The 60948-nt window shown below is 37.1% G+C and overlaps 2 protein-coding genes across 4 annotated transcripts; one reads left to right on the top strand and one right to left on the bottom strand.

The window, feature by feature from the left end:
- Positions 1-258: 258 nt before the first annotated feature.
- On the top strand, positions 259-18152 carry LOC113049255 (P2X purinoceptor 1-like). 2 transcript variants are annotated; one of them, XM_026211435.1, is made up of 13 exons: positions 259-556; positions 9152-9296; positions 10473-10544; positions 11462-11522; positions 13362-13449; positions 13867-13947; positions 14335-14476; positions 14982-15127; positions 15304-15394; positions 15475-15540; positions 15945-16040; positions 16587-16631; positions 16750-18152. In XM_026211435.1, the coding sequence occupies exons 1-13, from the start codon at positions 420-422 to the stop codon at positions 16753-16755; spliced, it is 1176 nt and encodes a 391-aa protein (XP_026067220.1). In that variant the 5' UTR covers positions 259-419; the 3' UTR covers positions 16756-18152. The 2 variants fall into 2 exon arrangements, with proteins under 2 accessions (XP_026067220.1, XP_026067219.1); XM_026211434.1 differs by having other exon boundaries at positions 11462-11534.
- Positions 18153-18197: 45 nt separating this feature from the next.
- Positions 18198-53274, bottom strand: LOC113049254 (calcium/calmodulin-dependent protein kinase kinase 1-like). Of its 2 annotated transcripts, XM_026211432.1 has the most exons (16): positions 52880-53274; positions 44950-44997; positions 44678-44731; positions 38201-38252; positions 37942-38075; positions 36150-36186; positions 35217-35238; positions 33634-33722; positions 31180-31379; positions 30151-30204; positions 29880-29953; positions 28589-28676; positions 26574-26702; positions 26093-26196; positions 22630-22677; positions 18198-21678 (listed from the first exon to the last, which is right to left on the bottom strand). In XM_026211432.1, exons 1-16 carry the CDS (start codon positions 53168-53170, stop codon positions 21603-21605), a joined length of 1500 nt encoding a protein of 499 aa, XP_026067217.1. In that variant the 5' UTR covers positions 53171-53274; the 3' UTR covers positions 18198-21602. The 2 variants fall into 2 exon arrangements, with proteins under 2 accessions (XP_026067217.1, XP_026067218.1); XM_026211433.1 differs by lacking the exon at positions 22630-22677.
- Between the last annotated feature and the right edge of the window lie 7674 nt (positions 53275-60948).

Below are 60948 nucleotides of genomic sequence, written 5' to 3'. Positions count from 1 at the left end.
GGCAGTGGCCAAAGAGTGCTGATAAAGAGAGAGGCTGTTTCAGGCATATCACAGATGTGCAGTGGACATTAAGCCTTTATTTGCAATTGGACTTGTTACTCCGCCCTTAAGACGTTTATCTGCTTGTACATGAATTTGTGTTACAGTCATAAGAGGAGTTGGGGGGGGGGGGAGCAACTCAAAGTGGGCGGTTTATTTCGAGAACTGTTTGGTTTAGAAGAGTGAGAGAGATAGAGAGAGAGAGAGAGAGAGAGAGAGAGATAAAGACACAGAAAGCTGAGGCGAGCTGGGAAGTCAGATATCAGCACTCTATAAACATCTTTCAGTGCTTACCAGGACATCTTCCAGGATCAAGAACCTTGTGAAGATAGAGAAGAGGATATTACACATCTTTGTACTCTTTCCTTTCAGTGAGAAGGATGAGACCACAAATAAAAATAATTTTAGCAAACTTCTTCTTTGAATATGAAACACCTCGACAGGTTCTGGTCCGGAACAAAAAAGTTGCAGTTGCATGCCGAATCATCCAAATGGGTGTTCTAGCCTACATCATTGGGTAAGTGATTTATTTTAGCCTTAAACATTCTGAAAAAGCAGATAAAAATCAGTGAGCATGGGTAACTGAACTCAATATGCTTCAACAAGGGCATAAAATGTAAAGAATGCAAACAAACTAACGGCTCAAGCCTTATATTGAAGTGGAAAGTTAAGTGCTGTCATGATGTGCTATTTAAGACAATGCACTGCTTAGTCTAACTAGCAGCACACCATCAAACTGTTATTGTTTGAGAAAAGACACACATTTCCGAAGCTGAGAATTGTTTTGTTTACTTGATTTGCTTGAAAGTATGCCCATAAGTTTTTATTTTTTTATTTATTTTTTTATAGTGTCTGATTTAGATTTAATGGCTTATAGCATCAATCATGTACTGTAGCAGCAGCTCATCTCCTGTCATAATTCTAACAGCTGGCCCTCAGTATATGTTAGATAACTGATTGTACATTGCGTCTGTGTATGAAAAGATTCACTTATGTTCATGATGCGAGTGTCGCAGTAAAATGTAATTCTGTAGTCATTCATGGAGAAAAAGCAGACTTTTTTTTTCATCTTGACAGATGTTAACGTTTATTAGGGATGCACCGATACCAGTTTTTCCAGTACTTGCCCGATACGATACTTTTATTTTTGGTACTTGCTGATACAGAGTACAGATACCGATATTTTTCTTGCATTTGTAAATTGTTTAAATATTGGGTACAGAAACCAAAAGAGTATGTATAATGTTAGCTGATTAACTTAATTTATTAAATATGTCAGTCAAAACCTAAATTTATTCTGACACCTTCAACTGTTCTCTCATTATCACAGTTTATTCTCTATTGTTTAAAAGATGGTAATAAAATATAAAAAGAACTTCTTCTATAAAAAGAGTTCTTTTTTCAGAATTCTCACAGAGAACTGTGTCAGAAAAAAAATCAGCTTGATAATGTTAGATAACTTTGATAGAAAGTTATGTAATGGATTACAATTAACCAAAAATTATTCAGACAGCTGTTAGTATGACATTATTTACACAACTATCAATACTTAGTCGGGCAACCCTTAGCCTTAATGACTGTCTGTAGTCTTCTGGGCATACTTCCAGCTTCATGCAAACCTATAAATAAATTATTTTTCCCAGACTCCGTCTGAATAATTTTTGGTCCTAAATGTGTATCAGTTTTACTGGTAGTTTACTGTATGAAGATTTTTTGTGTATAATTTGTCACAGTTTACTTTATTTTGCTATCCTCACCTACATAAATGAACTATAGTGTCCTGCACACACTAGTAAAAAAAAAAATATCAGAAATTATATCTGGTCTCTGAATAATATTTTGGTTTGACTTTATATCCTTCGGTTATTTTCACACTTAATTATGCTTATTAAAATGTATTTTACAAGTTTTTGTTACTTTCTTTATTCTTTTTTTTTTTGCTCTATGGTTCATCATCTTTGATTTAATAGCATTAGAACTGCTCCTTTGCAGCTGTAATCACATCACACGCTTTGCTGTAATAATGTAGGGAACCACTCGTTGTAAATCTCATCAGATGTGATATTTTCACAAACAGAAATTGCTTTTTTATTTTTTTATTATAATTTTTTTTAAATCTGAAACATGCTGCTATTTAAATTCCAAAACCAGAACAGAACACAGAATACAGAAACACTCAAGCAAGGAAAACGACCAACATGTGCATGTATTTGTACTGGTGCAGAATGAGAATGAGAGGGACAAGTACTACAGCTGAGTGCCTTTCACACAGGCTGCTCAATTCAGTTTCACCAGAAAGTCGTGTATGCCTAAGGTTGAAAATAAATTATGTTTATAGTGAATGCCCCTATAAATGGTCGTATTTTTATGATTTAGTTTTAATCCAAATGGTGCGTGCATGTCTTAAAGGGGTCATATGATGCTTTTTTAAAGATCAGTATTTGGTGTATTTGGTGTACCAGTATATGTTGACATGCTTTGATGTAAAAAAAAAAAAAAAAAAAAAAAAACATTATTTTTTAAATACTTTACATTATTGTAGGTCCTCTATGTCCCGCCTCTCTCAAACCTGTAATTTTCTACAAAGTCCCTCCTTCGGACAAGCGTAGTCTGCTCTGATTGGCCAACTGACCCAGTGCATTGTGACTGGCCGAACACCACAAGCATTCGTCGGAAATGTTACGCCCCTTCCTCCATAATTGCGAGCTTCATCTTTCAAAATAAATGTAAAGACTGTTAATTATGTCCTTAGTTTTTCCATCAGTTTAACCCCGAAAGGAGAACAGTGTGGCTTGACAGACACAGTGGTGAAGCTCATATATGTTTGCGGTACACAAGCCACAGACGTTAAGACAGCTGACTCCACTGTGTGACCATCTCTCTCTCTCTCTCTCTCTCTCTCTCTTTCACAGTGTGTGCATATACACACACACAAACACACACACACGAAATGCAAAACTCCACATTTGAACATTCAATAGCAAATACTTAAACTAATAACAAAACATATACAGTAGCTGGTTAAGAAGCACCAGACTGTCGTAGTAAAGCAGGGCCGTGCACAGACCTTTTGAGGGGCATGTGCTGAAACTGAAAAAGGGCACCCCCCTCCCTTTTTTTATATCAAGATTATTTAGTAAGTTTTTTTGTCCGTATTATTTGTGGTCCTGTGTTTGTGAATTGCTCTTGTGTACTCCCTCTTTTTTTAAATTGCATTTATAGAGAAAAAAAATACTTGACTCATACATAAACATACAAATTAGCTTATAAAACCAAACAGAAACCAAAATCTTTTTTTATTGAACTTTATGCACTTTTTTTTTTATTAACTTTGCAAAGAAAAGAATTACATATATATTGACTTTTTTGGCTATTCTGTATGGTTTTATAAGCTAATTTGTATTATTTGGTTAACATGATTATGAATGACATTGAGATGAGTGGAAGGTGAGCAATGAGTCAAGTATTTTTGACAAACTTTTTTAAAATATAATTTAAGTAATTATGTCCAACTCAATTCCAGATTATAAGAAACTATAGCCATACCGTTACTATAACATATCCAACATGCATCCGCCTACCTGGCAAAAATTTGACACTGTGGTGGACCAGGGATGTTGGCCTCTTGAAGGTCTCTTACTCACTACACTTTCCCTAAAATAAGCCAGCAATGAAAAAATAAATAAAAATGGTGTGAAAAGTACAGTTGCAGTGAAAAGCATTTCTGAAGGATCACGTGACACTGAAGAGTACTGAGGTAATGATGCTGAAAATTCAGCTTTGATCACAAAAATAAACTACATTTTAAAATATATTAAAATAGAAAACAGTTATTTGAAATTGTAAAAATATTACACAATATAACTGTTTTTGCTGTATTTTGGATCAAATAAATGAAGCCTTGGAATGAATCATGAATTACATTCTGCATGATAAAATATAAAGCTTTCACAGTGATCTTCTGTAAAAAAAAAAAAAAAAAAAAAACATTTAGTTACTACTACATTACTATGGTAAAACCATGTTTTACTACATTTTATACATGTGAGGACGAGCGGAGAGTATAAAATAACATGATTAGCCTGAATGTAAATAAATTAAGTGTATCAGCAATCATAAATCAAAGAAGAAATTTCTTAGAAATTTATGTTATCTAGGTGACGAGGATCACTCGTCGCTTTGTGTAAGTTCCAGCACGAAACAACGGGGGGCGCACCTGTTATGATTTTCCGATGGTAAAAACAAATTATATGTTGTTGTATTACTTATCAATATATAGTTTTTGACCAGCGAATGTGTGCAAATGTGATTTTTTTTTTTTTTTTTTTTTTTGTCCGTCATTAGAACGGCGACGGCGCCTGCTACTGTATGCACAGGCTATTTAAGTGTTGGCTATATATTGGCTATGACTAGATGGCAAATGCTAGCCCTCTCTCTCAGGCGACGTCCCACATTTTTCAGTGAGTCAGTCAGACATCCAATAAATAAAATATGAGCCTTTATAGACATAGTGTTTAGTAGTACTTATTCAAACAACAAGATATTTATTTACCCTTCGCAAAACTTTGTTCAGCTCAGCTGTTGTCTACTGTGCGGCTGCTGTGGAACTTCAGTTGATTCAATGAATATAGAGGGGGCGGAGTCATCAGCTGACTGACAGCTTGAAGATCCAATAAGATTTACACAAGCTCGTTTTAAGAACTTTCATTTGCTAAATATTTGTAAAACAGACAGACAGACGTAAAGGGTGACCAATAGCATTGATTAAAAAAAAAACACCGCCAAAAAAAGGGCACTTCGGAGTGTAAGGGCAAAAAGGGCATGTGCTCTGCACAGGTTGAGCCCTACCTGTGCACGTGCCTGTAGTAAAGTCAGAATAATTTCCAAATATATAGTCATCCATAAAATGCATTGCTGTTCTGTTGTAAGTAAACTTAAAGTTTCCTAAATGCATCTACTTTCAGAAAACCAAATAAAGTGCTTTTGGTTTCACCTAGATACACGCAGCATCTCCCTGACATGGCTGCTTCAACACTAACTGCGGTTACTGAAACCATGCCTTCTTTGCGTGAAGATTTGGGCGGCATTATGCAAATATTTCCACATAGTGAAGTATAGGATGTGGGGGTATGTTTGAATGAGCTGTTTCAGTCTTAACTTTGATAAAGAATATCTCCTTGGATTTGAGACTTTAGTCTTTGCAACTTTACAGATCTTCTTTATGGACCAAGAGCTTGTTTCCTTTTTTTTAGAGAAAGGAAACATTTTAATCACATCATACGAAGTCAGTGTTGCCAACTTCTTTCAATGGAAAGTAGCTAGACCCTGCCTGAAAAGTCGCTAAATGTCGCTAGATGGCGTCATATGCTAATTAGCATATTCATGACGTAAGTGCGTCATATTATCTTGCCCTTTCTGTGCTCATGTACTGCATTTTAAGGCAGCCAAAATTCTCAATAAAAGTTTTTTATTATTATATTTGAATGTTTCTGTTGTCCGACAATGGAATTAATATTATAATGACTGAAACGCGCCTATTAAGACTACATAACCAGCTCTCAAAGATGTTAATCTCTGCACTAAAATCCTATTCACGTCATTATCACATACACATAAGATTTAGATAATGATTGTACTGTGATTTCGGCTATACTTGTATGTAAAATAGAGTTAGAAGCAACAGAATATATTTTTTTAACTGAAAGTGCTGCTCCTCTCTGCTCGTTGAACATAGCAGATGCAGAGAGAGAGAGGCGCACGCTGGGAGAGAGAGAGATAGAGAGAGAGGCGAGAGCTCGTGCGGCAGTACCGGAGCGTCTCAGAGACTAAATAAGGTCTGTCAAAAAAAGTCGCTAGATTTGTCGCTAGTCGCTTTTTTGGAAAAAAGTCGCTATGGGGGTCTGAAAAGTCGCTAAATCTAGCGACAAAGTCGCTAAGTTGGCAACACTGTACGAAGTACATACATCTCTCTCTCTCTCTCTCTCTCTCTCTCTCACTCACTCTCTTTTTCTCTCTCTCTCTCTCTCCCGTTAAGTAACATGTGCATTTTAACACATACGAGTATGAGTACATGAGCTCAGTATCATCCCTAATCATCCCTAACCTTTATAACAGTCTATCAGTGCATCCCTAACCTTTACAACAGTCAAGTCCTAACAAATGCTGAGCATTTCCTCTTAAGTAATTCAAACCTGTATTGTGCAACCCTAAAACATGCTGGGTTATTTCAACCCAACTTTGGGTCAAATATGGACTTACCCAGCTGTTGGTTTCAATTTTTAATTAAAGTTTTAACCCAAAAGTTGGGTTAGTCCATATTTGATTTAGAGTGGAGTATCAGTTAACATGTGGGTGTCATTTGTGTGCTCAAAACAATACAATTTGCAAGTAACCAAATAAGTGTGTTGTGCTTCCCTTCAAATCAATGACTACTGTGCAGTACATAAAGCCACTGGAGCAATAACTTAACGTGAAAGTGCCTAATACTTAGCTGTCTCGTATTTACTGTGTATCTACAATGTGTTATATCACTGTATTATACTATAATGCACAATAAACCTTGTTTAATCTGTGTGATCATAGAACAGCACAGGAGTTGTGCTGCTCTCTCATCCCTCACTGTTACTCCTTTTTGTTTATCAGTGAGACCACCCATAATGAACCAAATGCAGCTCTAGTCCAAGTTTCAACATGCTAACAGATGTATTTGTTCAGGTATTCTAAACTTAAAAGCATTAAACACTATAAACCTGCATGTCGCTCAGCTAAAAGTGTGATCTGTCATGTGGAAGTTGCTTGTCTTTGAAAGTGAGGTAGAATGAAACGCAAATTGATCAAGTCGATAAACTATTGCAAAAGCATTAGTTTTTGTCTGTGTGGAGCAGTATGTTTCAGACGATATCAGACGGTATATTCAGATGTTATCAGACGATAAGACTGAGAGTCATGCTTCAAAGGGAAGAATAACATTTGTGGTGTCTTGCAAGAGGGCATGAAGCCCAAATCTTATTGCTTCATCCGACTTTTGATACAAGATGGTTCAAGAACATATGAACTCAGACAGACACACACACACACACACACACACTATAAAACATAGCCTTATGTTATTTTGAAGTTTTTCGGTCACACTTTATTTTAAGGTAATTCTCGCTATTAACAAACCATGAACTATCACTTTTGCCGCGATAAACTGCTAATTTGCTGTTCATTAATAGTTAGTTGTTAAACATTGGGTAGTGATGTAGAATATGGTCATGCAGAATATGTGCTTTTATATAAATTACTAATAAACTGTCAACATTTGAATAATAGGTATGCTAATAAGCAACTACTTAATAGGGAGAATTGGTCCCTTTACTAAACTGTTACCACATTTTCCAACTGCTGTGTGAGCTTAATTGTGCAAATCATGCACAGTTTATGCTTTTTACTTTGAATAAAATAATGCACTAATAAATATTTATTAAAATAGTTATTGTCCATTAGTTACCAATAAAAATAAGAATAACAGAGGTTCAAAGGTATTAATATCCAATTTAAACATTGAAACCCTAATTTCACTGTTTACAATTGCTGTGAGTATTCATGAATCGAAAGAAAGAAAGAATGGCTTTACAGAATCATTCACAATGTTTCTGAAAATAATTGTCAACACTGTCAACTGCAGAAAATTTTTATACCTGTGTTCCGTGTTGGGGAAAGTTACTTTAAAAGTAAAACATTAAAATATTGTGTTACTCCCTAAAAAAGTAACTAATTACGTTCCTTAGTTACTTTTTATGAAAAGTAATGCATTACGTTACTTTTGCATTACTTTTTAAATATGATCCGGGCTTGATTGTTTTTAATATAATAAGTTCTATTTATAAAAAATTTAAAAGCCCTTTCACACCAAATAGTGTAATGAATAAACCTCTGAAGGAAAAGTAAATTCACGTCTTTACAGTAGAACACAGCAGAAGAAGGTGTGAAAGAACACTCTTCAGCTAAAAAACAACAACAACAAAGCACAATTGTTAGTTTATCTAAAGTAATTTTTGCTTATTAATATGGTTGAACAGTCAGCAGCAACGACATTAGTTAATAAAATGGGATAAATAGATAAATAAAAAATAGATAAATAAAATAGATACATTTGTTATTGAACATATTTAATTATTGTAGGTTTGCGTCTTATTCTGAGTTTTTATATGTATTATTTTTTGCGAGTGGAATGAATGAATGCTCATTCACATTTAGTCTAGAACTACATCATGTTCACAGCACACACAATGCCTCTGTACTTCCGATTTCTCCCAATATGGGTACAGGAGATTTTTAAGTCAATAAATGGGAAAACAAAGTAACCAGCATTACTTTTTTGAAAAAGTAACGGAGATATTTTCTTGTGAATTAAAAAGTAATGCGTTACTGTACTAGTTACTTGAAAAAGTAATCTGATTATGTAACTAACGTTACTTGTAATGCATTACCCACAACACTTCCTCTGTGAGACCATATCAAAGAATTAGCTCTTTGAAACTGAAACATATGCAGTAATTTGCAGGTTTTATTCATATCTGCTTTGTGAAAGGGGAACCTTTATTAATGGCTGCCATGAAATGTCATGTATGTGGATGACAATTAAATAGGTAAAAAAAAGAAGACAGTATTTATTAAGTAATTTGGAATTCAAACCGTACAAAATGAAATACAATAGATATGATTATTGTAACGATAAAATCTCCATAATCATCGGGAAGAAGGAGGCGGGAACCAGCGCACAATTAAAATGAAACTTTAATATTCAAAATAAATACAAAACAGCGCACCAGCCCCTCGCGGACGACTGGTGCGCGCAAATAAAAACCAAAAAATAAAATAATGTCCCAGGCCTGGTCCTCTCTCGTCCTTCACTATAGTCGCTCCAGTTTTATATCCTTCCATCTCCTACGTGGGACTCCATACCAGCGGAGGGGCGCAGGTGCAGCTCATCTCCAATCACTACACCTGGCCTCACTCCTCGTTCCCACGCCTCCCGGCCCCGCCCCACGCGCCACAATTATGATTTAGGTAATAATTAGCTTGATTATATGAGATCAGGTCATGAATTGTTTTTTGCTCTTGATAGGTGGGTGTTCATGTATGAGAAAGGCTACCATGCGATAGATACCGCCATAGGCTCCGTCTTCACCAAGATGAAGGGACTGTCCTTCACAAATATAAGCGGAAAAGTGAGGATATGGGATGCAGCTGATTTTGTTTTTCCTGAACAGGTGAGTTGTGTCTATTAATTTTGGCCTCAGAACTGGGAACCTCAGAAGTCCTTATTTATATAATGTACATAGTTATCATATTTTTTGTGTGGTTTTGTTATTATTTAAAAAATTAAGAAATATATTTTTGAATGCAGATGTGGGCTACTCATTGGGTAATTGTCCATCCAATAAATTTCAGTTTGCTTTCTGATTTTAAACACACTTATATTGGTATAGGAGTCATTATGGCTATGTATTGGGCCTTATCACAGATAAATGTACTCATATTGTGTAAACATCTGAAGTCATGTGCAGGTTATTCTCACACTGGCTGAAAAACTACTGATATTGTCATGGCAAGTAAACACATATTGTGACGCTATTTAGTATGCTAATAGAGAAATACTTGACATTAGTTATTTCTTAACATAAATAACTGAAAATGTCTGCCATTATTTACTTAATGCCAACAGCCTGCAGCAGTTTCAGTATATGAAACCAGTATATCACCCAGTGCTATAAGAAACAGACAGACTGTTGACAGAAGAGTAAACACGTCATCACTCAGCAATCAAAGGAGTGGCTCCAGGAGCTTTTTTATCAAGTCAAATAATATTTCTTCCAAAAAGCAAACATCAAAATGTTCATCATAATAAAAAAATATCAGCACATCACACACACACACACACAGGTTTTTATGTTTAATGGTGACTTTTCATAGAACATTCATTCATCAAATTCATCAAAGAATCCTGAAAGAATCCAGAGACACAAGAGATGGAATGACACTTAGACTATTTAAGACTGAGGTTAAACCCTATTTTCAGCCTTAAACGCAGCTGTGTCTCAGATGTAAGCTGAAAATATAGCTATGCTTATCTTCAAACAGTGAAACTCAAGCATTTAATAATGAACCAAATGCACAGTGGGGGGTTTTTGGAAGTCTGTTTTGGGTTTAGGTTTAGGTTTTAAAAAAAAGGACATTCATCATGTCATGCCGGGGTGTCGAAATCAGTAGCGTGAAGTCAAGCAAGTAAAGTCAGCTTCAAACACTCTACATCTTGTGCAACCACTGTATCACCAAAGGATGTGCTATAAATTTAACATGGCACTCTGGCTCTGTTTTGAGCTTAGATATCAAAACTACTTATGGTCATGTGGAACCCTTCAAGTCCTTTCTGTTCCATTTTCCAGGGTGCCTCATCTTTTGTTGTGATGACGAACTTCATTGCCACTGTGGGACAGAAACAGGACAAATGTCCTGAGGTAGGTAAATATATTTTTCTTATCGTCCCATCACTATAGGTTTTCATCATTGTGACTGTCATAATTGTTTGTTTGTTTGTTTTTTCTCTGAGATCTCTGAATGAGTCATATCCTGACCATCTTTCCCCCCCAGTTAAAATAGTCACCTGTTTCTAAGAAATAAAGGTCAATGGTTGCCACAAAAACTTTTTTTTTTTTGAAGGGCACCAATCCTGGCCCGAGACTGAACTAAAACTTAACTGAGAGTTGCTGATGCTTCTGTCATTGATCAAACCACTTTTACTATTTTTTCTTTGCCTCAGTAAAGCCATGTGCGTCACTGAGTGACAGTTTGTCTTTGGTGTTGCTAGATGAAGCATAAATTAATCTAGTTTGTTTTAAGACAGGCGTCACATGCCTAGGGTTACAAACTGCTGTACCTACTATTCAAAATCATACCATATAATAAGGAATTGTCACATTTTAAATATTAAACTTGTGAATCTCATTGTCACTAGATTTATTGCATTGCTCATTAAAATGTTTAAAATACAAAATATCCTAAAAATAAATAGAAAGTGTCACTTATTTCCTCAGGTGACCTTGGAAAACACATATAATCTGTTTGATGATACAATCTGTTTGTACTTTCCAGGAAAGTAGCATGGCTAGCTCTTCATGTACCATCTCTTCTTTCATTTACCTTCTCTTAGTCTTATTTGTCTTTCACCTGACTCTCTATTTGACTTTATTGTACTAGCTACAAAGCTTTGCTTAAACAAATGAGTTTTTAGAATTGGGTTTTGTGGTTATTCTGTTTCTATTGAGTATCCTGTCTCATTTGGATCTCGCATTTGCATATATTCAACAAGCCAACCAGGGCTTAATTAAACACTAATATCCATTAAAGTGCTATTCCTTTCCTGTGTGTATTTCAGCTGCAAGATGGGAAGAACACGTGTAAGACTGATGCGGACTGTGATGAGGGCAAATACAAACGTACGGGAAATGGTAAAGTTTTAACCATTACATTTTTCCGACAGAAGGCACCGGCGCAGCAGACTAACTTCACATCACTTGCAGCCGGGGGCAGAGGAACTCACTTATTGAGTGTTTTTTATGGGCACTGCATAATCCCTCTGACTTTCATTGGTAACTAAATCAGTCCACCAGTGGTTTAAGATATATACCACAGGATTCAAATCATCATGGGGTAAGAAAATTGGTGCACTTGCACGCAAGCATTTGGTTTCAAACTCTACTCAGAATCAAAGGGGGCCTAATGAACTCTCACTCTCCTAACTGACAATCCTGCACATCATCCATGCTGCTGTCTCCGTAAGTCACTAACATCCATGACTAAAATGCTTTGCTTTCATGCTCTAAGGCTTTTTTTTTCTGTTTTCCACATCTTTGATGAATTTTACCCCATGCTCACTGATGTCTGTAATTCCCAGAGTTCCACAGGGCTCTCATCCAGATTCAGATTACTTGGTGTGACTAGCAGTTTCTATAACAGGAACTACGCACAATTATTCCACTGCTACCCAAACAGAAATAAATTGAAGTAATTTCAAAAGCAGTAAATAAATCTTGCTTTTTTTTTTACATCATTGGGATTGACAGAGTTTAGTATTAGTACTAACTGGCAATGGGAACACCAGTGGCTTATAAACTAAAATAATCCAATCAAACCCACATTATAGAATGAGTGATATCATGAGCTCAGTGTGGGTCACAAATACTCAAATATTGACTCAGTTTCACACGGAACATAGCAGAACGGTTTGCTCTAGGAATACAGACGTACATGTAAGTAAACAGTACTATCTAACAGTAATAGAAAGTACCTTGACTTCCAGTCATGGGCAATTGGCAAAGACTTCACCATTCAACACATATTTTCCTTAATCATGTTACAATACTGACTATGTGAACTCAGGGTAGAATTCATCGATGTTTTCCTTGAAAACACACAACCTTCTGGTTATTTATGCCATGCTTCAGACTGCATATCATTTCGTGCTTATTGTATCAAGTCTCTGATATCTGTATGATGTTCTGTGACACAAGGGATGCGTTATATGTAATGGTTACACTAAGTGTATTTTAATGGTTGTACAAAAGTTTGTAAATGCTATACAAAGTCAGCTACTAATAGGAATAGATGTGTATCAACCGTACTGATTTATTTGATTTTATCTTAGTGCTTTTCACACAGTCTGAAAATCTTCTACCCAATATTGTACCAACAAAGTCTAAATCAATATTGAAAATGTGGGATTCAAAATGTTTTGGAACATGGAGAACCTGGATATATAAATATATATATAGTGACGAGTGGGGCGGGGGCGGGGCTGAGAGCCGTGGGAACGAGGCGAGGCCGGTGGAGTGATTGGGAAATGAGCGACACCTGCTCCACTCACCGGTCTCGAGTCCCACAGAGGAGATTGGAAGGATACAAAAGAGGAGCTACGACAGTGAAGGATGAGAGAGGACCAGGCCTGGACTTTATTTTGCGTTTTGCTTTAGTTTGTGCGCGGCACTCGTCCGCGTTTTGTGTTTATTTTATTTTTAAGACTTGATTGATTGTCCGTCGGTTCCCGCCTCCTCCTTCCCATGATTATGAAGTTTGTAATTCTTAACATATATATATATATATATATATATATATATATATATATATATATATATATATATATATATATATATATATATATATATATATATATATATATATATATATACTGTGATGTGACTATGTTTTGTTTCAGTCAGTTGATCAACACCAAAGCTTTTATCCTCGGCTGTTCCCTTAAGGCATTTTGTCTCTCTCAGGGCACATGACGGGCAGGTGTATAAGCAATACCAGTACTTGTGAAATCTACTCCTGGTGTCCAGTTGAAGATGACCGTCAAATACCAGAGTATGAATGCTTATTTTATTATTGCTGATGATTAACTACAATTCTACAATCAATTACATGGGGTGTCAAACAGTAACAGTAGCCTAGCAATTACTGTGGCACACTTGCACTATAATTTGTGTTTTTATTGATTTATTTTTGATGTGGCATCTGTTATTTATAAGCCCACCATAATGAATATAAGATATGGTTGAATTAAAAGCAAAGACTCACCATTCCTGTCTTGAACTTCATGTCTGTGTAGAAATCCTGGAAACTAAACGAGAATCAAATTACTCTTTGACAGTCGCCTTAAACATAAAAGTCTGTTTATACCAAGAGCATGTGACAGATTGCATATACAATTGTCCTGAATCAGCCTACAGTCTTGGTCTGATCCATTTAACTTTATTTTGTCCCTCTCATGTTTCTCTGTAGCCCTCCAATCCTGCTGACATCAGAAAACTACACACTGTTCATCAAAAACTCCATTACCTTTCGCCAGTTTAATGTAGTAAGGTAAAATTCTATATTTTTCAAATGTTCCTTGTGGTTTATTGGAAAAGCCTAACAAGTAAATTCAGAGGAATGAGGATGAAAAAAAAGGACCTGTTTTGAATGTGTTCATTTAAATCAGGGGTTTATTATGGTACTTAAGAATGTCTGCAATTGTTTTGTGAAAAAAAAAAATACACGTTGAAGAATGTAAACCAAACCTAAATTTAAGTTTTTTTATATTCTCACTCACATCAGTAATCATTTATATGTCATAACATAATGTAATAACATTTGTACAGTACAATACAGTACTTAACACATTATTGAAGGCCAGGCTTAAAATGCAATGCTCAGCCTAATCCGTTTTGTCTAACAAATGAACCTTCTCCTCACTTTTTTTCTCTCTAGGAGTAACTTGGTGGAGAGTGTGAATCAGAGTTACATCAATACATGTTTGTATCATCCCAAGACTGATCCACTGTGTCCCATCTTCAGACTGGGAGACATCATTAAGTTCTCTGGGTTCGATTTCTCAGAGATAGCTCGTGTGGTAGGTTTTTGTCATAAATGATTGTAAATACACACACCCACTAACACTCACACTCCTAGTGATACTTGTTCTTGATACATGCATTAAGACATTCAAAACATTCTAGTATGTCCAGTAATCAGGATGATTTCCAAAAGATTGATGTACTGAATTGAATATTTCTATTCATTAATAGAATTAATGTAAAATAAGTCTGTGGTCAACATCACTTGAGGAGACTTTCACATTTTGTTCTAGAAATGTGATTTTATCATACAATGTTTATAGCTTTACATCTTGCTATTGTGACTTTAAAAATGCCAACTACAGTATATCTAACAATTGGGATTCTCACTATACTAATCTTATGTCTTATAACTGTGACGTTAAACTGAATAACTGAGGCCTTTTATCTCGCAATGCTAGTTTCTTATTTTAAACATTATCCCAAAATTGTAGTGAATGATTCAAATCTGGAGAAGATCATAGAAACATCTACATTATAATTTCTTACTTGATGTATTAGGGTGGTGCTATAGGACTTCTCATTGACTGGGACTGCAACCTGGACCTCAATATCAAATACTGCATTCCAAAGTATGAATTCTATGGTCTTTATGGAACAGGGAAAAATGACAAACAAGAGAAACCATCATTGGGATACAATTTTAGGTGGGTAAGAAAGTTGAACACATTTTTAATTAGACTGCTCAGTGGTAAGTGGTGCTTTACTGTATTTTTTCTGAGCCTTTGAGCTTTGTTGGGTTCCGTAAAAGAATGAATTACATTGTTTTTTTTAAAGAATACATTATTATTATTATATTATTATGTGATACTGGCTGTTTCAGATATGCTAAATATTATGTGGAGAATGAGGTGGAGAAGAGAACATTAATGAAGGTGTTTGGTGTGCGGATAGACATCATCGTTAATGGACGAGTAAGCTGATTTTTATGGATCACTCACAAAGATATTATGCAACATGCATATTTCTGTTGGTTTACAACTGTTCTCTGCAGGCAGGAAAATTTGATATCATCCCAACATTGACGGCTATAGGCTCAGGAGTAGGAATCTTCGGAGTGGTGAGTGTCAGAAAAGAACCTTCTATTTATATACTTTTAACTACAGACTCCATATTTTAGATTCTTCTGACATGTAGAAGATGATACCAGGTGTAAAACATATTTTGTGTTGTACCATCCATGTAAAAATTAAAAGATGTGTTAATTAAAATAAATCAAGTATTAGAGTTAATATTTTTTTCATGCTTTTAAAAAATAATTATCATGTTCAACAAGGCTGCAGTAATTTAATCTGAAATACATAAGAAGCAGTAATATTGTTTGCACAGATCGCAGATCTCTATAACCATCTAGTTCCTAAAAATAACAGATGCATCAAATTAGATATATTTCAGTCTTACCTTTCTATACACTTAGCTGTTTAGTGCTAACACTAAATGTAACATCTACTCTCATGTGTTAAGGCAACCGTGGTGTGCGATTTGCTCCTCCTATATTTTGTTCCAAAGAGAGATTTCTACAAAAACATGAAATTCAAGCATACAGAAAACCCAGAGGAGGTGAGTGTTTTTTAAATAAATAAATAAAAGGTATTAGATATTTAATTCAAGTCAAGCTTGCCTTTGTGTTCGCTGGTGTGTCTCTGAGAGCTCTGTGGATAGCCAATGGTAGTTCACTACAGAAACACAAGATAGCAGCAGAGATCCATAGTTAGCTCCCATGCAAATCTGTTACTTGAGCAGATCCAGACATTTACATCAAGCTACATTCCCGTAGTGTCGTTAAGGACATTCAATAGAGGATTTAAATAGAATACACATGTCCAAAACACAAAATGTAAACAACACATCTTACTTTTGTAACTGTATTCACTTGGGCAGACTATTGCATTCAAGTCCATGCAACACCAGGCTTCCTGTAGACATCTCTGCACTGCTATAGTTACCCTAGCAACTCAGAGCATTGACCAGACGTGTATCTTATAAAGAAAGGAAAATGAGGGCACTTCTTAAACTCTATTACTCTCATTCTAGCAGCTTTCTGAGAAAGAGAAACTTTGGGGTTGATGGGAGCATGGGAAATGATATGTATTTGCCCTTTCACAGAAACCATCCTTACCTCAGTCAGAGTCAGAAAAAGATCTACCAACGGTAACGTACCATTCAAATCTCTTCAGCCGCAGATCCCTGTAGAATCAAAGCATATCTCTATAAACAACTTTTCAATTTTAGCTGTGGTCACAGTAATTCAGATCTTTGCTGTGCACAGGAGTAAAGTCAGGACGGCTGCCATGACGACTATTGCACTGAAGACACAGAGAGAGGGGGGAAAAAACCCACCTCAACACTGGAGCTAAAGCAAGACGGCTGGGAGACTTGACACACAGAACTGCCAGACATCACTTCTCCATTCTGAATCACAATTCTTTCCCAAACTACTGAGGAAAGATATTCAATCACTGTTATTGTTAAGACTCTAATACCCACTGGATGTGTTCATATTGAGAGGCTCAGGACTGTAAAGGTACACAATTCTATGAGGGTCTTTACAAGGTTCCAAATGTGTTTGCCAATAACCGTGTGATGTCTGGATATGTCATGCTCTGGATATGGTATCCTGTATACTTTAAAAAAGCTATTTTTTACTGATAGGCGTTTTGTATAGGTTTTTGTTGTTGTTTTTGTAGCAAGTCAAACTGTGACCCTCTAATTTTGTGTAAAATAAACTTCAGGTGGTCAGCGAAACGTAGGAGGTTGAAACTAAGCAGCTCTTAAAGACTGGTGAGTGATTTAGGCCTCTAGTTTTTGTTGTAGCTCATTCACAAAACACTCAGCAACGAAACATAGGATGCTCTATGTCAAAAGCCTGGTATTTTGTTATTAGTACACAGCCTTCTGGACTGCTTTCATGTAATTGGTCAAATGCAGCATTTAATGATATGAAATAATGACTACCGCTCATTCAGGAACTCTTAGCTGTGCTTGTGTTCTCTCGGTAAAAGTAATTGTTAATCAAATCAATAGTCCATAGCCATATTTTTACTTGTTTTAAAAGAAGTTGTGTAGTCATTGTACAAGAGAGCATTATCAGGTATTTCTGGACACTCATGCAGTCTTTCTTCTCACCTAACAAAATAGTTTGGTCTCATTTTAGTTTGGGGACCAATTCTTACTATTAATAAAATCTTAATTTGCTGCTTATTAATAAGTTAGTAAGGCAATTGTTAAGTTTAGGTATGGGGTAGGATTAAGAGAATATAGAGAATATGCAGAATAAGGTATTTATTTATTGCTTTATAAGTACTAAAGAACAATCAATATGTAAGTAATACGCATGCTAATAAGCAACTGGTTAATAGTGAGAATTGGTCCCTAACCTGACGTTTTACCAATAATTGAAACTCACATCAAAATAAAACCCTTTCAGGGTGATCCAAAACCTTTCTGCTTTGCACTGGCATCTTGATCAATCTGTCTGGGCTTTTCTGCAACAATGACTTGCTTTTAGGAATTTACCTCAATTTTATTTTATTTAATCACGAAGGATTGTTTGGTTTTATTGAGTACAATATAATATTTCAGCAACTGAGTAGCTGCTGTTATACGTATTATTATTATTATTATTAGGTCAATTTCATTGATTGATTCCAAGTTCATTTTCATCATGCAAAATTGAAAATAAATCCTAAATGACAAAACATAAAGAAGAAACCTGAATCCCCTGTGATATCTTTATTTTCTTTGATTATGTCTATGTGTACAAAAAGCATGCAAAAAATAGCATCTTTATATGCATTGGTACATATTTACAAAGTAAGAGTTGCATTCAGTGTTTTCTCAGGACATGCTCTTATTTTTTTCTGTTGTCTTTGAATTTTTTTAACCGTTACATTCAGATCAATGCAGCAGAATATATACGTCTATAAATAACCAGCAAAATCAGGCACTCTGACACAAATAACTGGGCAGTTCAAACTGTAGGTATGAGTGAGACAGTGTTTTACGGTTTATATACAATTCTGATATACTTTTAAATCAAGAAAGGGAATTTTAAAAAAGCATAAAGCTTTCATAGTAAGAATGTTTTGCAGCTACAAAGCACCCTCCTTTAAGTAAGAGAAACCTTTTTAAATGTGGGTAGACAAATGATCAAACCTCATCTATTGCACATGAGCCGAAACCTGGAAAAGGAAATAAAGCCTTCACACTTGAGTTGATTGCTCAGACAGAGGTATGGCATATTGGCTGATGCATATGTTTAGCTTATACAAAAGTCCTGCAGGAAACAATTTAAAGGGGTTTAAACATTAGTTGTTTTGCCTCGGATAGATATCAAAAGGAATAAACAAACCTAGAGAGAAGTCTGTAAAAGGTTATACGTTAAGGGACATGCCGTATGTCGAGACACTAACAGGTGCATAGCATACTGTACATCAAGAAGACTACTGTGCATTTGAGACAGAATGGACAAATGAGTTTGCAAACTCACACATATAAGAGAACGAGGGGCATTATTTAAAACCATCTGATGAATTTCTACACATAAACACCTTACAGCTCCTGAACATAGAATATGCTACTCCATTCTCTCTGTATTTCCCAAACAGCAGTGTCCAGACCCTGAGTACCACATACAGAAGTCTCAATACACGACAGAAACATGACTCCATTTAATCAAATACTCCATATAAACAAATCCCCAAAAACACTAGTCGTTTGGCACTGAAAATGGTTTTCCTGTGTAATTCAGTTTGTGGGCAAGAAGCAATCTCAAGAGACATCGAGAGGGTCATCGAGAGAAGAAGGGAAGAATGTGTAGGAATCCGAAAAATGGACCACCATCTGCTCAGAATATTAGTGAGAATATAATGAAAGCGGTCTTTATATTAGCCATAATGAATCTGCTAAATGAGTGACATTTGTTAAAGGTTTCCTCTAAGCAATCACTGCTTATGTAATATCAGTTAACTGAAAATAATTGGCAGCTGACCTGATTGAGTCCATTTTTATTTTTGTAAAATGAATTAATTAAAGGGGCAGTTCACCCTGAAATAGTCAAAGCTGCTCTTATCTATACAATAAAAGGGGAATGGTTGGTGACCCATCCGATTGCATTACATGAGCAGCTTAGACATTCTGCGAAATATCTCCTTTCAAAAGTTTGGAAATATATGACGGGGAAAGGCCTGTTCACATAAAGACAAATATTTGGTATGATAAACATTCATTTAAAAGTATTTGAATGAATGTGTCTGTTCAGACTGTCACAATCATTTGCATACCATTAATGCAACTCTTTTATTTTTTATTTTTATGAAGAGGTGTTCATGGCCATTGCACTGAGAAGAAAACTGGCCAACCAATAATATTTGCACTTTTGATCACATGCCATGGGCCATTGTTGTCACATAAAACTGTGACTTAGTGGCGCTCACAAACAGACTATTTTGCTAAGCAAACGTGAACAACAGCCAAAGAATCCAGTGTTTTTGATAATCTCAATAATAAAGACAAAAATCGGAATGGCTTTTTGAAAACATGTAAATATGGTTTGACTTCCTTTTTTTCCATGATGACTGGGCATCAGAGACAGGACACTGCACAGCATTAAGAATACCAGGGTAAATGGGGCATTTCTGCTTTTGAGCCACTGACTTTTGTCATTTTTATTCAGCCTGTCTCACATTTTTAAGCACTGGTCTCAATTGGCAAGTATTTGCTATTAATACTATTTAATTTCTGGGTGAACTGTCCTTTTAAAATGGAAACATGCACAGTGAGAGCTTCATAATGCTAAAAATCGAATTAATATGAATGCTCTGCTCTGGTAATTAAATATCTCGATCATCAATGTGCCTTTACAATGTTCGGCCAACTCAGACTCTCTGTGCACTTTCAATATGTGATTTCAAAAACAGGGCATAATGGATTCGCCTGGCAGACGATCCGATGTAAACAAGGGCGTATTGTTTTGGACGGAGCTGCAGGCCGAGAGGGACCAGGATGACACTGAATGGCAGTTTATTTTCGTTGCACAGCTAAACACCATATTCAGATCCTTCCCTCAATTGGCTTGTCTGTTTTGAGTGAAACTGACTCCCTCTCTTTCCGCATCAGCGCACACTCGCTCGCCTTGGTGGCATGTTTGCGTGTGTGTTCGAGGGCCCGTAAGCACCGCTGACTGACAAACAGGCCTTTTGGAATGTGAAGACTCGGTAAACAATGACACATTCTGTTCCTGCAGAGAGACAAAGCGCTGCAACACGAGAGCCCTGCATCCGGTGCGATCCGAATGAAGCATTTGTGACATTCACAAACATGGAAAATAAGCCCTGTTCTAGATAATAGTTATACAGAGCGCTCAAACACGCTGTATGAGAAAGCCCTGTTTTCTAGAATCGACTGAATGTCCAGACAAGAGCCTCTTTTAGTATCTAGTAGTTACATAAGCCCCTTTGTTTCACAGTACGACACTGTGTGTGTTTATACATAGTATCTGAAAAAAAATCGGAAAATTTGATGGTATGAAAGAAAAGGAAAGCAACAGAGATATGGAACCACCATTATATGGAGAAGGCCATATTTCAGGCATGCTATTGATGGATAGGGTTAAGAATTGCACATTAACATATACAAAAAAGGCAAGATGCCATTGCTATTATTTTCTACACATGTACAGAGGTTATGATGGCAGCACACTGTATCAACAGCTTACTAAGTTAATCACATCTTTTTTCCATGCTGTAGTCTTATGCACTAGAACGCTTGTGGCATAGTCTGTCTTTCAAACAAATCTGGCCTAATATAGATTCCATACAAAATCTACTAGTTTAGCCAGGATGAGAGGACCAGGATGGAAAGATCCAAATAGTACGAAGGAGAAAGAATCGTTTTCAGCCAGATTATCAAGGCCAGGTTTCATGAGAACCATAAGTGATTCTTGTGCAAGACTGACAGAGATGAAAAGCCTGAAGGATGACTAGCAATAGCAGAATCCAGTTCAGTGTCAAGGTAAGCCTCAAGTCGGTGGAAACAGTGTAGTTGAGCCGTTTGGGTCATGATCATCTTCTGCTCGAAGGGATGGAAGGACAATGGGGAACTCTTCAGGATCTATGAAGACACTCAAAAGGTAGGTGGTTCGTCCTCATGTAAGTCCTCGAGCTCCACTTCTCTACCAGCCTCTCCACTGCTCCCTTTTCTGAGAGAAAGAAAAACAGAGAAAAAAATGGTGAATCATTGCCTTTCTATATGATCCCTGCTTTGATCCAGTAGTTGATCTTGAAAGGCAAGCTTTTGAGCATCTCTAATCTATTACAGCAGTATCCAGTCTTGCTCCTGGAGGGCCACTGTCCAGCAGTATCCACAGTCTAGCTGCAATTCCAATAAAACAACTGAACCAATGTAATCAAGCTCTTTATTATTGGTATCTTTTAGGAAGGTACATTGGGACACGACGGAGTCAAATTCTGCATGATGTTGTCCCTCCAGGACCAGGATTGTACACCAGTTACGTTTGGTCACGCCAATGAAGTAGTTTGAAATTTAACTGAAATTAAATTGACAGAGAGAGGCTGCAACCAGCAGCAGTTTGTCTCACTTTTAATTGAATTAGGGCAAATAAATCTGACACAATATTAAATAATAATTAAAAATTGCACTGTGAATGATTCCAGGAAATTACCACATAAAAATATTTGATTTTGTCTAGGTATAGTTTTTGCAGTAGTGCAATGTGCATTATATTAAACAGGTGTGAAGCATTTGTGTGAAGACAGTCTGTGGTGAACTATCCAGTATTAAACTAAAAAAACTAGAAACGTTCTGAGCACACTGATGAGCAATCTTAGAGGAAACACATGGACATGGGAAGGTTTGCCGCAAACGACGCAACTGCACACAGAGGTCTCAGAACATACTGTACATAGTGGGATTGAATGAAGGACCATGACATGAGGTGCTTCACAGGGTTACTCTTCTATCACCAAATACTTTTACTGTCATGAAGCAAGAGAAATGCCACACAAGGACAGGATGGGGGCTGAAATGACTCATACTTTCACTGATCCGTGGGGATGCATGGAGAAGGGCAGGGAATCTGACACAGGGCTTGAGTGACAAATGACAATGACCACCTGTCACAATGAGTTACCTTAATGAGGGCTGGAGTTTAAAAGAGGGCCGGAACGGCCAAGAGTCCCTGCAGCAGAGAGAGACAGAGAGTGGAGGAAAGGGAGGACAGTGTCAGCGTTTTCATTTGAAGTAAAGCGGCAGGAACCAGGTCATTATAGGGGTTCCTGTGAGTTATTGCTGGTCAAAATGCCAGATATATTAATAGGGAACATTAGACTGCATTTAAATCATGCAATAAAATCAGTTTATTAAAATGGTACTCCTCAGATAATCATATAAAACTGCAGTCAGAGATTTGCATTTACGTCTAGTCCAGTCAGAGACCGACAGCATTAGCATCAACAACTGAAGAGAGACGGATGTGCCCAGACGCTTAGGAAAACTCATCAAATGCCAAGCATATTTGTCCAGAGACAGCGTTTAACCCTTGTATTTGACAAACATCAACAGGAAATATTATCAACTAACTCCAGTCTGGGCTTTATGAGCATATGAATAGTTACGCACAGACAACCTGCGCTCTGTGGCTTCAGAATGGAAGCATTTTTTAAGGTGTTGGAGGCCAGAAAATATTGCTGAAATGTAATAATGTGCTGCCATATTTTCATCACAGCCAAAAAATGTGTAATGACTTGGGACATTTCTTTTTGCAAGCTTTGCAGCAGGGACTATTCAGTGATGTGTGTAGCATTATACCATGTCCTGACCAGTTACTTTTACACAAAATGTGGCACTATGCAAACAAACTGAAAATCATATAAAAAACATAGTTCATGTTTAATATACAGCTGTACAGTGGCAGCCGGTGTTATCCAGCACAAAGAAGTTAATAGGCTGACAAAATGTGAAATTGTGGCTGATAAGATATTTATTTTGATGTTACAGTCAATAAATTATAAATTAAAGATATTTAAATTGTGTACTAGTGAATTATTTTGATGAAATGTATATACTGTACATGTATACACATAAATACACACATATACATAAATATGTATGTATTAGATAGATAGATAGATAGATAGATAGATAGATAGATAGATAGATAGATAGATAGATAGATAGATCATTTAAAAATAAAAAAGGTTAATATTTTAAAATAATTAACTTGAGTTCACACTGTACTGCAGAAAAGCAAGTAAGCAGTAAGTAGAAAAGAGCATGGAAAATTAAATAAACAGTACTGTATAGTTGTTAGAAAGAAGTAATTCTTATATTGTGCTTGGTTATTAAAGTGGCAAAATTCTGAGAAAATGAATATGTAAGAGAGATGTAGAAAATGTAATCTTCATGAGATTCACAATGCCATCACAGAGAAACGACTGCAGTCACCTGAGAGTGTATGAATGCCTCAGAAAGGGAAGGAGAGTGTGTGTTGGCGATGTACAGTAAGTTTGTTTAGATGAAAAAGGTTATTAACGTGCAGGAGGTAGTGTATTCAACCTGACACTGAATTATGGATGACATGCAAATGTGCACTCCTGACAGGAGATTTAAAGGGACAGAGGGATTTTCTAAATTCTGATGATAACATTCTACCAACTGGGGGCGCTGCTGCTTTTTATTCATTCAATCAAAAACACTAACTCAGAGGGAACAAGTGCTGAAAAATGGCTTATGAGAAAATTATAAAGGTAAATGATAATACAACCAACTGCCTCTTGGAAACGGAGGTGATCTGCTGAGTCACCGTATTGATCCATCTTGTTACCCAAGAGATTTCACTTTTGTCAACAGACCGGCCACTTAAAACAAGCATGTCCATTTGTTTACAGATCAAATCAAATAGACCTTTCAGTTTTGATTGTACGAATAATAACTGCATAAGGCACATCTGTAAAAACACCATAAGCCATCGCAGAGAGATTTCAGCCCTGCATTAAAATATACACTGGTCTATATGGGATACATACAGAGATAACCAGACTGTCTGTATTGATCCAGGGCATTCAGAAGACCGAGAGCAACCCTCTGGTGATTCTGACAGGCATCACACAGAGAGGAAGAGTGAGAGAACATTCTGTTGTCCTTGAACAAACCCCCTCTAATGTGGGAAAAGCAGCAGAGTGGGGACAGAAATGACTTCTCTTTTGTCAGTGTAGTGGGCAACTACATTAACAGCAAAATGCCTCTGAGAATAACTGTCACAGGAGGGATGCTGTAAACATCCAGCACGATTCAAAGAAACTGAATTACTGCTGTAACTTTTTTTGTGAGTTTTTAAATTAATTATAAATTAAATTAACTATAAACACACAGACACGTTTTAAATTCATTGATTTATACAAGATTTTTAATTATAATTTTAAATGTGTACATTTTTTATATTTACAAAATTTTTATATTTAAGAAAAAAAAACAAAAAAAACAATATATATATATATATATATATATATATATATATATATATATATATATATATATATATATAGTCATTTTTAGTTGTATAGACACACAAAAAAATGATGTATATAATTTATAACGCAGAGGGCAAGGCTAGAGTTGACCACCACACTCAACTGCTGCTTCTGTTTTTTTTTTCTTGACAAGAACATCAGTTATATGAGATGCTGTCAGGCCATATGTCAGTAAAAACTAAATTTCCTGTCCTGTTAGTCATTATCCTCTGCTCATAGTGCACTGTAACCTGTATCATTTCATAATGAAGCACGGCTTAAATTATGAACATGCGTCTCAGATCCGCATCATGTTCAGCAGCGGCAGCTCTTTTAACGTAATAGCAACAAAAATAACTTAATAGCCCGGGTGCTGAGATGTCTGTTTATTTAAAGAACGAAAGAAAAAAAGAGGAAATCAATCACTTTTGTAGCTTTAAGGATTTATCTGTATTTAATGTAGAATTAAGTGTTTGATAACTGTATCAAATTTCTGTATATTTCCTACTTGCTGAATAGCACAGGTAAATAAGACATTTATTATAATGGGTTTATGTGTTATATATATATAGGAAAAAGGATTAAAATACAATGCCACAACTCATTTTCCTCAAGTCTTATCTCAACTAGAAAATATCTGAAAAACATATAAAAGATTGAATCTGAAATCTAAATGATTGATAAGGGAGTCAGCCGTGTCCTCAGTGTAGTGCGGAGGAGAAAGTTCTAGACAGGGAAATTGTGAAAACATCAAGTCCTGGAGCTTTCAATGCTAGTGCAAGAGGGAAAAAAACGACTGAATCATGCTACTATGGAAACGTATGTTGGCAGCAGGAGAAGTAATGGGTGACTATTAGCAAACCTTCCTGTTCAAATAGATAGACATGACGTCTGAAATATCATGCTGCGACCTTGAATGTGAGAGCAAAAAAAGCAAAGAATGAAAGAGATGCAATGCTGAAAAGATTTCAGCCTCTTACAAAGGCCTTGTGAGGAAAAGGAAAGTCATTTAGATTTGTCAAGGTATAGAAATATGCTATCTTGCTGGTCATCGGTTGCTATAGTTTGTCAGTTTGGAACACTTACATGAGCAGACTGCCGGGTGCAGACATGGATCTCTCTTCTCTCCTGCTGGGACACTCGAATGGATTCCCAAAAGAACGCTTCCTTAACATGGCTTTGACCAAAATCTACAGTGTCAACAACAAGATATCAATTACTTTACATATCAAAGAATAAAGATCAGGGCATACAAATACAAAACATTAATGGAAAAACAGCAGTGTGCTAATGTGATGGTGAGAAGGACTAAATCCATGAAAATAATCGAGGAAACACTGACGGTTCAAGAAGCAGGGTCAGTTTGACATGGTTAGGTTTCAGTTGTTTGGCTGAGGTCAAGTGTGTCTTAACCTTCTTATTCATTCACTCGTTGACAGCAGAACAAAGTCTTAAAAACATCTGGTCAAGGCATGTGGCCTCTGTGTGTTTATGTTCATGTAACTACTGTTCAGTAGCTCATGTGTTTAATACACAGGTGCCCTTGTGCCTGCTCTGTTTCACTTACCACAGCAGACAGACTGGGGACAAACTTGACTGAATTCTGCACCTCTTCTTCGGTGACCTCCACTACAGTACAGTGCTCCTCTTCTAAAGGCAAAGGGTCAGTGCCATCCTGAGTCACCCAGGGGTCCACCTGAAGATAGACACACATACATATGTAACGCATGTCAACCTATCATTCCATCCATCCGTTAATGTAGTCTTCCATTCAATCATCCATTCGCTTAGCCATCAACTGTCCTTCTATTCATCGTTTCATCCACTGATGCTTTAAATATTCCATCCTCCATCCATCTGTCCATAGATCAATCCATTCGTCCATTCATCTAATGTTTCATGTCCAGCCATCATCTATTCATTCATCTGTTCGTAGATCAGTTTTTACATATTTTCTTTCATCCATCCAATGTTTTAGACATTCAGTCTTCATCTATCCTTAAATATATCCAACCATCAAAAAATTTTCAATTCATCTAACATTCTGTCCATCCTTTCATCAATTCCTCAATAATTCCATTAAACCATTCATCCATGCATCTGTCCATAGATGAGTCCTACATCCATCCATCCATCTATTGTGTCATCCATTCAGCCATAATCTATCATTCCATTCAACTATACATTTGTCCATTTATCTTTTTTATTTATCTGTCTGTAGATCTATCCACAAATTTTTTTTACCATCCATCCATCGGGCCATTCTTCTAACTTTCAATCATTCATTCCTCCATAAATCCATCAAACCATTCATCCACACCTTCACCCATCCATCCATCCATCCATCCATCCATCATCTGTCCTTCCATTCATCTTATCTATTGGTCTGTATATCCATCTGTCCACACATTTTTTCAATTATTGGTCCATTCATCTCATTCATTCATTCCAACAGAAATCCATAAAACCATTCATCCACACTTACATTCATTGATCATCCATCCATCCATCCATAGATCAGTCCATACATCCATTCATCCATCCAGCCATCATCTAGCCTTCCATTCATCTATCCATCAGTCTGTAGATCTGCCCACACATTTTTTCTTCCATCCATCCATCCATTCATCCATCCATCCATCACGCCATCATCTGTCCTTCCATCCATCCATCCATCCATCACGCCATCATCTGTCCTTCCATCCATCCATCCATCCATCACGCCATCATCTGTCCTTCCATCCATTCATCCATTGGTCAATCCATCTAACCTTCTATCCTTCCATTCCATTCATCTGCTCATCCATCACTCCTTTTATTTATCCATCCTTTCAAATATCTGTAGATTATTCCACATATCCATTCGTCTATCCACCCATCCCACCAGAAAATCATTAAAAAATAAAAATATATATTTGTCCTAAAAACAAAGTTAGTCTGAAGGATATGAGAGTAGAGCTGTTGAGTGAATGTAGGCCGTGCAGCTCTGATTAAAGTGTGCTCTGGGGATCGCTGCTTTTATGGAACATTTTCTGGGTAATGACATGCAGGCAGGAGTCTCTGATGGCCGAATGTGTGTGTGCTAATTATTCACACTCTGTCACACTGAGACAGCAGATGGAAGTTTCCAGAACTGAACCAAAATCTCTGTCCATGGGGATTAGCTGATGTGTTCCTGTCCAAACACCAAGTCTGCTAGATGGTGCAGAAGCTATCAGAGATACTGTGTCATATTTTAACACTATCCTTGGATGTGGCTCAGGAATGGTCTTTGATAGAAACTGCTGCTTTGAGAGCGCTGACTAATGAGACACTCTAGAGAATATTCTTTGGACATTTCTTTTTGAGATACTGACTATAACTTTAATTTTAAGTGATGTTGCATTTTATCTCTCTGGTATGCATCAAGGAAAATTTATGCAATTTTTAAAGGAAAAACATTAATTAATCATCCAACCAAATCAAAAAGTCAAAATCTTTGAAACTCTGTATTTTTCAATACAGATCTGTGAAGATGGTGAAAGGGGTTCCTTGCCTCTCTCAATTTCTAAAGTGTTCCTTTTGTGTCTTATGTAGACTTACTTTGATCTCAGGAATAGGGATCCTGGTGTCTGGGTTTTTGTCCAGCATTCGTGAGACCAGATTCTTCAGCCCCTCACTGATAGCTGGCCTGAGATATCACAGAAACACAGAGCAAATAGCTGAAGTAGTAAAACAAAACCAAAACATCTGACTGTACAGCTAAACAATGACAGCATGCTTTTACAAGAGCTGACACACTGCAGACATAGAAACAGCTTCAAAAAACACACTGACTGTCACACAGCTTCTGTAACAAGGAGGGCAGACGGATATATTTAATGCTGTTATAAAATAGCACATAGAACAGTAGAATAAAATGGTATTTTACAGTAAAGTAGAAAAACCAGTACAGAAGCGGAGAGTATTGTTGTCCGTTTTCCTAGTTTAGCTATCTATACATCCTTAAAACAAGACAGATGCTTATATTATCACTTGAATTAGTCTTACTCTGTTGAATACAGTATATCTCTTTTTTCACCATTCCCTTCATTTATTTTCTTGTTTTAAGCATAGACTTAAAATTAAGTGATGTTTATGCTTTTTAAAAATTAAACAAGAGAGTGTAACAGTACATTTATAGTAGAGTTACAGTAGAGTTTTAATGCTGCAGTCCAAAGGTTTTGCCTTTTTGTCGCCATTTCTGTTTGAAACCTGTAATTGCAGTTATTTGTGGAATTATCTTCTTCACATGGGTTGTTCATCGGCACGGCTCCTCAGCGCGAATAAATCTAATGATTTGAGGAGTATGTGGTGGCTGTCAGTCATACTGTTATACTTTTTTATCAAATTGTTCATGTTGACAACATCAGCATTGCATGAATGTATGTATGTAGTGTTTATAAGCGTTATCTGTAGATTTCAATTTCTGTACGGTCTAATATCTAATTGTAATACCATACCACTGGAAACCCATGGTCATGTTGATATTCAGAATTGGATTCAAAATGATGACACTGTGAACAGTTAGTTCAGTCACTGAGAACACTGCGGCATGACATTAGGGAACAGAGTGTGTGTTAGAGAGAGACGCTCTTTCATTAGTTGACTTCTTGTCCAAACACATACACCAGATGACATGCATTTGGATGGCCTCTGGCCTTCCACACACAGAAGGCAGACTTCATTTACATATTCATACAGACCTGCAGGACAATACGCAAATATCATACTAAACTGACATGCATCAATAGTGCATTTAGCTCACATTGCCATACACTCAAACATCTATGACATTTCCTCTCTCTGTATTTGTTAATAGCAGATGCGTCGTAAACAGCAAGGGCCGACTTACGTCTCCGGGAACTCCACCGGCTTACTCTTGATCTTATTGTGAAGTGCCAGTATGTACTCATCAATAAATGGGCACTGGAGGACAAGGAAGAAAAACACAGTAGGAGAGAGAGATAGAGAGGGGGGGAGATGGATGAGTGATCAAAATCATCCATCACAGAAATGTCACTGCAGTAGCACACTGTCCCATCCATCGATCATTCTGATAGATAATCCCACAATGAAGAATTACTGCTATCCCTCTGATCATATCAACACATGAGCAAACTCACCTTCCCATAAACAAAACAGTAGAGGGTCACTCCCATAGCCCACACATCCAGAGCCTGAAAAAAACACAACTTCTGTTTTAGTGTTCCAGGGGAGTTCTGGACCTTTGAGATATTGAGATGAACAGGATTCATTAAAGGGACAGTTCACCCAAAATTTCCATTCTGCTCAAAAGTGAGGGGTTCATACATTTTGTTTTTTAAAGAAAGTTATATTTTTATTCAGCAAATACACATTCAATTGATCAAAAGTGACAGCAAAGGATTAAAAAAAAAGCTTATTTAAAAAAAGAGAGAGAGAAGTATTTTAAACAAGTGCACTTCTTATCAAAAAGCCATAAAAATGTTTTCAACATTGCCAATAGGCACCAAATCAACATATCAGAATGAGTTCTGAAAAATCAAGTGACAGCTTTGCCATCAAATAAATTACTTTGATTTTAATAATTGTATCTTACACAATATTACAATTTTAATATTACGGTTTTAAATGAATTTTGATCAAATACTTTTTAAAAATCTTCTCGACCCAAAACTTTGGAACATCAGTATAGCTCTATGACATGTTCATGAGAGAAATCGCAAAGTCCCATGCAAAAACACTAGTCCATGTGACATCAGTGGTTCAACTGCAATTTTATGAAGCTATGAGAATACTTTTTGTGCATTCCTCTGCTTGTAAACAAAGTGCAGCGCATGCCGTTCAGAACATTTTTGTCATTTTTGCACACAGAAAGTAGCTTAATAAAATTACGGTTGAACCACTGATGTCACAAGGACTATTTTAACAATGTACTTTCTAGGTTTCTGGGCCTAGGAACATTTCAGTTGCATTGCTGTCTGTGGAGGGTCAGAAAGCTCTCAGATTTCATCAAAAATATCTTAATTTGTGTTACGAATTAGCATTCCTGTCTGATAAAATTCTAATTTTTGGGTGAACTATCCCTTTAAGCTATTTTATAAAGCCTAATCAGCCTGAATGATTGGCCTATCACAACACATATTAGCAAAATGATCCCAGACACACATTACCTTTCCACTAAAGCTCTTGCGGTTGTCCGACAGCGTCTCTGGGGCCATGAAGGCAGGAGTACCAGCAGTGCTGGAGAGCAAGGCATCATTACCCTCGAACTGGTTACTAACCCCAAAATCTGCAATCTTGACATGTCCGTCATCTCCCAGTAATAAATTAGATGGTTTGATATCTCTGTGAACAATCTTCTGATAGTGCACTGAGCAAAAAGAAAGAGAATAAGAGATGTAATGAAATACATCAAAAAGAATGATAAAAATGAGCCGTCTCAAAAGGGAGTTTGCTGACAATTAGCTTTAAATCTCGGAATTTTATCAGACTTATCAAAAGAAATGTTATATTTAAACCAAAACATTTTACATCTATTCATGTGAGGATCAATCTTATTTTTTCAACACCAGAATAATGTATGTTTCATCAGTGACTAACTGTGATCACTTAGCCTAGCATGAAATCTGAACAAAAATTTAAATATGAACAAAATACGTAATACACAACCATACTTATACTGTAAAAGTTACTTAATTTTGAACCAAAATGCCAGTTTTAACCTGCTTTTTGCTTGTTTAATAATATAAAAGTTTAATAATGTTACAAAGTTAAGCACAGCCAGTGAAGAGGAGATACAAAATGAAGTGTGTCTGACAGCAGTAGCTCTCGGCTTAACTAAGGACCCACAGACAGGTTCAAGAAGGTCCCCCTGGGCCGTGCACACAGAAGATGAATTTGATTGGTTAATAGATGCCTTCCTGTCTCAAGTGGTCAATCAAAGATAACCTGCCGGCCACTTATCATCTTTCAGTCATCTGCCATTACTGGTTATATGTGACAAGAGCCACATCTCAGACATCTTTAGATGGTAATGAAAAAAGAAAATCCATTAACGAACAAAGACATGTGTTCAAAGTATTAGCAGGTTATTGCATATAATTATTTCATCAAAGTCAGCAAGCAAGGTGAATGTGACACATGGAGTACACCACAGTTCATGCAAGATGTCTCTCAAGCAGTGTACATAACACCCCCCCCCCCCCCCCCCCCGAAAAACACACATCTTTTAGATTACTATTAATTAATTCTATTGACATGGATGGCTCCCTGAGGTCACTAGCGTTGTGCTAATGAAGAGAAGGGAATATGGCCACATACTCTGATTACAGTCCGCAAATTACCAACACACACACACACACAAAGGAGTTCATTGTTAACACAGACTGATTTGTGGCGAATCATGCAAATGGCCTGTTGCCATCCAGACGGTTGCCACAGCGAGTGTTGCCTGGTTAGTAAGATTCAAACGAACGCATGTAAGCTTAGTTTCCACTCGATGAGCAGAACAGACACTTGGCAATCAACTCAGCCTAAATCACTCTTTGTTTGAGCGATTATCTTGTTTAAAGGCTCAATACAACTTCAGCTGTCGACTGTTGATCACCATAAAGTTATTTAGACTTGTTTTTCAAAAGAGCAAAAAGAAAGTCAACATGACACTTACAACGGAACTGAATTGAGCCAGTTTTAAAGGATTTAAAAGAAATGTACAAATTTGCATTGAGTTGGTTAAATATTTTTTTTTGTACTTTTTTAAAAGGTATTTGATATAGCTTCACACTAAAACCATGTTAACACACATACATGTTGTTCCTTTGTAAATACTGTTACTAAAAGTGAAAATTAAAGGGATAGTTCACCTAAAAATAAACATTCAGTCATTTACTTATCCACATCTTTCTTTGATTCTTCTCCAGAACACAAAACATCATATTCTGGGTGTTTTTTTTTTGCCTACACAGTGGAAGACAATGGGGACCAAATGTCTGGTTACCAACAATCTTAAGAATATCTACTTTTGTGTTCCACTTAAGAAAGAAAGTCATACAGATTTAGAAAGACATGAGGGTGAATGAACAGAACATTCATTTTTGGGTGAACTATCTATTTAATTTTTGTGGTAACCTTATGCAACGAATGTTGTCGACTGAGCTTAACAGAATATTCTTTTAAACGCCAGACTGTTTAGTGACAGTAATCTTTCAACATAAAATCGAATTTCTTCTGACAGATGAGAGAAAATAAGAGCGGCCTTTAGAAATAGCACAGTCTTGCTTTCATCAAGAAACGATGACCTCCCCCACACACAGATACATGAGCGCATTGCCACATTCGCTCACTTCATTAGCCTAACAGGATGCCATGATGCGTTAGAACAACAAACACAGAGCTTTATCTTGAGACAGAACTCTCTTGGGTCTTTATTTTTACAGAAGTAATGATTAATGTCAGGCGCTCATCAGCAGGAGTTTGATCACTCTTATCTACTGGGAATTATTTAACTTCGAATGCTCTGTTACAAAATGCGTGTCAAGACGGTCTCCTAAAAACTACAAATGGAACCCAGTGAGGTCAACCCGGCAATTAAAAAAAAGTTTTTTAAAATGAAGGAAATGACTCACAGTACTCGATGCCAAGAACAATGTCTCTGAAGTAGTGGCGGGCCTGGTCCTCACTGAACGGACTGTCGCTGGGGACCTCCATCACAGGGCTGGAGACCAATAGAGGCACGTTAATGTAAGTTAACTGATAAAGTGCTAATAAAAGACAGTAACTGAGACAGTAACAGACAACAATGATTCAGGAAGACAAATACTGAATGAAATGATAGTTAGAGAGATCAAAACTTCTGATACAATACACTGTCTAAAATGTCCTCTTGATTTGGCTTTAACATGAAACAACCCTAGTGAAAAAAATAAAATATATACTAAAAAGTATTTGAAATACCTATCTGCCAGGCTAAGTATACTACAAATACAAGTACCTATTTATGTACTAAAAAATATCCTGTAATTGGAAAATATCCTGTAAAAGAATCCAAAATCCTAAAAATAAATAGTTCCACAATGACTAAAGATCACACACTATTGCGTCTTTGTTGCTAAGAGATGCGTGACAAATGAGAATAACACATATTCTAAAATTGGCTCAAAATATCAAACAGGCTTGATATCGTCTGACTTAATGGAATCATAGTCTAATGCTAAAACACTGGAATCTGTAGCCATTATATTTTTCTACGAAAAATCTAACTTTCGCCAACTAGCATGAACCGCTCCAGACTATAAATCAGCGCTAAAGTCATGTAGTGTATTCCAGCCTTTAGTGACCTATTTAAATCAACAGAATTCCAAATGTTTGACATACAGTAATGTTTGTCAAAAAAGACATACGTATAAAACGCCGCACTGGGAAAGTTGTGCAAGAGAACAAAGGATGCTGGGAAACTACAGGACTGCACACACAGTGGATAGAATCCTTCAAAATGAACTGTGCCTGTGAGATTTACATAAAAACCAATCACAAAAACCACTTAGCACAAAACAGGGCCCTCAAAGGCCATTTCATTCATTACCCACAGGCAGTGAATCACGATTGAGCAGAAAGGCCAAACATATTCAGCCAGGTCTAGTGAATATAGACAGTTCTGTAATTATGCAAAGTAAGTTCTAATCTGCTCTTTTCAAGGCAGAAGCCCACAAACAACATTTCGCTCCAAAACAAAGCTGGGCCACTTGGCCAAAACTCATATTCAAATGAAGTAAAATGTCACAATTGAAAAAAAAGGTCTTATAATAAACTGGAAGACTGCTGCCATTTAAATGAGCTTTTCGTGAATTTAGAAGCGCAGAGAAAGCAAAAGAATAAATAAAAACTACAAGGAATACTGAAAAGATTAACAATGCAATTGTTTTTATGCAGTGAGTCTATTTAGTTACAAAAAACAAAAGAACTGATTTAGAAAAAGAAGTGAATAAGAGACTGAGTGAGAAAGTGAGAACATAAGTACTTAATTAATCCCTTTGGAACAAGGGAAGGAAACGAGAAACTGTGTCAGATCTAAGTGATGACAGATATGCAAGACGAGACAGTCGATGAAGATGGGAAGAAGTGATTAATGAAACGATAGAGGCTGGAAGAAAGCGTGGCGAAAGCATCAATTATGCACAAAAGAGGTTGAAGTGGACACACAGATACTCACCCCTTCTGCATCAGCTCAAACACTGTGAAAGATCAGAAAGAGAGTCATTAAACAAAAACCAGGGTGAAAAGACATTCTGTTACTGACAAATCCATTTCTCAGAGCCTTTTATGAAATGTAATGTTCTTATTCTATGTCATATCCTCAAATGACCCAGCTCTTTTTCACACATATGCATGATGTGTGCTTTTATTCGCACCATTGCACCATCAGCACAAACACCTTATATTCATTCCTACAGTGAGTCAGAGCAGCCAACTAAATTTATCATGTATGTTTATCCATGTAAGACACGCTTATTCTACAGATTCTAACTTCAGCCCATTATGAAGACACAGTTTGATCTGTTTTAAACATGAATAGCAATGGAGGAAACAACTGAATACTGCAACCAATGAGCAGATGTTTACAAGAAAGGGGTAAGCATGGATGATGTGTAAAAGGGATGTGAAACAATATTAATGTTGAGGATTATAATACTAATACAATACTAAAATTATTTTTTAAATACTTTTTTATAAAAGCCTCTTATATTATTATACAGTAAAAAAAAAAAAAGTTTTTTTCTTCAAAATATTACTACAATTTAAAATGTTTTGTATTTCAATGTATTTTAAAAAGGAATTTACTCCTATGATGGCAATGTTTAAATTTCAGCATCATTACTCCAGTCTTCAGTCACATGATCATCAAATCAGAATTAATTCTAATATGCTGATTTGGTACTCATGAAACATGAACTGTCACTTTTGTTAAGTTTTAATGCATTCTTGATTTTTTACATTCATACATAAACACAAATATACTGTGTATATGTGTGTGTGTGTGTGTCTATATATATATATATATATATATATATATATATATCATTTGCTGAGTCTATTACACATTTTACCATTTTACAACCAAATATATATTAAAAAAAGAGCATACCCATGTGAAGGCTGTCCTCCGCTGGATCATCCAACACCTGGAATAGAAACTTTATTAAAAACACCACCTGCTACAGGCACTGTATGACACACTGTCTAGGTTTCTGTGTCTAGGAAAATATGTAACACCCATACAGGTCCAGAGCAAATCTGACTTTAGTTTATCCGTTTTTAATTTGATTTTCTTCATTTCATTTCATTTTCTGAGAGACAATATTTTAAAAGACCATGACTGATTATTTCCTAGAAAGCTGTGCGTGTAAATATGAAGGTAAAAAAATACAAATGCTGAAACTTATGTCACTCTACACCACTGCTTGTTGGAAAAAAGATGCTTGTTTCTGGACAAGCTAGATGGAAAAGCAACACTTAATTTAACACACAAACAAAACAAAACAAAGCCAAGCTACTGGCGCAGCACCGCTGATGAGATTCAATAAGAATCAGGTGCTTCATCCTTTACTGCCAGCAGAACACCAGTTCTGTATTGCTCCTAATGGCCTCACACTCCTAACTTAAGACTATACTTGGACTGACAGAAGGAGAGCCCAGGTGATTGGAGTGTAGGTGGTTCCTCTGCCTCACTTTCTAAGTTTCCTTTAAATATTTTTCATGCTCGGATTCAATTTCTATCTCGCACGCACTCTCTCACCCCTCTTTTCTAATTCTGCTGATGTACGTGGGTGCTGCTGTGATTGAAGAGCACTCAGACGGAACCACAGGGGGAGAGAAGGAAAGGCGCTTCTCTTCTTCAGCCAGCATCCCTCCATTCTGGCTTCCTTTTCTTTATCCTGTGATCGATCGCACTTCTCTCCACATCCCATTCTCAGGAGCATTAAGGGTGCATCTTTTCAACAGATTTACTCCTAGCTGATTTTCGGCGTTGCTATTATTTTGTCCCCTCTTTGGCACAAATTACATAATGATACATGACTAGTCTGAAATATAGCTCGGTTATTGAGCTGTTAGGGTACTTGAGTTCACTTCCTTCCAAATATCATCTCTCTGTGTTTTCATTATTTTATTATGTATTTTTTTCTTCATTTATTTTACTTTTTTACACCTGGCTTTTCCTGAGACCCAGACAAAAAAAATTAAGCAGAAATATGGTGTAGACTAAATTTCTTTCAAGTGGTTGTTCATTAATCTAATAACAAGACATTTAGAAGGAAGAAGGTTCAATTGTGTTTTCGTTTTGAAGAATATTCAGAAGGCAAGTTTGTTTGTTCATTCAGTCATTGAGAAGAACGTTTATTCAGTATAAAGGAAGAAAGAAAATCAAACAATTGAAAAGGATTCTTCGTTTCTTTGTTGTAAAGGATGGAAGGAAGTTTGATTGTTTGAAAGGTTTCTTCAGACGGAAATAAAAAGTATTTGTTCATAACAACTACAACAATATAACATTTTTTTTTTTTATAAGGAGCTGTTTTTGTTTTATACAGTATGCTGCTAAGAAAACACCATAGAAGATGGGTAATGAATAGCTCCATCATTGTTCAATGTAAAAAAAACAAAAACATACTTTGTTAGTTTTAATAAATAAAAACATTTTTTAAAAATCAAGGAAATTTATCTGCCAATTTTTTCTTTTTGCTGTATCTAAAACGTACCGAACCGTACCGTGACACCAGTGAATCGTATCGAACCGAACCGTGAATTTTGTGAACCGTTACACCCTTAATATATATATATATATATATATATATATATATATATATATATATATATATATATATATATATATTTTTTTTTTTTTTTTATTATTATTATTAATTAATTAATTTAGTCCTTACCTCAACCAATTTAACTATGTTGAGGTGGTCCAGTTTTTTCAGGATGGCTATCTCCTGGTAAACTCTCTCCAGAGGACCAAGCACCTTGGGCTGCACCCCCTGGGCTGCTTTAGGACCTCGGGGAGGAGGGCGGCCTGCAAAGAGAAAGAATGCAACTAAGTTTGCTGCTTCATTTAGATCCTGAATTTATGCTGTGCATAACATCTGCATTCTGTGCATCTGGTTTCGAATTAAAACGTAATTTAAATGCCATACATACGGGGAAAACCATACTGTTTCATCAGCTTCTTCTTAGATACTACTTTCATTGCCTGCAAAACAAATAAGACACAGATGAAAAGAGCAAAACAGACAACCTTGCCAAGACTACGGGTCTGAACCAAGGTAGATGCTCAAACACATATTTTTTATCTATAAAGATGAAACAATCAACTGACTTTCACATTCACATACTAATCAAACAAAGCTTTCAAAGAGTTCAATCAACTGCAGCCATCTCATTTGCTTCTGGCCTTGATGGGACAATCATGTAGGTGATTGCAGAAATTTGGTAACAAGCAGTGAGTGACAGACTATAAGAAGCAAGCAGACCAAAGTGCTCGTGATTTGTTAATCAACTTGTTTTTTTTGTTTTTTTTTTGTTTAAAGAAAAGAAACAAATGGGTTGTGCACATTCAACCGCTGATGCTTGGATCAGATGTCTTTGTAAGCAATTCAAATGTTAATCAAAACAATTGCTTTTGGCACACAGAACCGGGCTTTTAAAATCTACACTTCCTGGTAAACATATCGAGTCATCTGTATCTTTTTACAATGGAAGACATCTATTATAGAAGAATTGTGCACCTGTGTCTTTTCTGTTGGGATAAAAGGCACAGAGACGTATATAGTGCACAAACAGAAAATGTGGAGACTTATGTAACGCGGGGAAGTGCTCTCTCTGAATCTCTTCCACTCTGCTCATTACAGTCAGAAAATGGCAATACAACAGGCTGCCAATTTCTAACACCTGCGGCCTCATAATGAGTGAGATCTGGCCAAATTCAAAATTCTTTCTTGAGTTTTCCATGATACAATTCCACATACCGTCATGGAGAGGATTCAAAGTCGAGCTGAAGCGCAGGTTGAAATCCCGTGTTCTTTACCCCTTCATTTTTCATGCTATAAAATCCAATATCTCCGAATAATAAGTTTCAAACACACACAGGTCCAATAAAATTGGCCCTTCAACTTAAAAATGAAAGTACACAACTTCAGACATAAATCCATAATAGTTAGCAATAAGAAAGAGTGCTTTTCTCCTGGCTCTCAAGGACAGCTGGAGGAGGTTACGTCTGTTGTGCTGATGAGTTTAAATAACTCAGTTCGTCAAAGAGTGAAGAGGAAACCATGAATATTTTATGAACATGTCAGAGGTGAGCACGATGAAAGAAAATTGCTATTTAGAATGCAGGAGGGACGGAAAGAACTGAAGCATCAGAATGCAAATGACTGGGAAACAATGAGATGAATCAGCAAGTAAGCAATACATAAATACAGTTTGTTGTAGGAGGTGATGGATCTATATTTACTAAAAACTATGAGAAATACAGTGGGGTCAACAAGGTAAACGCCTCTCTTTTGCAATGTAATAACAATATACAGTAGATAGCGTTTCTCCTCGTCACAATTATTTTTTTTTAAGTGTTTGCCAAGGCTGCACTTATTTGATCAAACATACGGTACTATTAAAAATAATTGATCTATTTTTATGTCAAGTATTTATGCCTACTCATATTTTATTTATAGTTTTATGTCAAAAACTGTTATTCATTGTATAAAAAGTTACATTGTAACATTGATCAATTTAAAACATGCTTGCTGAAAAAATGTATTAATTTCTTTTAAAAAATCTTGGTGACCCCAACTTTTATCAACTTTACAATAGCCGCATTTCCACTGTTGGGCCAGTGCGAGCCAGGGCTTAAAACGGGCCAGGTGGGGCTAATACCCTCGGGCCAGTAGCACCGAAGCCAGAATAGAGCAGCGTTTCCACAGTCGGTCCTAAAGCACCACTGCGCTTCACTAAAGCACGCCCTTTACACGCCTCTCAGGAACAACGTCACGCAACCTCATCATTTCACCAACAAAGAGAAGTTATCAGAAAACTAAGAAATAAGTCACTGGAACTAGCGCAATCACGAAACGAACATGATAAAAGTGGCTGTTTGTTTGCATGCTTTGTTAAATATTCAAATTCAGAAGCATCGATGTTTTACTATAGAATAAGTGATACATTGATCATAATGAATTAATTTATCAGGATTCAAAATTAATCACACAGAAATAAATGTATTTCTATTTTATTTATTTATTTTTAACGCTTATGAAAATAGCCTGCTTATTCAGTCGAGTCTTTCTGTTTATTTGTAGCCACAGTCGCCTTACACCACATTTAGAATGAATGTTAATATCTCTATTTTTATAAAAGCTCCCGGACAAAAATCATTATTATATTTTGATGATATGCTACGTGGAGCTAAACTCTCGAGACGAGACGACAGATAAAATATGTTACTAAAATAGAGAATAAGAAACTGACGTCCGATTTCTCCAAGTGGTTGCATTTACCATGTTTAGATGTTGCAAATGGGAGAAATCAAATGCAAGAAAAATGAAGAAAACAATATATAATATCAGGATTAATTCTACCTGTAAAGAAAAAGAGAATGTGTGGTAATTGTTCGAACGGTAAAACCCTGCTTTGTGAGGCCAGTGGAGTGTAAAGGCCAGAGACGGGGGCAGCTTCACTCTACTCTGCCTTTATGAAGGGATTTGATCTCTGTCCTCTATTCATCCTTGCTGTTATATATCCACACAGCATGAATTAATGAATTCAGCTGGAAACTGGGAGCTTTATTTTGCTTTCAGACACATTGTCTATTATGACAGATGATTATGAGGAGGAGACGAAAATATTCAAATGCGATCATGAGGCCTGCAAAAAGATGAACTAAAAACAAGGGAGGAAAACAGCATTATTAGATACACTTCATACCAAATAATATGCCATTTATACACTGATACATGATGTCATGTTGAATTTTGATCCTAGTATGTATAAGAATTGTTGCTTTTCCCCCCACTGTTGAGCCATCCAGTTCATAGCTCATTTATAGAGTCATCAGAAGAGGATCGGGCAACAGCCTTCTGCTGTTGAAAGCCCATTCCCTTCCAGGTTGTGATTTCAGCTGTGCCCTTCTCCTGTTGGGAGAAGTGCTAGTTTGAGTGTTTGTGGCCTTTTTTCTCAGCAGGAAGGAGTCTGACCAATCTCTTCTGACCTCTCTCATTAACAAAGTGTTTTCATCCAGTGAATAGGCTCTCAATAGATGTGATTTTCTTTAGCACTACTTGTACACCATAAAGACGAGGTGTGCACAAGCGTCTGTCCATATGGCAACCTGTCTAGCACAACAACACTAAGACATTAACACTGTCTTCCTTCTTTCTCATCTAAACATTTTGAGCATATTTACATCCTTTACATACATTATATATAGTCTAATCATTAACGGATGTGTCCACCCAAATTTGAAGAAATTTAGCATTACATCACTTGCTCACCAGTGGATCCTCTGCAGTGAATGGGTGCCGTCAGAATGAGACAAACAGCTGATAAAAACATCACAATAATCCACAACTAATCAGAAGGACTCCTGTCCATGAATTAATTTAGTAAAGTGAAAGCTGTGAGCTTGTAAGCACACATTAAGCAAACATTTTTCCTGTGTTATTATGGACTATGGACTTTTTTTTTTTTGCCAGAAGCAATTGTTTAAAGTTGAATGCTTTAGTCAGAGGTGGAAAGAGTACAAAAATATTCTACTCAAGTAAAAGTACCATTACATTAATGAAATTTTACTTAAGTACAAGTAAAAGTACCAGCCTAAAAATCTACTCAAGTAAAAGTAAAAAGTAGCTCATTTAAAATTTACTCCGAGTATAAATTACTTTGTTACATTTTAACAGTGGGAGGGAGTCAAAAATGGGACAGGCCAAGGGTGTCAAACCCAGTTCCTGGAGGGCCACAGTCCTGCACAGTTTAGATATAACCCTAATTAAACACACCTGGTCCAGCTAATCTAATCATGTAGGTTTATTTGAAAACTACATGATATGTGTGCTGGAGCAGGGTTAGAACTGAACTCTGCAGGGCTACGGCCCTCCAGGAACTGAGTTTGACACCCCTGGGATAGGCCTATTAATCTCAAACTAGTTGTTTTTATTTAAAGGAATCAGTTATTTAGAATAATAAAACATTTGGGCTGTTACCAGGCAAATCAGTTTCAACAAACTCATCTTTTGATGCAGAGGAAATGCAGAAGATTCATTGGAAGTGGCACTTAGATGTATTACACTGTTTAGTGCAGGACAAGAATGCATTTAACCTGCAGTTACAAATGCATGAATAATGTTTTGATATACAAGACATAAAATGTTGAATACTCATTTGAAATGATAAGAAATTAATTATTTAAACAAAATCAAAAGATACTTTAAATGTGAAATTAAAATGGCCAGTATGTGTCAGCAAGTCACTGTTAATAAGTGAATCATTGCGATTGAACCGAATCATTTAAACGGTTGATTCATTCAGGAACGAAACACTGTCACGTTGCTCAGAGACGCAAAACTGTGCTTTGGTGGCTGTGTTTGGAATCATTTTCTGTTGTAGAAATAGAGCTAGAAAAGGCAATATGGTGTCTAAAACGCAAGTCTCTTAATTAACTTGTTATATATGTGTAAGTATATATTCATAATGATTTTTGGAGGAAAAGACGGCATTCTTTGTGTGAGTCTGATTTAATATATGAAATTATATAAATATGTGAATTTTCTGCCCCCATATCTTCAAATGCATTTTAGACTGAATCACACAGTGAAAGAACGCACTATAAATGTGCGCGCACATCATTAAAACAAAAATTATGATATTATCGCAGACGATATAGCACACTCCTCACCACTGTCTTTTTGGCTAATTTGTGCAAAACCTATTGCTAAAATGTCAAAGCTTCATTTTAAACACCAATGCAATGATGCAATTATTTAGCTTACCTCTACATTCTTGCAAAGGGTTGATGTCTTGTCGAGATTTTTTAACCTGCTAGTTTCGTCTTCCTAGGCAAGTACAGCTTACACTGAGTAATAGAGCATACATATGGCCAGGGGTTCACTTCATTTCCTTCGAGTTAGACTTCAGAATATCACGGGGTTTCGTTTCCAGCGGTGTCTGCACCACTAATAACGCGCCTGTATTGTCCGTCTGCATCTTTCTTGCGATTTTAGCGCCAGTTTGCCCTCCTGCCCATTATTTACTGCGGTAGTTTCCAGGGAGTGATTTTTTATTTTTATTTTTTTTTTACTCAGTAATTAATGTGTTTTAAAATGTAGCGAAGTACAATACTTCAAACAAAATATACTTAAGTAAAAGTAAAATTACAGATTAAAAAAATTACTTTAAAAAGTATTAGTACACAAAAAAGCTACTCCATTACAGTAACACGAGTAAATGTAATTCGTTACTTTCCAACTCTGGCTTTAGTTATGGCTTTGTTTCTTACAAACACAGCTTTTCACTTCACAAGACATGATTGATGGACTGAAGTCTCGTGGATTACTGTGATGCTTTTTTAAGCTGTTTGGACTCATGATGGCACCCATTCACTGTAGAGGATCCATTGGTGCGCAAGTGATTTCTGGCTAAATTTCTCCAAATCTGTTCTGATGAAGTAACAAACACACTTAGGAAGGCCTGAGGGTCAATACATTTTTAGCAGATTAAATTTTTTGGGGTGAACTATTCCTTTAATATGAGCTCATAAAAACTGCATGCATAACCATGAGACAAATTGAAAATGATGAGTTAAATAGTTTTATGCCATATGCTGCCTCCATCCACACACATAAGCACAGCTTTAACTTATTTTATGCTCATTAATGCTGAAAATCTTACTTTCTGTCATGTACCTCTTCTTGAAAAGCTTGAAACATATCTTATTTCCTTCCTTTCGGGACCTGATTAGCAAAATTGGAAAGTGTGTCCATAAAACGGTCCATTTAAAAATAGATTTCCATATAATAAGTCCTACCACAGGACAAAATATTACTTTTTTTAAGACAAGATACATATGAATGGCCAGTCATTTTTAGATAGAAGTAAATGTCAATTACATATACAGTATTTATATTTTATTTCTGTTATTATTGTTTATTTTCATGCTTATTTTTGATGAACATAATTTGAATAGAACATTTTATGCTTGTGTTCTTTGCAGTCCAGGCACTGATGAGAATAAGGACACTAAAATGACGTCCTGCGTGTCTATCAATTTGTATGTATGTTTGTTCTGTTGTGTGCATATGTGATCAACAGTGATGGTGTTTGGGAGCTGATATAAACATCTCCAAATTAAGGACTGCTGGGCATTGCTGTCATTTCTGTTATATCACAACCCTCCCCCTTCTGCTCTCATTTTCATAACCATTCAATCTATCCTGCCTCTCTTCCATCATCCTCTCTGTCATGCTGATTTTCTCTTTCCAGTCTCTTTCCCCCAGTATATAGTTTTTTCCATTTGCTTAACATTTTTTAACTTATTCACAATATGCACGTCCTGACTGTGTCTAAAGCTGAACTGTGTAATTTCTGCACGTCATGCTGCAAGAAGGACAAGCTATTTTAAAATATACTTACATAATATTTGTCATCATCCTCGTTGTACGCCAGCTTGACAACACCATATGAGCCCTTTAAGATAGAAGAAATGGATAGAGGAAAGAAGATAAACAAAACAGGTGAGTCAGATGAGTCCGACTATGAGACTATGTGCTGTGGGTCAGTAAGGGTCAGTGTCTGAATGCTTCAATTACTGCTATGAAACAAGATGGCCATGAGATTTTTCTGATGTTAATATGCATGCCGACTATCAGAATAGCTCAGTGGGAGTTTGATGTAGGTGAGCTTACCTTCCCAATCTCACTCTTTAACTTGTACTGGTTAAGCTGGATGCAATCCTGAGATTGTGAAAAAGCAGAGACAGAGAGAGAGAGTATGGAGTCAATCCCAGCTACACACACAAAGGAGTCGTGACACTATATTAATATATTTCACACCAGAGGGAACGCGTAAGTTAGTTACAGGTGGAAACAACAAATCATTTGTTTAATAACCTATTCCATATAGAAAGTGCAAAAGAAAAGATTTAAAAATACTTCAGCATCCTTGTTCAATAAAAGCCATTTAAACATTGTTTTTTATTGAAGAACTTTTATTCAGCTTTTAATAATTGACATTAAGGCCATTTTACATACTTTAATTAATTAAACATGAAAAAAATTATAATTTTCTTTCAGCATTAATATCACACCTTTCATTTTTGTATTCTGAATCGAGGAACAAATGGAGGAAATCACTGACTTTGGTTTTTAACAAGCTGTCATGTCATTGTGCCCATGAGATTGGGCCAAGTCTGTCTCAACTGCTGCAAATTCAATACTGTTTTTTTCCAAAAGTCTGAAGATTTATCCACAGCTATGTCATTTGCTTACATCCATCTGATAGGTTGAGATGCCTTTAGAGTAATCAAACTCTGAAGTAACAAAATGATGTCCACCATTTATGAAATTATGACTGAACCTTTCCAAACGCATGATCTGAACAACACCATATCATTAAAGAAGAAATGCATCTTACAAAACAGGAGGGTTGATGTCTTTGTATCAGCTGGGAAGTGTGAAAAGACTCACATGCAGCCAAGTTGGCAAAGCTGAATCAGCAACCTCGGTGTATTGTCAACTACAAACTTCTCTCCACAGCAGGGAACATTACTACTGCAAACAATTCTGCCCTAATAAAAGGAATTTGACAATCCTTGCATTCTACTAGCTGGAATGCACTGCAAATGTTGTAGCATTATAAAGAATACAAAACAAGACCTTTATGTTTACTTTAAAAGCAATACATTTAGTTTGATTACATTTCGTTTGGTTTTGTTGTACTGTACCGAGAAATGTGGCTCTAAAACTGAGGTAAATAACAAAAGATTTAAAGATTAAAGAACCATTAAAAATAATTATTTGTAAAGTTCATTTACAGATAATGAAATGAGAAGAGTAGAGTCTAGTCTATTACTGGCACATGCTCACTGAGCACTGTATTGCAGTATACCTACGCGCACCCACACGCACACACACACACACCCACACACACACACATGCACGCACACACACTCGCGCACACGCGCACACATATGCACATGCATACACAAACACACACACACACTCGTGCACAAATGATCAAAATTTACCAACAACAAGACCTTAAATTTGTTCAGAAGTAAATAGCAGGGATTCAGTGATATTACAGTTATGGCTTAAAGGGTTAGTTCACCCAAAAATGAAATGTTTTACTCTCTCTCGAGGCATCCTAAGTGTATGTGACTTTCTTTTTTCAGACGAATCCAGTCATATGTTATAGTTATATGCTTGGCTATTCCAAACGTTATCATTGCAGTCAGCAGGTGTTGCAGTTGAACAGTCCACAAGTCGTCAAATAAAGCGCGCATATTCATAATAAAACGTACCACACACGGCTCAAGGGAGTGAATAAAGGCCTCATGTAGTAAATTCATAAAAATATCCATATTTAAAATCTAATAAACACTTCTCTCTCACTTCATCTAACTGTGGTACGTGGAAGTCATTCAGGCAGTTGACGTAGGAAAGTCTGCGTTGCCTGATTAGAGACAAACGCAGAGAGAGAACAAAACAAAACGCTGGTCATGAATTAGAAGGACAAACCGAGGATTTGTAAAGAAAAATGTAGGAGGATTCAAATATAAGCCATGAGGAGACTGGTTTTCCTTTGCTTAAGTAAGGAAACTTTGCTTCCTTGCTCCTGTTAACAAACTCGCGAGACTAGCATATCTCAGAGGCGCGCGCCGGATCAGCTTCCGCGTTTTACTTACAAGAATGGTTGGATTCACTACAGGAGGCCTTTATTCTCCCCCCAAAGCCATGTGAGGCACAGTTTACTATGGATGTGCACGCTTTATTTGATGACTTGCGGACTGTTCAACAGAAACACCTGCCCACTGCAATGGAAACGCTTGGAATAGCCAGAAAGATTTTTTATATAACTCAGACTGGATTTATCTGAAAGAAGTAAGTCATAAACACCTAGGATTCCTTGAGGGTGAGTAACTCATTCTCATTTTTGAGTGAATTAACCCTTTAAACCAACAAACCACCAAATATGATCATGTCTTGGGAAATGAATTGTAAATGGCACTAAAATTAACCAATACATTTTTTTTCTACTAAAATCAATCATTAAAACAATGCTAAAGGTGAATTTAGGCATCAAGACACTGCAGTATTAAACATCATTATTTAAAAAAAAAAAAAATAAGTGTTTTACCATTTAACAGTGTTGTTAAATGAGTGCTAGATAACGGTACAGATAAGAAAAAAATAGAAATAGAGGGAATTGTACAACTTGTCCAACTATATAATATCACCTGATAGTGTCAATTAACTTTCTTTTTTATTTACATTTTAAATTGACCGATAACCAATTTGGAACCAATACTGTACATCCCTAATGAAAATGTATATTATTATTCACATTCATATTATTAAATCAAATCATTCATCAGTTATTTATATTGTCATGGCTTAAAGACCAATACAGCCCACAATACAGCATATTACATAAATATTTCATAATAGTCTACACTTTCCCATCCATAAATGTTTCAAAATTGTTTGTCTCACAGGCTCTATAAATCATTTTGAACCATATTTAATTTTATATTGATTCAATGAAGAAGAGAGCAGAAATATCCACAAATTACTCCATTAAAAAGTCTAGAGAAATGTTTTATCATGCATGATGATTAGTATCTTATCTATGTTGTGATGATAACCTGTGGGCTCTGAGGAAAAAAAAAATCAGCTGCAACTTCAAAACAGATGCGCTTTAAAATGAAATTTTCCTGCAGGTTTTCTAGGCTGCTAATGCTATAGTGTGGCTTGTAGCATCAGGTAATGGTTCAATGAGATTTCACAGTTATAAACTACAGGGCACATGTCGCTCTACATATGAAGGACTTGCAGAGTCAGAACACATCTGTGCCCCGTCACGACAAATAAACGCCACATCTACTTACTGTGAAAGCAGAGATGCCTCGTAGGGCAAAGAGAACGGAAGGAATGGAAAAAGAGAAGATGAATAAAAGAGGAAAAGACAGGGAGAACATAAAAGAGAGGAAGTTCGACAGAGAGTGAGCTGAATTTTTACTGAGGGAAATAAAACGTTTAAGCATGACGGTGGAGGATTAGCACACAGGCTCAATTTTCACTTTGGTCCTCTTTCAGGTTGGCCCTTTTTTTTCTTTTTAAACCCGGATTAGACTTGATAATCTTGGGTTTAAGTAAGATACAACCATATTGTGCATTCAAATGTTGGACTACGATAACATCTGGGATCACAGCGTGTAAGTGGAGTAGGTTATGCAGGAGGTGAAGCAGGCACAGAGTATTTTATGGAAAGGGCATGAGTTTATTATGGCCAAAGGAGACCGAACGAAAAAGTACATGAGAACAAAATGGAAAAGGGCAAAAGGGAAAAAGAAACAGAGAATGCGCAAAAGCAAAGAGAGAGTGTAGGCAAAAGCGAGGGAGGTAGAGAAATATCCAGTGATGTGAAATCTGACAGTCAATTACTTTGACTGCTCCATGTACCTTAACCAAAACAGCCTCACACTGCTGCTCACACTTCAGCAAGAGTGTCAAGACAGAGAGAAGAGTGTGTATGACAGCTGGCTGAGGGGAAATACGACAGATAGAGAGACAGGACCCCAGACTTTTTTTTTCTAGTCCTACAAGTCAAAGGAAACAGTAGAGTCTCAAAGATGCAACTGGAGCTGCTGGGAAGAAGAGTCAGAGACAATGAAGGAAAGAGAGAATGAGAGTTTGAGACCATTAGAAACCTAATAAACAGAGGCTCTGGATACAAAGCAAACAGCTCACCTCAACATCCGAAAATTCAATTATAATCCACATAAAATCTCATTTATTAGTAACTGTGTAATACCGGATAAGAGCACATCACTTTGTTCTTACTCCGGTTCTAATGTTGATGGATCTGCATTATTGCAAATTGTGCACCTAGTAATTAGTAAAATATAAATATACACCAAGACCCATCTCCATTTAAAAGATATTACACATTTCTAATAATATTATTATCTTCACATATTCCCCATCCCTAAAAATTCAGCTTTGCCATCACAGGAATACATTACATTAGAAAATATTTTTAAATAAAATTGTTATTATAATTTCATAATATTACATTATTTCATACTTACATTATAAAGTATTAATCCTATATTTACACATCATTCATGTTTAACCCTCTCCTGATCAAATGAATTATTAAGAAACAAGAGACTTAAAAACACTAAAAGAATTGTACTGAGAACATTTTGAACAGTAGTGTACAATTCTTCTATCACTTATTCTATGAAAATGTTGCTACACAGTTTTTTTTTTTTTTTTTTTTTTACAGTTATGAGCATAGTTAGCAAATGAGATGGAATATAATTATATTCCCTCAAGATGCTGCTTTGAAATGATACATTGATAAGTTAATGAAACACAAAACCATTAAGTATAATTCTCCCTGCAGAACAATAACAATCAATCAATGTAAAGCCCTTCTCCGCAACCCTTTCCACCAGTGATAACCATCTCACAGGCAGTAAAGTAAATCATGCCAGGACATGTGAGAATGTGAGAAAGATAGGCTATGTTCCTCTCATCTCTGCTTTATGAGGCTTCCTCTAACTATCAGCGATCATTTCAGAGACTGCAGCTATTTCTGCCATTAAAACAAATAGTACTGAGATATTAGAGATTAACAATGAGATCCTTAGAAAACACTGAGGAATGTTTGATTTCTTCTTATTTATGTCTTTACTACACATGTTCATTTATACAGTAATAAAGCTGTCAATAGATTTGTGTTAAATAATTATTTATGAGTAAGTTACACTTTAAAATAAATAAAAAAAAAGAAGACCCAACTTCAACCAGACAAGACTTTCACCCAAAAATGATTCACCCTAATTTGGTTCCAAACCCGTAAGGCTTTTGTTCATCTTTGGAACACAAATTAAGATATTTTTGATGAAATCCAAGAGCTTTCTGACCCTGCATAGACAGCAACGCACTGAACCACTGATATAACATGGATTATTTGAATGATGTCCTTAACTACCTTTCTGGGCCTTGAACGTGCATTGCTGTCTTTCTATTTTGAACAACATTAGGGTGTGTAATAATCAGAATTTAATTTTTGGGGGGAGAACTCACCCTTTAAGGGAGTTACATGATTAGTTCAACCAGAAACAAATATTCTGTCATCATTTACTTACACTCATGTCATTCCAAACCCACATGACCATCTTTCTTTTGTGGAACACCAAATGTAATTTTGATAATACACTAGTTGCCCTTTTTCACACAGTTGCAAAGAACGGAGCTGTGGCAAATTGCAATCAGTTTCTGTCTATAAATACGCTACAACCACAATATCAGTCTGTTAGTCCAACTTCACAAAAATAGGGTCTAAAGTGGTTTTATGACTTAGAGAAAAATAACTAATTTAGTCCAACTGAAATGAAGCTTTTAAAAACGCATATAAATGAATTGATAACGTACTAACTCAACTGGATGAGACTGAAAAATGAAAATGACATGAGGGTGAGTAAATAATGACAGACCTTTAGTAAAAAAGAAGCCTATCATTGAAATACTCCAGTACGAATGTACATTTAAAAAGATTCAAACTACATCAATGACAGTAAATAGCTTAAGTTCTAAGAGTGTTTCCCAATGGATGAGTGTCAGAGCAGATGAGAAGAACAAGTCCGGCTGATGCTCCTCTCAGAGCAGAGTGCCTCTCACATTACAGAGAGAAGATGAGGAGCACCCCTGCCTTTCAGTGTCTCAGCCCTCAGACAGGCTTGAGCCCCATTAACACACACAGACATATAGGCAGGCAGAAATGTGGGCGCACACACAGATAATCTGTACAGGACAGAACAAAGACATTCTTTAATAGGAGCAGGTTGTTAGGAGGGGGAGGGTGCTGAGGATGTGTATGAATGATAGAAGCCTTATCAAAGTTTAGCTGTATGGGTCAACACATGCCCTGGACACTAATCACAGGAAATGAGTTTTCCTTCAAACATACACCCCCCCCCCCCCACACACACATAAAGTACAAGCTCTTCATGCTATATAAGAGAGGATTTCATACAAGGAAATCAGTCGGAATCAGACCAGATGTCAATAACTATTAAAGACATGATACTGAAAATGTATCCAAAACACTAACGAGGCTGATATATCAGTTGTTATTTGACATTTTTTTTTATAAGATTTTCTGTTTAGCTGATAAGCATTAAAACACAGTATACCACCCATTCACAGTTTTTATTAGTTTAATGTATTTGTTTAATGGTATATGCAAAAAAGTGTTATAGCATTTGCCTTTTTGTTGTTATTAGGAAGGCAACTGCTACAATGATTTTTCATATACCAAAAGCATAAACAATCCCCACGTGGAGTGCGTTCTTGTGATTGGCTAAAAGAAGGGAGATATCTGATTGCTGATCATTCCGTTAAAAAAAAAATGCAGTGCAGTTCACAGACCGCAAGCAGTTTGTAAATCAAGATATATGTGTGTGTGCATCAGAAATACATTTCTGAATCTTGTCCTGTGCATTTGTGAATCTTGAGTGCATTTGTATATGTTGTTTGCATTTCTGAATTGTGTGTGTATTTCTGAATTTTGTATGCATTTGTGAATCTTCGGTGCTTTTTAAATTTTGTGTGTGCATTTGTAAATTTTGTGCGCATTGTGTATCCTGTGTGTGTATTTATGAATCATGTGTGTGCATGTATGAATCCTGTGTGTGCATATGTGAATGTAGTGTGTGCATTTATCTTTATTGAGACTCTTTTGGCTCCATATGGGAGGGGCTTCTGCCTGTTGAGTTCATGCAGCCATGTTATTCAACCACCATTTATTCAGATAATTTTCAAAATATTACTGTTATCGTGTCATGGAGTTTTTAAAGTATTTCAGGTGAGAATAATTGTTTTAAACTCAAATATGTGGTTTATTTATAAAGACAGCTCATATTAAACAATTTCAGAGTTGATCAGCTCCATGCGATCAGCGGGAGCTCAGTGCTTATGAACCCATCGAGAGCAGTCTCGACTCGGCGAGTCCTTCTGACATTTGCCGCTAGCTCTGATGTTTCTTTAGTGGTTAAACATAAAATATAATTTGCTTTGGATAAATCTAACAGGCTATCTTTGGTCTTTATTCAATTAATCTATTGCATTGCTATTCCATTGTTGTTTTGGATTTTCCCTCCGCTTGCTAAATCGTAATCACATCACCACTAGAGCAAGCTCCTGATTGGTTAACGTTGCGTGAAATTTCACCAAAGTTCAGATTTTTCGAAACGCCTAAAACACTCAATTTGCGCCGCGTCTAATGCACAAGTCGCGTTGTTTGCGCCACCTCATTCGCGCGAATCATGTCGAAGGATGTCTATTCACGTCTTTGCATTGACTTACCATGTAAATCATTCATGCTTAACACTTTATTCGCATCTGGTGTGAACGCACCATGAGGTCACGGCACTATAAAAATTTCTTCATTAGTACAAATCCAGCTTTTATTGAAACCAAGCTGTCAAAATTATTATCGACCAATAGTAAGCAGTCATAAAAGTTATAAAAATTATAATATATCCAAGCAAATGTGGAATCATATTTCCACTGCAACTCCAGGAGATATTGTAATTTTTCTCACCTGCGAGTCTGAGATGGACACTCGCTTGGACTCAATGGTTGGTTGTCTGGCTATTCGGGAATAGCGGTCAGCCCCGCTCCCAGAAGACACGTATGTTCCTCTCTCCTGCAATGACATCTTCCTGCCTGACAGGTGTGGCCTCTTCTTAACACCTGTCCCATTCTTCACTACACTGGAAGAGGGATCAGACCTTAGCGACACCACAGACATCTTGTCAGTCAACTCCGCTACCTGGGAGGAGTCTGGGTCAGGGTCCTCCCCCACGTAACCAGGATCACTGCTCATCGCCATGACGATGGAGTAGGAGGAGCTTGGAGGCAGGGAGGAGGGGGGGTGTGGGGTTTTCGCATTAATTGCTCCACCTCCAATATCGGCTTGCAGTTACAGGATGTTGTGGCTATACAGACAGAAAAAGAGAAGAAACAAAGAAAAAGACAAAGACAGAGTTTGTTACTGAAATGTAATTTCGTTACATAGATTTTGGTCTTTCCTCATTTAAGTAGAGAGGTACTGAAAGTTAACAAAGATGGCTGCTGTGTGGACTGACTTTCAAAAGCATTGCTTCTCAAACAGGCTATATTGATATTACACTTAATTAAATTAATGAATCATTATTACATTTATTATAAATATACTTAAACAATTTAACTTTTTTAAAATGCTAAAAACAAACAGACAATAAAGATGTAAACTGCAAATGTCTTTTTCCCTCACTACTGTAACAGATATGCAGGTCAGCGATTCATGGGTTAAATTCTGTTTTATAAATTCAGACTGTTGGTACTAAATGCCAGCCTGGCTGGACTTAAACTATTTACGATGCCCATGCGAGCTTCAAAGAAGAAACGAAAACCCCCAACCCAAATTCTTCCAACACTGGAGACAAAGGAACTTTTCGTATAAGTTCCTTACTTTCATTTTATTATTAATATGTATTTTAATTATGTTTATGGATTGCATAAAATGGTTAATCCTTGTTATGTGAAGAGTATAAGTTGCAAGCTTATACTTTAGGAAATGTCTTTCCTCACTTTAACTTTCTCAAAAGGAAATGTTCTGCAACCCCCACACTCCTTGGTAGCTCGTAAAATTTTACGACTACACAGGACAGGAGAGAAGCCAAGTCACTGGCTTCTTTTGAACAATGCATTCTATGGAATGTATTCATTAACTTTCTGTTTTCATGTTTTATAAATGTATTACGTATTCCCTTTTGGTACATTTAGATGTTTCCCAACATCTGCAGTGTTATCATGTGTTAAACAAATCTTTAAATGTGTAATTCGATCTAAAAATTAGATCTTTGGTCATATATATATTATGTCTAGTCTTGTTCTAATCGTCATGCTTTGACAGACCCATTTATCTAGAGCAAAGTAATGAAAAATGTATTTAATCTGGAATAATGAACTTGCTTTAATATTCCTGATGAAATCGGACAGGCCCTAAATCATCAGGGGGTTGTCTCAACCGAGACAAAGGAACTTTCCCTCCGCTTCAGATCGCGGACATTCATTGGATGCTCCCTCGAAAATGGGCGTGAACTATTTCAAGCTATAAGAATTGACCAAACAAGGTCCACCCTCTCTCTTGGCTCTTCTTGCTTTTTTTTTCTCTTCTCCGTTCTCGGACACGCTGCTCTCCAACGTTGCTTCCGCGCGGCCGTAGACCGCGCTCATAGCGCGAACCCCCTCAGCACAGGGGCTGAGAGAAAAAGCCATTTTAATGGCTCCTTTGGAAGCTTTCGTTTCGTTCGTTTTCTTTTCTTTTCTTTACTAAGTTTATTAAACTATTCACCTCTCCCACGCAAGGAAGACGAATTCTGGAACAATGTTTGTTGAACCTTTCAAATACCGCGCGAGGACAGAACAAAGGACCACGTGCTCCACGCTCACGCCAAGCGCAGCGTGCACGCGCGTCACATGGCCTCCGTTTCATGGCACATGGCTGTTTCAACGCGCAAAGCTCACAAGCTCGACGCCGATCTCACGTCACACTCACATGGGACACTTCTGCAAGTATCACTTTCTCTATGGAGATTTAAATGCTGGTTTAAAGTGTTATTATGATCTGATTTGTTGTTGGTTCCACTAAGGTTTACTGACTGATTTTCATACCTGAGCTCATTCTGTGATCTCTCTCGCTTTCTACACTTCTCTCTCTCTCTCGCTCTCTCTCTCTCTCTCTCTCTTTTATTTGGATTCCGTTATGTCTTGTAAATGTTTATTGTCTGTATTTTCGTACGCATATTTACTCTGTGTGATTTGTAGTTTGATGTATTACTAGTTGAATTATTAAAAACTCATATATAAAATGATTGGCTTTGGACTCCACCCCACTCACATTACGAGTCACTGAGATGTGTCTGATCTTTAGCTACAAGCTCTAAATTTAGAAACTAAATTTATCATAAGGATAGGATAATATTTTCATGGCCAGAGAATACTTTTCCTTGAATTATAAGGCGTGATAACTTTATTGAAAATTGATAGGTCTATAGTGGTGTGCTGGACATACCACGGTTTGATCTGCAATAATTTACAGTAAGAGATATCACAATAATTGATATGAAGAATGTAATATTGACATATTAATGAGTAAATTACAGTGCCCTGTGATTAGTATTGGTATTGGCAATTGAGCTATTTTTCATAATCAATAAAATTAAATGTAACTGTCATCTGAGATATATATTAATCAAATTCTTGATTAATTATTCAAATTCCCTATATATCATTTGAGTTAATTACTATGTAAAACTCATTGTTGTTACATTTTGGTGGAGGAACGCGGCTATTTCAAACTTCGTTTTGTGAGCAATCAATCTGTGTATATGGTTCTTAATAATTTCTGCACGTGCGCTATGAAATTATGTAACGTTACTGGTGAGATAAGTCGCAAGACGCGAACTCACTCAACTGACTGAGGCAAAAAGCTGGTCAGTCAGCGCTAGGTATTTGTAGAAACTTAACAGTATAGTCACTGTTATTTTTAATGAAAGTAAACTGCAGTATAATGTTAAAAGTATCCTGTTAAGAAAGACCAAAATCTTTTTACAGTGAGAACATTTTAATATGAATGATTAAAAGATGAAGAAATCTTTTATTAGTTGCAACATGTAAATCTGAACATGAGCGATGTTCCTCTGATTCAGTAAAAAGGCCTTGTTATTAAATATCGTTATTGAATTCATGGTAAACCACATGATATTCAAAAAAATAAACGATAAAAACTCCTGGTCTAGAATTGGCTTAGCTACCCGATTTTTAAACCTAAAACATTTAAATCATAAGTGCTATTTTGATAAATGTTTATTGGAGTCAACAGTTGGAAAATTCCTGTTTTTATTACAGTTGTGTTTTGGAAGTGAACGGATCCTTCTTCAACCTATGTTAATATAGCACCTCAGAGATTAAAACCTTTGGTTTGTTACTTGTGATTTTTGATGCAGAAAATCAGCCTGACAAACGATCAGATAATCTAAACACCAGAGGGAAGGCGTGGGTTAGAAATTTCAGGGTACACCCTGCTTTCTGATTCCAGCTTGCGTGAGTGCAAAGCTGCCAACCTGTGGCCATTTCAGATAATGCGCTCTGATTGCTAATTTATAATCCCCTGTGATGTATATTTGAATTGGATGTCTAAATTCTCGATAATTATTTGCATTTACACTCTTGCTCGTGCAAATATTATTACAGGGAAACAAAAGAATGTTCCCTGCCTTTGACTGTTTACATTTACTTTGAGTTTAGTTCAAACATGATTTGAATTAAAATGTAATTGTTAATAGTGGAAATCTAGATGTGTCAGGTCAACCACTGATTGACCCACTTAGAAGGTAAGCCATCTAGTGGCAGTCTCCTGTTAAATCGACTAACAGACCTCTGTCTTTTCCATTCTGTTTTGAAATTGCATGTCCACTTTTACCCTCTTTGATTAATCTCACACTGTTTGATTAATTTCATGATCATTAATGATAACTTACAAGCTATCAATGGTTGTTATAGGATATTATTCAGATTTTCCTTTTTAATTCATACATGCTTATTTTAAATTTTGATTTAAACCAGTTTTGAATTTTTAATTTGAATTAAGTTTTCTGCTCAGCAGGTTAAAGACAGAGAAGCAGTACTCCCCCCCCCCCCCCCCCTTGTGGTGAAAACCAGCTACTCCTTCTCCCTTGTTTCATTACTGTCTTTTAATTTGATGTTTATTATTTTTCTTCTCTCTTTTGACTCAGGTTATTTTGATAATTACCACTATTATCATAATTCATTTGTTTTGTTTTATCATGATTAGGTAAAGCTGTTACCTTTCCTCTCTACATATAGTTACTCAATTGATGTTAAACAAACCAAACCTTAATTAACTTTAAGTTTCCTTTGTTCATCCTTTGTGTATTTGATTGTAGAACTCCCTCGGTGATTGGACAGTCATCTCAGGTTTCCAGTGAGCAAGGCTGCCCGACCGGTGTTACCGATACTGGCTGCGAGTGAAACTCGGTCCCTCTTGTCTCAAGAGACATCAGCAATTTTGGCACTCCAAAGGTTGTGCTAAAAGTCACAAGCCGTGCTGTCCTGCGACACGCCAGAGTAACGGAGGACCGGGGACACTGCGGTTCAGTGTTTGGGGAGCACCGGGGAGGTTGACCAAGCCACTGGTTCCCACCTGAATGACTTCAATTCAATCAGGTGAACCAAAAATGATAAAACCTATCCGCTTATTATAAGCCACAGAATATTAGATATTCCCCCGGATATATTTTCAGTGTTCTGACCCTTTTGCTTCTTTAAGCCACACCATATTTCTAGGTTTCCTACCCAGATAGCCCACTCACCTGTTGGCCCTATCTTAAAAACCTAGCAGTAGGCTTAGGCCTCCTTATTCTCACTAACACATTGTGTTTCTTCTCATTTCAAGTGTTGTGTTTCACTTTGATCTTTTTCTACCACCTGTTCTGTTGTGATTTGTTTCTTTCATTTCACATAGAGACAGTAACCTGGGAGCCACCAACGAAGTTAAATAGTAGAGCGACCACCAGCAGCCGGTGTCATCACACGACCCGCTAGGCTACTGCCTGTCAAATCTCCATTTCAGGTCCTTCGTTGACCCAAGTTAATTGGCTACTTAACTGTCTGACTGTTTGCATCAGTCAGCCCCAAAATTCTCATAAACGGCACAGCCCGTATGAATATAGCTCGTTAAACGTAGAACGAACTTGCATTGGTCTTTTTGTGTGTGTGTGCTGTGCTTCTCTCGCCGACAGAGAATCAGGATGTTCCAGGCATCCAGTCCAGCAGTCCACGGGGGCCACCTCTCGACATGGTTGAAAGCAGTGACGACCCCCTTCCTGCCCAAGGACGCCAGTAACCTGCAGCACCCAGAGCAACTAGACACCGAGCTAGATGAACTGATGGCACGCGATCCAAACCAAAGCGACTACTACAGAGAACTCGCCAGGATCTTCGGAAGCCCAGTTCCCATTCTCGTCGCCCAGGCACGGCTCAGTGAACGGAGCAACATCGCGGAGGAGGCCTGGAAGGACCAGGCCCCAACCCAGAGTCATCTTGATCAGCTTCTCCTCGAGACCCAGAACCAGCTCGAGAAAGAGGACGACACAGATCCAGAGCTACAGACAGGAGTTGAAAGACTTCACAATGCCCTGCAAGATCTTCGCCTCGACACAGATCAAAGAGAACAGCTGGAGAGAGAAGCCAGAAAAGAACTCAACAAAAAACTCCAGCAAGGCGACGCTCTCCTAAAAAGAGCAGAGACTGAACTGAAAGAAAAAGACTATAAAACCTGGGCCTGCAAAACACACTTGCAAGCGGCCCAAGCTAAATTCAACAAGCTTACTCTGCAGAGAGACGAGCTCCAAGATGAACTTGACACTGTTCACACAGAACTGAGACAATCTCACAGATTACAGAGTGGCTGGATCGGAGAAACGCACCCCACAAAATTTCTCCCGGGCCGCCACTCCAACCCTTTCAGCCAAGAACCCAGAGCTGGAAAAGGGGGTGTAATCTCCCTTCTAAGGAAATCACCAGCCAGCTTGCAAGAACATCTGTCAACAACGGAGGGAAGAGTACCCTTCCAGAGAACGCATGTCACCAAACCCTGCACTGCTCACAGAGAACTTCACAAGCTAGCCAGAAGCATCTCTACATTCATTCCAGATCCTGCAGGAGGACATGATGTTCATGCTTCTTTACAAGCCATTGACTTTCATTTGCAAACTGTCGCCAACGTGACAGATGTGAACACATTGTACCTGTTAAAAATCAAGGCCAGCCGTGATGTGCATTGCTTTCTGGATCGTCAACCAGAGACTGTCAAAGCGTACTACCAGCAACTGCTACAGACTTTGATTCTTGAATTCTCTGATCCAAACTCAGATCATGGGCTCCTTATTGCTATGGACCTCAAACAGGGCCGATTTGAAAACCCACAGACTTTCTGTAGTCAGCTACGAAACACCTACTTCGGAGCATGCAACGAACCAGGTATGGAACAGGATTTCAACTTAAAAACTCTGTTCCTCCCAAACCTACATGCCAGTTGGAGTTTTCATCTCAGAGTCCCAGCGTGTCCCCGTAACAGAACTACACAAGAGTTACGGAACTTAGCCCACAAAGCTTGCACCAAGCAAAAGACGATTTGTGAAAAGACTGTGAAATACCCCAAAGTCTCTGTCTCTGAGCACTGCTTGGAGTTAACCCTAGATGGCGCCCTACAACACCACAGTCACAGACATTTTTACAGAGAGTCAATACCGTTCCAAGCCAGCAGAGGGCAACACAGTGCAGCCACGTCTGAGACAGCAGAGATCCTGAGGGTGCTGAAAGTGCTTCTTCACATGAAAACTCACAAGGAAGATGAGTCAAGCACCCAGAACACTGCCCGTCATCTACAGACCACAGAGCTAACTGTCACAGCACAAGGTGACAGCAACACCCAAGCTCCACAGTCAACACCTGCACACCCTGAACGAGACAGCACAGGTCCTCACGCCAGGTACCACAAACACAAGGTACCAGAAAATGCTGTTTCGACTACCTGCCTTCGCAGCGAGCTACACAAGACCACCAACCACCGATCGTCCCACCTGCCCTGATGCCAACATTCCTGGGCAGCCCTGTCAAAAAGGGGGTGGGTCAAAAAGGAGTCAACAGGGAAGACCTGATCGACACAGGATTAAACCTGACGGTGATCTCATCTTACCTTTCCAAAAGACTCCAATTTGAAGCTAAGAGACAAGATCGAACTCTTACACCTCAAACTTATGAACTGAATGTACAGGTGTACAGACAGGATGACATCCAGTTTGAACAGGTTGTTTCCATTCACCTGACATTCATTCCGATGAGTCTAATACATCCCATGTATGTCCCACCAATGAACACTCATACATTGCTCATCGACAAAGACCTGCTAGAACACTTTGACCCTTTTCTGAACTTCAAACAGCTAAAAGACTTTGCTCAAGTGCGAGAACCTCTTTCTCTCCAGCCACACAGGTTGCTAGAGCCAGACTGTCAGGTCGCAGAGGTCACGGGAACTCCCACAGAGCCAGACGGTCAGGTCACAGAGGTCACGGGAACCCCAGCAGCCAGCCATGAGTACAACGCCCTAACAACAGGCCCAAGTTCAAGCCTCTGTACCTTAGTCAACAAACAGGGTACGGTGGTACCAGCTTACACCAAAGGGGTCGCTGTTCGACTCAACCTGCAAGGTGGTCAAACCTTACACCACACGCTGGGTTTCTTCCAATCCTCACCTGAATGTGTGGAACTCGGACTCACACTTGCAAACAAGCATGTCAAACACCAACACCTGTTCCAGCAATGTGATAACATCACAAAAACACACAATGTGATCGTGTACTGGAAGAAGGAAAAAGGACACTCAAAGTTACCAAGTCTAGACGAGGACTTTAAAGATCACACTGACACCCTTGCCAAAACTGGCACACTAAACAACATTCTGTGGTCACTCCCAACCCACCCACCCACATTCAAGGTTGAAGTGATTACACACAGCACAAGAACTTTACTAGCTAAACTGCC

This window comes from Carassius auratus, chromosome 30, assembly GCF_003368295.1.
Source record: "Carassius auratus strain Wakin chromosome 30, ASM336829v1, whole genome shotgun sequence".
In the NCBI taxonomy this organism is placed as follows: domain Eukaryota; kingdom Metazoa; phylum Chordata; class Actinopteri; order Cypriniformes; family Cyprinidae; genus Carassius; species Carassius auratus.
The sequence above is the reverse complement of the archived record's forward strand: the minus strand, read 5'-3'. Positions and strand labels throughout refer to the sequence as shown.

Coding starts and splice junctions, on each gene's coding strand:
- LOC113049254 (XM_026211432.1), bottom strand. CDS start 53,170: ATGGCGATGAGCAGTGATCCTGGTTACGTGGGGGAGGACCCTGACCCA. Junction 33,723..35,216: donor TTTGAGCTGATGCAGAAGGG/GTGAGTATCTGT, acceptor ATTGGTCTCCAG/CCCTGTGATGGAGGTCCCCA. Junction 30,205..31,179: donor GCAAGAGCTTTAGTGGAAAG/GTAATGTGTGTC, acceptor TGTTTTTTTCAG/GCTCTGGATGTGTGGGCTAT.
- LOC113049255 (XM_026211434.1), top strand. CDS start 420: ATGAGACCACAAATAAAAATAATTTTAGCAAACTTCTTCTTTGAATAT. Junction 9,297..10,472: donor ATTTTGTTTTTCCTGAACAG/GTGAGTTGTGTC, acceptor TCCATTTTCCAG/GGTGCCTCATCTTTTGTTGT. Junction 16,041..16,586: donor ATACAGAAAACCCAGAGGAG/GTGAGTGTTTTT, acceptor GCCCTTTCACAG/AAACCATCCTTACCTCAGTC.